This window comes from Cornus florida, unplaced genomic scaffold (genome assembly GCF_030987335.1).
Source record: "Cornus florida cultivar Cherokee Brave unplaced genomic scaffold, ASM3098733v1 CherokeeBrave_3.0.0_Hap2_Chr03, whole genome shotgun sequence".
NCBI lineage: Eukaryota > Viridiplantae > Streptophyta > Magnoliopsida > Cornales > Cornaceae > Cornus > Cornus florida.
Window position 1 is genome coordinate 18,494,177 of NW_026775573.1, and position 72,089 is coordinate 18,566,265.

The 72,089-nt window shown below is 36.0% G+C and overlaps 2 protein-coding genes and 3 pseudogenes across 3 annotated transcripts; 1 reads left to right on the top strand and 4 right to left on the bottom strand.

The window, feature by feature from the left end:
• Positions 1–3,081: 3,081 nt before the first annotated feature.
• LOC132301218 (probable LRR receptor-like serine/threonine-protein kinase RKF3) lies at positions 3,082–19,650 on the bottom strand (annotated as a pseudogene).
• A 4,822-nt stretch (positions 19,651–24,472) lies between these two features.
• LOC132299770 (probable LRR receptor-like serine/threonine-protein kinase RKF3) lies at positions 24,473–26,961 on the bottom strand. Its single transcript, XM_059796584.1, has one exon. The coding sequence runs from the start codon at positions 26,890–26,892 to the stop codon at positions 24,985–24,987; it is 1,908 nt and encodes a 635-aa protein (XP_059652567.1). The 5' UTR covers positions 26,893–26,961; the 3' UTR covers positions 24,473–24,984.
• A 5,948-nt stretch (positions 26,962–32,909) lies between these two features.
• Positions 32,910–38,403, top strand: LOC132299771 (uncharacterized). 2 transcript variants are annotated; one of them, XM_059796585.1, is made up of 3 exons: positions 32,951–33,373; positions 34,974–35,339; positions 35,420–36,203. In XM_059796585.1, the coding sequence occupies exons 2-3, from the start codon at positions 34,974–34,976 to the stop codon at positions 35,453–35,455; spliced, it is 402 nt and encodes a 133-aa protein (XP_059652568.1). In that variant the 5' UTR covers positions 32,951–33,373; the 3' UTR covers positions 35,456–36,203. The 2 variants fall into 2 exon arrangements, 1 of the variants encoding a protein (XP_059652568.1); XR_009480178.1 differs by lacking the exons at positions 34,974–35,339; positions 35,420–36,203 and adding an exon at positions 37,995–38,403 and having other exon boundaries at positions 32,910–33,373.
• A 3,965-nt stretch (positions 38,404–42,368) lies between these two features.
• Positions 42,369–46,312, bottom strand: LOC132301219 (probable LRR receptor-like serine/threonine-protein kinase RKF3; annotated as a pseudogene).
• A 2,449-nt stretch (positions 46,313–48,761) lies between these two features.
• LOC132299772 (probable LRR receptor-like serine/threonine-protein kinase RKF3) lies at positions 48,762–51,329 on the bottom strand (annotated as a pseudogene).
• Between the last annotated feature and the right edge of the window lie 20,760 nt (positions 51,330–72,089).

The window sequence follows — 72,089 nt, forward strand, 5'->3', positions numbered from 1 at the left end:
CATCCAAATATATGAGTCACATCACATCACCTAATTATCCTCAAGCTGCGATTCATGACACATTTCCTAGCCATCACCACTAGTACTAAACATCTGAAACACAACCCCTATTCAACAACCCGTGCCTTACATCTTACCAGCCAAATCACTTTCAAAATAAACACTACAAAAACTCAAGACTCCACCTCCCTCCGTGGGAGTGAGTCGACCTACATGACCAAACCTTACTGGTGAACTCTGACAATATAACTAACCACACACAGGCCCGTCTACCCACGGACGCGCACAACTTCTAAACGGAGAACAAGACTCATGACAAATGACATCCTTGCCAGGACTAGAACAACGGAAAGGGTAACAAACCCCACTCTCACAAGAGTCCAACGACTCACACCTAAATGCACCTGACAACCTATCACACGCTACTCATCGTTCGTCCAACCATGGACACCCAATCTCACCTGGGATGAATTGAACTCCTTATACACAAGGAAAAGAACCAACTTGGAAACACATACGGGACCACGAACACCAATCTAAGTGACCTCACCACTAACGGACCGTCCTACATGATCAACACAGAAATCTCGTACACACTTCTCCGCAACACTATGCTAACCGAAACCAATCAGATAAAAGCACCAACACCCTCAACATACTAGGAATCATCACTGTACGTTGGACACCGCGTCCCGTCCTACCCAATAATCTCCCAATGAGAAACTCTATGAAATACAACGACACATGATCACCTATTCCACCTCTACCCTTTGAAGGCGACACTGCCTCAATCACTATGTACACAAAACTCGTGACCTTAATCACAACGACCCACTGACTTGTCAAAAGAAAAGGGTGCCTATCTGGCAACGTCGTCCTCACTGACTATAATGACCACATTGTCCACAATCGCCTCAACTAGCGCAAAATCCATCACCTACCTGACATCATACCTTAAACCACTCTGTTCATCCGTACTAAGCATCACACTACAACACTATAACACTTCTATTGCCACTCATTCCAACCACATTTCTATCCTATCATCCCACCGGACCATCAAGCCACTACTAAAGGATTTTTCCTCGAATATCCTTGTGATAACATCATCATAACAAAAGAACAAGTAATACTCTCGATACTCCCCACAACGATCACTGCATACCACTAGAAAAGAACCTCAATACGACAATACCATACCGATAAATCCTCAAAAAAAAAATGAGCATAAAGCCCAGAATGCTCAACACCCAACTATCACCTCAAGATTAACCTCGTTCCACTCATTGAGGGTTAAATTCTCCCAAAAGTCCATGAGCACTTAGATGTGGCACAATGCTAATGCTAATTGCTGAAAAATTGTGTGTATATATGTAGATGATCTGCACCCTAAATACATATTTATGACTATTAATTTATCAATACAACAAATAGTTGCTGATAATGCTGGTCTAAAAGAATAGCGTATGAGTTTTTAATAAAAAAAAAATTATTTGGTTTCTTGTTCAATGTCTTTAAAATAAAGTTTTTACTAACTATAAGTCTGAGTTGTTTGATAAAATGCCTTAATCTAATTACTAGTCAATCCGCTTTCTTGTCTTGCTCGGATTTGCATTGACCACTCCATATATCAGTTCAGAAAGCAAAATTTAGTCAGAACTTTGTTGAGTAAAAAGATATTGTGATAAGGCCGCCTTATATGTTTGGCTGAATTTGAATTGTCCCATGGACATTTTAAGCATTACATGTTAATCTAAAGACATTCCAATCTATTTGTTTTCTTGACAAAAGACATGATTTTCTTGTAAAATCTGTGAATCTAATACTTTGAAAGGAGATATTTTGATAAACTGACTTTCTAAATATCGTTAGCAAATGCCATATAATAGCATTAGATTGTGATTTGCATCGGGTGTTGAATTTTTTCTTTTTTTTTTCCCTTCATTTGCTGGGTGGTAAGGGAGGGGGAGAGTGTTCCGTGAATTGAAGGTAAGAATAAAAACTCTTGCATTTGGCTTTACTTGTTTCATATTGGCAGTTTGGTGTTCATTTTACCTTTTGAAAGCCAGCTTCTGTTATTTCTTTCTTCTATTACTTTTATTCTTCTTAGTAATTGCAATTTTGTTGAGTTGTTTTTTTTTTTTTTTTTTTGCCTTCATATATGATTCAATTTATATATATTGATGTTAGCTATTCACTGCTCTTCGTTTCAGATTACTATCAGAATCAGCTGCGATATACATCAGCACATTTTTTGACTTTTTAAGCAACAGTAGTCTGTCCAAAATCTTGGTAAAAAGCATAAAGTCAAATAATGTGCTGATGTTAAATGTTTTGCAATAAAAAAAACTAAGAAAATTTTCATTGAGGATTCTCTAATGGTTTTTTTATAATTATTTTTCTTTATTTTATATATATATGTTGATCCTTTAATGGTTGAATAATGTAAATTTTTTTGTTCTCTGTTAAGCCCAGCTGAGCTCTTGGATTCACCTGTTCTCCTCTCCACTTATAACATATGCATCTCTTTTCATCACTTCCTATGTACTTCTTTTCAATTCCTTCAAGCTCTATTTAGTTTAGAGGAAACTAAGGGGAAGAAAAAAAAAAAGAGTGAAAATTAAATTAAGATCAGGTTCTTTTGTTTAACTCCCTCAAATAAATGTACAAGACTGATCTTAGTTGAGTTGGTGTGGCATTATTTCCTTTCCTTTCCTTTTATCTGGTTTCTTATTAACCAAATAGAGGATTAGACTGAACCCATAATTTTGCAAAAAAGTTTGATCTGTCCTTTTTTAAATTTTTATTAGTTTAATGTCAGAGTGTCATTCAGCTACTAACAATAATTAGATAGCAATAAATCTTGCAGTTTCTATTGTTTAAAAAGCATCTAAATGAGAAGCAACAGACACAGTTTTTTAAGTGTTACATATTCATGCAATTCTGTGAAAGATGATTTGTGTTTAATTAAGATCATTCATTGAATGTATCCAGTTGAAACTTTAACGGTTTCAGTGTCAAAAGGAGAAAACTTCACCAATGACAAACCAAAGTTCTCACAGTAGTGAAGTAAATGAACATATATGCATACAAGCAACTGTTCCCAAGCTTCTACCTAATTTTCCATATGTTTCATTATTTTCAAATGACTAATTATCCTTGCCTTTATCCCAACAGTGACTACAAAAATAAATTTCATCCTACTTTGATCACTATGACATTGAACAAGCCACTCTGATATGTATGTCAAATTATATTAGTACAATTAAGCCATATTATAGAAAGAAAAGAAATATCTATAATACAAGCTCCAATTCTCTGGAATAAAATAGTTGACTCTTTTAGTCTTTTGTGTCTGGTTAAAATGGAAGCAAGAACTCTAAGTAGTTTACACTGCATGTGTAAGTGTAACTTCCTCATCTTCCCTTTGATTCAAACAGGAATGCAAGTTGTCAAAGTGAAATGGGTAGTGATCAACCAAGCTACTGGAAGAACCCGAGCGAGTACATGTAAGTGATCTCTCTATATCACTTATTTCTGCTATAAAAGATAGTGGGCAATCTGGAGTCCGAGGAACCATAGCATGGTTACTCTCCAATATCTTTACGATCTGTTCCATAGTTGGCCTAGCATATAACTGCGGATGAGTGGACAGAACAACAATCAGAACATAATTTTCCATTACTTCAGGCAAACCCAACTCAGGAATTCCTTTCTCAATAACATCCATCACTCTACCCTCCCTCACTTGTAACCAAGCCCAATCTGTCAAAAGCTGAGCTTGACCCCCATCAATAGACAAAACAACATTTTTCCCACTCAACAACTAAAGAAGCACAACCCCAAAACTGTATACATCACTTCTCTCTGTTAATTGCCCATATGGAGCGTATTCTTGTAATGCCTGTGTCTAATATATATGTGCATATGTGTATATAATTGTGTGTGTGTGGTGAGAATTTAAAACAAAAAGAAAAAAGAAAATAAAAAGAATGTGGGTAGGACCCACAATTTGTTTAAGCAAATTTGAGACCACATTTGGTCTCTGTTTGCTTTGTTCATCCTCTCTCTCCCGTCTCTGTCTCCTCTCAGCATTTTCTTTTCTTTTCTTTTCTGTTTTTTCTTTCACATCAAGCTTCCACTCTTGATTTCTCCCTCATTACTTGGCCTTTTTAAGTGCCGTTTGCGGCAAAACGGAGAGCACAGCGAGCTCTACACGTGTGTGCCAGCAATTTCAGATTTGAGCAATCTAGGGAGTCCGAAAATCTTGACCCATTTTGAGGGTTTGAGGTGGAATTTGGGAGTTTTGCATATAATTGAGGTAGGGGTTCCTAATTCATACATTCTTGCACCTTTATGAATTATTCTTCTTATTTGATGTTTAAAATGCTATATTTGTGTTGATTTCTTTAAAATGATTCTAATTATTATATTCATGAAAGATATGATTATATGTGTGTGTTCATGTGATATGAGAAAATCTGTTTCAATGACTTTATTTCATGTCTATTGTAATTTATGTGCTGAAATTATAACTTAGAAGCATGATGTTAAATTTTAAAAATTTCTATAAAGCATGCCTAAATGATAAATTCCATGCCTATTGTGTATTAAGTGTTGAATTTGGTAATTTAGAAGCATGATATAGATATTTTATGAATCTTCTATGAGGCAGGTATAGTGTACATATTTGACTTGTAAGAAATAAAAATTTCTTTATTGGTACGTCATTAAAATGCATAAGAGATATATGCATTAATTGGGATAGAATGGGAAAAATTGATTTGAAAGAAAGGAAATAGAGTTCGGGAAAGAATTTTGAAAAGGGTTTTTGTGAAAAACCCGGTCGCCTAGGAGTTGCCTAGGGACCGCGGTGTTAGTGAGGCCTAGAGGGGACTAGGGAAATTGCCCTAGTGTGGTTGAGTTACCTGGGCCCCAAATGACGCCATGGAGTTGCCATGGGTCAGGGACAGTGGCCAATCCTCCTCTCGTGCCGCCATGGAGTTGTCATGGAACGGGTTCACTAACGATTTGAAAATGATGATGGAAATGATTTTGGAAAATGGGAAGTGACATTGCATGGCATGGTATATCATTGCATGTCATATTCATTTGTGGTATCGGATTAATGATGTGGTATTGTGGTTATTTATGCATATATATTTTTCCGGCATGGTATGATCCCAATTTCCTTATTCCTATTCATTGGGTGGATTCACGGGGGTCAAGAGGTGTGCCTTAGGTACTTCCTACTGAGCTTATGTTCACCCCTTATATTTAACATTTTTCAGGAAACGGGAAAGAAGTGGCGGATGACGTACCACCACAGGCTTAATTTGGATTAGAAGATCATTTTGCTATTTTCGTATCTAAGCCCCATATTTTTGTAAAACCTTAGTTTATTATATTTAGTATAGAGATTTGTGGACTCTTGCTATTATAGTTATATTCATGGGCTGTAATTTTATTATAAGTTGTCTAAACATTGTAAGACATGTACTTTAGATCTTAACCATATATTTTTGGACTGTAATAATGATAATTTGGATTAAATAGTATGTGGATGTTCCACCATGAGATAATCCATGTTGAGGTATAATGAACTGATGAATGGGATGCTAGAATATATTAATTATATTATGTGTTGGGACAGGTCGGATATGTCTTGAAAGGCCAGGAAGGGCCATTACGTTTTTTAACAGGTGGTTGTAGGCCCCTTTTTTGGGGAGGTCATACCGAATTTTTTTAAAAAAAATGGTATCAATTTTGGGTCGTTACAAATTTGGTATCAGAGCGAAGGTTCGAAAACCATTAGGACGATGGATAAAGGCTTACCTAGGGTTGTCTGGGAAGTCATTGGCATTGTTATTTCCTTATTTGCTAAAGTGTTTTGCTATGTGCAAAATCATGCTTAACTATTTACTTGTTTACATGTTTATGTGCTTATATGCCTATATTAATGTGTTCATTGCCTAGTCTTGCATGCTGAGTGTTAGTATAGCATCCTTTTATGTTGAGTTGTTCACGGTTAGACCTTAGTGTTATCGTTATTGAATCGTTTTATTTGATTTTTTTAGCACGATGTCACAGCGTGAGGAAACCAGGGAAGCTGGCCCTAGACCGACTAGGGGTGATGTTAGCGAGAGCTCCAGCTCCAATCCGGAGGAGATAAATGATGAGGATACACTTCTTAGGGACTTGATTCCCCTGAGAGTTGTGCCCACAAGTAGGGATAATGTTGAAGCACACGTAGAAGTGGGTGAAGGTTCTATGGCACTAGAGTTGAATCGTTTGTTCCAAAATGCCGTGAGGGCAACGATTGCTGCTCAGTCGCAGTCGGCACTACAACCAATAGTTCAATTTGAGGAGACGCCAACTTAAAAGCATCTCAAGATCATTAAGGGGTTTTCTCAACTGATGCCGGTTATGTTTGAAGGTGGTGCAGATCCAATGGTAGCAGACGACTACATGGATCAAGTTGAGACACAGTTGACCTTAATGGATGTGACAGAGGATCACCTGAAGATCATCCTAGCAACTTACAAGTTTGCTAAGGATGCCAAACTTTGGTGGAAGACGGTTACGAATCGGCGTAAGGTGGAAGAGATGAGTTGGGACAAGTTCAAGGAACTATTTTACGAGAAGTATTTTCCGCTTTCTAAAAGATGGGAGTTAAAAGACCAGTTTCTTGGCCTTATTCAAGGCAATATGTCAGTGGCGGAGTATGAGAACAAGTTCACTTCACTTTCTCGCTTTGCTCCAGAAATGGGAAGAGATGAAATTGACAAGACTCATAAATTTGTTTCCGGTCTTAATGATAGAATGAAGTCATTGATAACAGCACAGTTTATTAAAGTTTATTCTGAGGCAGTAGAAAGGGCCTTGATGCTTGAGGCTGATATTAAAGATAAGGATGTAAGAAGGGAGTAGTGGAAGCAAAAGAGGAATGCAGGGTCATTTTCAGAGGGACCTTCAGGGAAGAGGAACAGGGGTGGTTCATCTTAGTTTCAGGGGTAGCAGTCAGCACGATCCACTCATACCACTCCTATGCCAGCAGGGTCTGCTAGGAGTGGTGTCATTTGTTATCGTTGTAATCAGCCGGGTCACTACAAGTCAGAGTGTCCACAGACATCGATTAATTCTGGGGCTTGTTTTGGTTGTGGCCAACAGGGCCATAAGGTTAAGAATTGTCCTAATTAGGGAGCAGGCACCAATAGTGGCAGAGGGTCACAGCTGAGACCGTCACAGTTGGCTACAGTTCAGTCAGGTTTCAGACCACCACCACAGCCTACCATGTCTTCTAAGGGTTCACGGCCAGTTAGGAAGGATACTCCTACTATGTCAGTGCAGCAGTCAGGTGTTCAGGTTGGCAGTCCTCAAGCACAGGCACCACAGGGATGTGTCTTTGCACTTGCACAGGCCGATGCATCTTCTGGTCCATTAGTTCTCCGAGGTATATTTCCAGTGTTTGGTTCTTGGGCCCGTGTTTTGTTTGACTCTGGTGCATATCATTCCTTCATGTCATCATCATTTGCATTTGCATCGGGGTTAGAGGTCAGTTTTATGGATCGGGCATTGTATGTTAATACGCTAGTTGGGGTTTCAGTGTCTTTGAGTCGAGTTGTGCGGGATTGTTTCATTGTGATAGCCGGACGGACTTTTATGTTTGACCTTATCCTTCCAGAGATGACTAGCTTTGATGTCATTCTCGGGATGGATTGGTTAGCTTTCTTTTATGCCACGATCGACTATTTTAAAGGTAGAGTCACAGTTTGCACTCCCGAGGAAGACTGTTTCTTTTTCGTGGGAGATCGAAGTGATTCCCACAATTCATCGTTTTATGGAGTTCGTGGATGGAGTCGTGGTGATTATTTCTTGGCTAGCCTTATAGCCGAAGAAGATGATATTATGAAAGAGGATTATCCTGTGGTTGTTCGTGATTTTCTGGATGTGTTTCCGGAGGATCTGACAGAGTTGCCTCCATACCGAGAAGTGGAGTTCTCTATTGATTTGATGCCAAGTACCGCGCCAATTTCTATGGCACCGTATCGTATGGCACCAATTGAATTGGAAGAATTAAAAAGGTAGCTTGATGATTTGAGGATGAAAGGTTTCATCTGACCGAGTGTGTCGCCGTGGGGCGCATCGGTCTTATTTGCTAAGAAAAAAGATGGTTCCTTAAGGTTATGCATTAATTACCGGAAGTTGAATCATGCCACTATTAAGAACAAGTATCCCTTGCCAAGGATAAATGATTTGTTTGATCAGTTGAGAGGAGCCAGTTGTTTTTTGAAGATTGACTTGAGGTCAAGCTACTATCAGTTATGGGTCAAGGATGAGGATATCCCAAAGACAGCATTCCGTACACGGTATGGACATTATGAGTTCCTTGTTATGCCTTTTGGCTTGACTAATGCGCCAGCGGCATTCATGGACTTGATGAACCGCGTCTTTCATGATTACTTGGACCAGTTTGTGGTAGTTTTCGTGGATGACATTCTCGTGTATTCACAATCTCGGGAGGAGCACGAGGTCCATTTGAGTATTGTTTTACAGATTTTGCAGGAGCACCGATTGTATGCCAAATATGAGAAATGTGAGTTTTAGCTACAGGAGGTGAAATTTTTAGGGCATGTTGTTTCAGAAGATGGAGTGTCGGTGGATTCATCAAAGGTTGAAGCAGTTTTAACTTGGGAGCAACCTAAGAATGTTTTTGAGATTCGGAGTTTCCTTGGCCTAACGGGTTACTATCGGAGATTTGTGAAGGATTTCTCCCATTTGGCAGCTCCTATGACCCGTTTGACCAGGAAAGGGATTAAGTTTATGTGGAATGAAACCTGTAAGTTATCTTTTCAGGAGTTGAAGACAAGGTTGACTACAGCTCTAGCGTTGGTGATACCTAAGTGTGGCTTGGGTTATGTGATTTATTGTGACGCTTCACGTGATGGTTTGGGATGTATGTTGATGCAGGATGGTAGAATAGTGGCTTATGGGTCTCGACAGTTGAAGACTCACGAGCTTAACTACCCTACTCATGATTTGGAGTTAGCAACAGTCGTATTTGCTTTGAAGTGTAGAAGACATTACTTGTATGGTGAGAGATTTGAGGTGTACTCGAATCATAAAAGTCTCAAGTACCTTTTCTCCCAAAAGGATTTGAACAACAAACAGAGAAGATGGGTTGAGTTCTTGGAGGACTACAATTTTGACTTGCAGTATCATCCGGGTAAGGCAAATATGGTAGCAAATGCCTTAAGCCAGAAATCTCGCGGAACTTTGGCTAGTTTGGCCATCCAAAAATGGAAGATGCTTAAAGATCTGGCAGAAATGGAATTGTATTATTTTGATGACGATGTTGACAGCGAGCCGGCATTCTTGTTTAGTCTTGTGGCTCAGCCTACTCTTGTTGTACGAGTGATTAAGTCACAGAGACAAGACCCGGATTTAAATGCCATTCACGCTTTGATCTCTAGTGGTGAGACAGTGAAAGATTGGGCCTTGCATGCAGATGGGGGTCTACGGTTCAAGGGTTTGTTGGTGGTTCCCATAGTTTGTCGTGAGAACGTCTTACGGGAGTGTCACACTTCTCACTTTGCAGTTCATCCAGATGCTACCAAGATGTATTACAATTTGAGACGTCAGTATTGGTGGAACGGGATAAAGAAAGATATTGCTCAGTTTATGGCTAAGTGCCTTACCTGTCAGCAGGTGAAGGCCGAGCATCAGAGACCAGCTGGTTTGTTACAACCATTGCCTGTAGCGCAATGGAAATAGGAACATATTGCTATGGATTTTGTGATAGGTCTTCCAAGGTCACGGAGGGGCAATGAAGCCGTATGGGTCATCATTGACAGATTGACCAAGATGGCTCACGTTTTGCCTATTAAGGCAACAGATGATGCGGAGAAGCTTGGTGTGCTTTATGTGATGGAGATTGTAAGGTTGTATGGAGTTCCAGTAACCATTGTTTCAGATTGGGATGCCAAGTTTACTTCGAAGTTCTGGGAAGGACTTCAAGCAGCGTTTGGTTCAGCGTTGCACATGAGTACAGCATTCCATCCATAGACGAACGGCCAGTCAGAGCGTACTATCCAGATCTTGGAGGATATGCTTCGGGCATACGTGCTTAATTTGGGAGGTAGTTTGGAAGATCACCTTCCACTTATTGAGTTTTCCTACGACAACAGTTATCAGGCGAGCATTCAGATGGCTCCATTTGAGGCATTGTAGGGTAGACCATATAGGTCTCCAGTTTGTTGGACTGAGGTGGGCGAGACAGCAGCCTTAGGACCCGACATTGTACTTGAGACTACTGAGAAAATTAAATTGATCAGACAGAGGCTACTTACAGCTCAGAGTCGACAGAAAAGCTATGCAGATAAGCAAAGACGGTCGTTATCTTTTGAAGTGGGAGACCATGTTTTTCTACGAGTTTCTCCACGGAAGGGATTGATGAGATTCGGGAAGAGTGATAAGTTGTCGCCACGATTCATTAGACCGTTTGAGATTTTGGACCGTGTAGGAGAGGTTGCCTACAGACTTGCTTTGCCACCACAGATAGACAGAGTCCATAATGTCTTTCATGTATCGATGCAACGGAAGTACGAGCCAGATCCATCTCACATTTTGAGTTAGGTTAATGTGGACATTGATGAGGATATTTCCTACGAGGAAAGACCAGTTCAAATTCTTGACACACAGCAAAAGGTGTTGAGGAACAAGACAATACCAACGGTGAAAGTTCTTTGGAGACACCATGGAGTCGAAGAGGCTACTTGGGAGCTCGAACAGGAGGTTCGTTCCAAGTACCCAGCGTTGTTTTCTCCCTCAAGTATGGCTTGATTTCGGGCACGAAATCTTTTAAAGTTTGGGAGAATGTAATGCCTGTGTCTTATATATATGTGCATATGTGTATATAATTGTGTATGTGTGGTGGGAATTTAAAACAAAAAGAAAAAAAGAAAATAAAAAGAAAGTGGGTGGGACCCACAATTTGTTTAAGCAAATTTAAGACCACATTTGGTCTCTGTTTGCTTTGTTCATCCTCTCTCTCCCATCTCTGTCTCCTCTCGGCATTTTCTTTTCTTTTCTTTTCTGTTTTTTTTTTCACATCAAGCTTCCACTCTTGATTTCTCCCTCATTACTTAGCCTTTTTAAGTGCCATTTGCGGCAAAACGGAGAGCACAGCGAGCTCTACACGTGTGTACCAGCAATTTCAGATTTGAGCACCTAGGGAGTCCAAAAATCTTAACCCATTTTGAGAGTTTGAGGTGGAATTTGGGGGTTTTGAATATAATTGAGGTAGTGGTTCCTAATTCATATATTCTTGCACCTTTATAAATTATTCTTCTTGTTTGATGTTTAAAATGTCATATTTGTGTTGATTTCTTTAAAATGATTCTAATTGTTATATTCATGAAAGATATGATTATATGTGTGTGTTCATGTGAAATGAGAAAATATGTTTCAATGACTTTATTTCAAGCCTATTGTAATTTATGTGCTAAAATTATAACTTAGAAGCAGGATGTTAAATTTTAAAGATTTCTATAAAGAATGCCTAAATGATAAATTACATGCCTATTGTGTATTAAGTGTTGAATTTGGTAATTTAGAAGCATGATATAGATATTTTATGAATCTTCTATGAGGCATGTATAGTGTACATATTTGACTTGTAAGAAATAAAAATTTCTTTATTGGTACGTCATTAAAATACATAAGAGATATATGCATTCATTGGGATAGAATGGGAAAAATTGATTTGAAAGAAAGAAAATAGAGTTCGGGAAAGAATTTTGAAAAGGGTTTTTGTGAAAAACCCGATCGCCTAGGAGTTGCCTAGGGACCGCGGCGTTAGTGAGGCCTAGAGGGGACTAAGGAAATCGCCCTAGTGTGGTTGAGTTACCTGGGCCCCAAATGACGCCATGGAGTTGCCATGGGTCAGGGACAGTGGCCAATCCTCCTCTCGTGCCGCCATGGAGTTGTCATGGAACGGGTTCACTAACGATTTGAAAATGATGATGGAAATGGTTTTGGAAAATGGGAAGTGACATTGCATGGCATGGCATATTATTGCATGTCATATTCATTTGTGGTATCGGATTAATGATGTGGTATTGTGGTTATTTATATATATATATTTTTCCAGCATGGTATGATCCCAATTTCCTTATTCCTATTCATTGGGTGGATTCACGGGGTCTCAAGAGGTGTGCCTTAGGCACTTCCTGTTGAGCTTATGTTTACCCCTTATATTTAACATTTTTCAAGAAACGGGAAAGAAGTGTTGGATGACGTACCACCACAGGCTTAATTTGGATTAGAAGATCATTTTGCTATTTTTGTATATAAACCCCATATTTTTGTAAAACCTTAGTTTGTTATATTTAGTATAGAGATTTGTGGACTCTTGCTATTATAGTTATATTCATGGGCTGTAATTTTATTATAAGTTGTCTAAACGTTGTAAGACATGTACTTTAGATCTTAACCATATATTTTGGGACTGTAATTATGATAATTTGGATTAAATGGTATGTGGATGTTTCACCATGAGATAATCCATGTTGAGGTATAATGAACTGATGAATGGGATGCTGGAATATATTAATTGTATTATGTGTTAGGACAGGTCGGATATGTCTTAAAAGGCCAGGAAGGGCCATTACCTTTTTAACAGATGGTTGTAGGCCCCTTTTTAGGGGAGGTTATGCCGAATTTTTTCTTTTAAAATGGTATCAGTTTAAGGTCGTTACAATTCTGGGGCAACATAACCAAGGGTTCCAGCTACTTTAGTACTCAAGTGTGACAATCTATCTGGAGTGAACTTTGCCAAGCCAAAATCTGCAAGTTTTGGTTCAAATGTCTCATCCAAAAGTATGTTAATGGCTTTAACATCTCTATGGATGATAATCGGCTAAGTAGCATTGTGTAAATAAGCCAATCCACTTGTTGTTCCAAGTTCGATCTTTCTACGAATTGGCCAACTAAGCCTTGTTCCCTATGATCCGAAAAGATGGTTATAGAGGCTTCCATTACACATCAAATCACACACAATTATTCTCTGGTGCCCTTCCAGAGGATCTGTTGCACTACAATACCCTCTCAATGCAACAAGGTTAAAATGCCTAACACTAGCAATGACCTCTACTTCATGTGTAAACACTGCATCCCCAGAAATAGAACAATTTTTGAACATTTTTAATGCAACTTCAGACCCTTCTTCTAGAATGCCTCTATAAACATTCCCATATCCTCCTTTTCCAATTAGATTCTCCCTAGAGAAATTTCTAGTAGCCTCTTTCATTTCCTGAATTGTGAACTTGACCAAAGGAATACTTTCACTAATCAATCCCAAAGCTGAAGCTGAACTTATCGTGCTTCTATGAATATGTTCTTTCTTCGTCCTTCTTTGGTTGTGTCAACTCCAAAGAAACAATAACACAGCAACGAGAAGCTAATAACACATCCTATCACAACCCCACAAAGCAGAGTCTTGTGCTTTTTCGTGCTGTTAACAGCTGAAGTGAGATCCAAGGAGAACAAACACTTGGCATTCCCTATATCAGTTGGCCCAAACCAAGTAACAAAAGCTGCAGCATACATGAATGGGTACCCAATACAATATGTGACGTTCCCAATTGCAGTGCCATCAAAATAGGCCTTTTGGATACTTGACAAGCTAGCTACACATAACGTGCAAGTTGAGTTATGCCCAAGGGATTGATTGCATAAACGCCTAACTTCCTGCAATTGTAGTTTAGAAATTAAGGCTTCAAATTGTGGCTGAGTTGAGATATTCATACAACTATTTGAAATCCAACTAGTTTGAACCCCACAATTGGATCTCACATCGAACCCTCCAAGAGGTTCGTTAATGAAGATCAAATATGAGTCCCAGCATGCATCAGATGCTTTAGAAGGAATAGTAAAATAGCCAGTGCTTCGAAGGTACTGTGATCAAACTATGCGAAATCCCTGAAGAAGGGACTACCACTCAGTTGGGACATCCACAAACTTACGGTTCAGCCCTGAGTGGCTTTTATTGATCACTCCTCTAAGATGATCATCAAAGTTCAATGGACAAAAAGAATCAACAGCTAGTTTTCTTGGTTTTAAAGCATTGGCGGCAGATTCAGAACCGCTAATGCTAGAAAACCCAACACTAAATCCGAGGATAATGAACAGAAAGAGGGACATTTTGAGTCCTAAGGCTTTCAAAAAATATTTGCTCAAGAACCCATTTGGGTTGGCTTGATTTAGTTCAAAGTTTATATATATATATATAGAACATTGCTATAGGCAGTAACATTATATGGTTTTAGAGGATTCTGGTCAGTGGCTGTTCTTGAGTTATTGAATTACATGGGTGACGGGTCTTATTATGATATATGATGGATTAACGGGATACTGATCAAAGGTCATATATTTATGGTTTGAATATGTCAAAGCCTCAGAAGGTGGTCCTATGATTTGATACTTCCTACAAGGATTTTGAAATATATATATAAATAAATAAATAATACACTTTTAATAATTGTATAAATAGATATATAGTTTTTTTTTTTATAATTTGGTTTACCCTGGTTATTTGGATGAAATTGTAACGACCCTAAACTGATGCCATTAATAAGAAAAAAATTTGGCATGACCTCTGCTACAAATCGTCCTACAACAACCTGTTTAAATGCCTTTTTAACATGTCCCAACACAATAAACATCTAATACATTTCATTGTGGTACAACCACATAATATATCATCCAGGTATCATAATTACAGTCCCAAAATACAAGATTAATATCAAATGTCCATGCTTTAAAACATTTAGACAGCTTATATAAAAGTTACAGCCCATAAGTACAATTATAATATTAAAAGTCCATAAGTCGTCGTACAAAATACATTATGCTTAGTCTTACAAAAATAGTGAGACCCAAGTACAAAAACAACAAAATAAGCTCCTAATCCATACTAAATAGTGGTAGAATGTCATCCGCCACTTCTTTCCCATTTCTTAAAAAATGTTAAATATATGGGGTGAGCAAAATTGCTCAGTAGGTAGTGCCTAAGACGCACATCTTGTGTCCCCGTGAATCCAAACAAGGAATAGGACAATAGGAATCGGGGTCATACTATGTCAGGAAAGTACAACATTAAATCCAATCTCAGCATGCACATGCTATGAAATGCAATGCATGCTGATGTCACTCCCCATTTTTAACATTCAAATCCATCACTTTCAAACTGTTAATATAACCCGCCCTTTGGTGACCCCACAGCGACATGAGAGAAGGATTGGCTAGTGTCCCTGACCCTTGGTACTCCCGCGACATCATTTTAGGCCCAGCTAGCTCAACCACGCTAGGGCAATCTCCCTAATCCCCTCTAAGCTATATTAACACACTGGCCCTTTGATAACCCCGCAGCGACCCGATTTTTCATAAAACATTTTAATCAAAGCTTCTTCCCCAAAATTCCCTTTTTCATTTTAAAACAATTTTTCCCATTTTCATGCCCAATGACATGCATGAACATTATATACTTTCTCAAATGCCATGACAAATGAAAGACTTTTATACTATACAATTTAACATGCTTCCATTTAATAATTTCTAATAAGTTATGAACACCATAGGCATGAAAAATTAATACGTATACATGCTTTCCACATAGTAAGTTTTAATAAGTTATGAAACACACCAGCATATAAAATCAACATTTTAAGCATATTTTTCACACAAATCCACATATACACAAAATCATGAATTCCATATACAAAACCAAATCATTTTAGAGGCATTCATCTCAAATTAAGCATGTTTAACTATAATTAACAAAGAATAAGGGAGCAGGAATCTCATGGATTAGGAACCCCAGCCTCACTTTTATGCAAAACTCCCAATTTTCACCTCAAACCCTCAAAATGGGTCTCAATTTTCAGACTTCCTAGAGTGGCCAAAAACTGAAATTGCTGGTATGGATTTAAAGACCTCGTCGTGGGCTTCAATTTGCCACAAATGGCACTTAAAAACACGAAGAATAGAGAGAGAAATCAAGCCTTGAATTTGTAAAAAAAAAACAAAGAGAATGCCGAGAGGAAGACAGAGAGACAGAGATGGGAGAAAGGGAATGAGATTATAGAGAGCTAAAACAAACGTGGTCTTATGACCACTTATACCATTAGTGGGTCCCACAAATTTTGTTTTTTAATTTTAACTTACACCACATATATATATATAAATTATAACATTACAATCTCCCCAACTTTAAAAGATTTCATCCCCGAAATCAAGTCATACCTGAGGAAGAAAACAACTCTAGATAGTTGGAGCGAACCTCCTGTTCAAGCTCCCAAGTAGCCTCCTCGACTCCGTGGTGTCTCCAAAGAACTTTCACCAATGATATCGTCTTCTTCCTCAACACCTTCTGTTATGTGTCAAAGATCTGAATTGGTCCCTCTTCATAGGAAACATCCTTATCAATGTCCATATCAACCCAACTCAAAATGCGAGATGGATCCGGCTCGTACTTCTATAGCATCAATACATGGAAAACATTTTGGACCCTGTCCAACTGTGGTGGCAAAACAAGTCTGTAGGCAACCTCTCCTACTCGATCCAAAATCTCAAATGGTCCAATGAATCGTGGCGACAACTTACCACTTTTCTCAAATCTCATCAATCCTTTCCATGGAGAAACCCGTAGAAAAACGTGGTCTCCCACCTCAAAGGATAACGGCCGTCTCTGCTTATCCGTATAACTCTTCTATCGGTTTTAAGCTGTAAGTAACCTCTGTCTGATCAGCTTAATCTTCTCAGTAGTCTCGAGTACTATGTCGGGTCCTAAGGCGGCGGTCTCACCCACCTCAGTCCAACAAACAGGAGACCTACAAGGTCTACCATACAACGCCTCAAATGGAGCCATCTGGATACTCGCTTGATAACTGTTGTTGTAGGCAAACTCAATAAACGGTAGATGATCTTCCCAACTACCACCCAAGTCAAGCACACATGCCCGTAGCATATCCTCCAAGATTTGGATAGTACGCTCCGACTGGCAGTCCGTCTGTGGATGGAATGCCGTACTCAGGTGCAACGCTGAGCCAAATGCTATTTGAAGTCCTTCCCAGAACTTCGAAGTGAACTTGGCATCCCTATCTGAGACAATAGTTACTGGAACTCCATGCAACCTTACAATCTGCATCATCTGTTGACTTAATAGGCAAAAAGTGAGTCGTCTTGATCAACCTGTCAATGATGACCCATATGGCTTCATTATCCCTCCGTGACCTTGGAAGACCTGTCACAAAATCCATAGCAATATGTTCCCAGTTCCACTACGCTACAGGTAATGGTTGCAACAAACCGACTGGTCTCTGATGCTCAGCTTTCACCTGCTGACAGGTAAGGCACTTAGCCACAAACTGAGCAACATCTTTCTTCATCCCGTTCCACTAATACTGACGTCTCAAATTATGATACATCTTGGTACCACCTAGATGAACTACAAAGCGGGAAGTGTGAAACTCCCGTAAGATGTCCTCACGACAAACCTTGGGAACCACCAACAAACCCCTGAACCATAGACCTCCATCTGTATGCAAGGCCCAATCTTTCACTGTCTCACTATCGGAGATCAAAGCGTGAATGGCATCTAAATTCAGGTCCTATCTCTGTGACTCAACCACTCGTACAACAAAAGTAGGCTGAGCCACAAGACTAAACAAGAATGCTGGTTCACTGTCCATATCATCATCAAAATAATAAAATCCCATTTCTGCCAAATCTTTAAGCATCTTCCATTTTTGGATGGCCAAACTAGCCAAAGTTCCACAAGATTTCCGGCTTAAGGCATCTGCTATCACATTTGCCTTACCCGGATGATACTGTAAGTCAAAGTTGTAGTCCTCTAAGAATTCAACCCATCTTCTCTGTCTGTTATTCAAGTCCTTTTGGGAGAAAAGGTACTTGAGACTTTTATGATCCGAGTACAACTCGAATCTCTCACCATACAAGTAATATCTCCAACACTTCAAGGCAAATACAACTACCGATAACTTTAAATCTTGAGTAGGGTAGTTAAGCTTGTGTGTCTTCAACTGTCGAGACCCATAAGCCACTACTCTACCATCCTACATCAACACACTTCCCAAACCATCACGTGAAGCGTCACAATAAATCACATAACCTAAGCCACGCTCAAGTATCACCAACACTAGAGCTGTAGTCAATCTTGTCTTCAACTCCTGAAAAGATGACTCACAGGCTTCATTCCACACAAACTTAATCCCTTTCCGGGTCAAATGGGTCATAGGCGCTGCCAAACGGGAGAAATCCTTTACAAATCTCCGATAGTAACCCGCTAGGTCAAGGAAACTCCGAATCTCAAAATCATTCTTGGGTTGCTCCCAATTCAAAACTGCTTCAACCTTTAATGAATCTACTAACACTCCACCTTCTGAAACAACATGCCCCAAAAATTTCACCTCCTGTAGCCAAAACTCACATTTCTCATATTTGGCATACAATCGATACTCCCACAAAATCTGTAAAATAATACTCAAATGGACCTCGTGCTCCTCCCAAGATCGTGAATACACGAGAATGTCATCCACAAAAACTACCACAAACTGGTCCAAGTAATTGTGAAAGACGCGGTTCATCAAGCTGCCTCTTCAATTCTTCTAATTCAACTGGTGTCATACGATACAGTGCCATAGAAATCGGTGCTGTACCAGGTATCAAAGCAATAGTAAACTCCATTTCTCGGTGTGGAGGCAGCTCTGTCAAATCCTCTGAAAACACATCCAAAAAATCATGAACAACTGTAGGATAATCTTCTTCCACAATATCATCTTCTTCGGCTATAAGGCTAGCCAAGAAGTAATCACCACGACTCCGTCCACGAATTCCATAAAACGATGAAATGTGGGAATCACTCTGATTTCCCATGAAAAAGAAACAGTCTCCCTCGGGAGTGCAAACTGTAACCCTTCCTCTGTAACAGTCGATCGTGGCATGAAAGGAAACTGACCAATCCATCCCGAGGATGACATCAAAGTTAGTCATCTCCAGGAGGATAAAGTCAAACACAAAGGTCCGCCCGGCTATCACAATAGAACAATCCCGCATAACTTGGCTCAAAGACACTGAAACCCCAACTGGCGTATCAACATACAACGCCCGATCCATGAAACTAACCTCTAACCTCGATGCAAGTGCAAATGATGATGATATAAAGGAATGAGATGCACCAAAGTCAAACAAAACACGAGCTCAAGAACCAAACACTGGAAATATACCTCAGAGAACTGATGGACAAGAAGATGCATCAGCCTGTGCAAGTGCAAAAACACGTCCCTGTGGTGCCTGTGCCTGAGAACTGCTAACCTGAACACCTGACTGCTACACTAACATAATAGGAGTATCCCTCCTAATTGGCCGTGAACCTTGAGAAGACATGACAGGCTGTGGTGGTGGCGGCGATCTGAAACCTGACTGAACTGTAGCCGACTGTGACGGCCTCTGTTGTGACCCTCTACCACTAGTGGTGCCTACTCCCTGACTCAGACAATCTCGAATCAAATGGCCCTGCTGGCCACACCCATAACAAGCTCTCGATGGCGCAGAAACTATGGTTGAGTTCATAGGACATCTGGACTTGTAATGTCTAGGCTGCTGACACTGATAACAAACAACTGTACTCTTATCTGACCCAGCTAGCATAAGAGTGGTATGAACAGATCTTGCAAACAGCTGCCCCTGAAACTGAGATAACCACCCCTGTTCCTCTTTCTGAAGGTCCCTCTGGAAATGACCCTGCATTCCTCTTTTGTTTCCACTGTTCCCTTCTTGCATCTTTATCTTTGGCCTCCGCCTCTAGCATCAATGCTCTTTCCACTGCTTCACAATAAACCTTGATGCCCTGTGTTGTTAACAACGGCCTTATCTTGTAGTCAAGTCTGGAGATAAACATCCGAACCTTATCAACTTCATTACTCACCATCTCTGGAGCAAAGTAGGAAAGAGAAGTGAACTTATTCTCGTACTCTGTCACTGACATATTGCGTTGGATAAGGTCAATAAACTGATCTTTTAACTCCCACCTCATGGGGGCAGGAAAATACTTCTCATAGAACAGCTCCTTAAACCTATCCCAACTCATCTCTTCAATCTTATACTGATTTGTGATCGATTTCCACCAAAACTTGGCATCCTTTATAAACTTGTAAGTGGCTAGAATGATTTTCAAATGATCATTTGTTACATCCATAGAAGTCAATTGAGTTTCAACTTGCTCCATGTAGTCATCCGTTACCATGGGATCTGCACCGCCTTCAAACATCACTGGTATCAACTGAGAAAACCCTTTAATAATCTTGAGACGCTTCTGTGCTGGCGTCTCCTCTACTTGCACTACCGGTTGTGGTACCGGCTACGGTATCGGCTGCGGCTGTGTAGCAATGGTGGCCCTCAAGGCCTTCTGCAACAAGCGATTCAATACTAGTTCCACCGAACTTTTACCCTCTTTAACGGGTGCTTCCACATTATCCCTCCTTGTAAGAACACTTCTAGGGGTAATCAAATCCCTAAAAAGTGTGTCCTCATTAACTAGCTCCGCCGGATTGGAGCTCGAGCTCTCGCCAACATCACCCCTTGTTGGCCTAGGGCCAACTTCCCTTAGTTCCTCACACCGTGACATCGTTCTATAAAATAAAGAAAACAGTTCAATAACGATAACACTAAGGTCCAACCATGAACAACTCAACATAAAAAGATGTTATACTAACACTTAGCATGAAATACTATGCAATGAACACATTAATATAAGCATAGAAGCACATAAGCACGTAAACATATAAACAGTTAAGCATGCCTTTTCACGTAGCAACACTTTTGCAATTAAGGAATTAACAATGCGAATGACTTCCCAGACAACCCTATGTAGGCCTCTACCCGTCGTCCTAATGGTTTTCGAACTAAAGCTCTGATACCAAATTTGTAATGACCCTAAACTGATGCCATTAATAAGAAAAAAATTCGGCATGACCTCTGCTACAAATCGTCCTACAACAACCTGTTTAAATGCATTTTTAACCTGTCCCAACACAATAAACATCTAATACATTCCATGGTGGTACAACCACATACTATATCATCCAGGTATCATAATTACAGTCCCAAAATACAAGATTAATATCAAATGTCCATGTTTTACAACATTTAGACAGCTTATATAAAAGTTACATCCCATAGGTATAATTATAATATTAAAAGTCCATAAGTCATCGTACAAAATACATTATGCTTAGTCTTACAAAAATAGTGAGACCCAAGTACAAAAATAACAAAATAAGCTCCTAATCCATACTAAGTCTGGTAAAATGTCATCCGTCACTTCTTTCCCGTTTCCTGAAAAATGTTAAATATATGGGATGAGCAAAATTGCTCAGTAGGTAGTGCCCAAGACACACCTCTTATGTCCCCGTGAATCCAAACAAGGAATAGGACAATAGGAATCGGGGTCATACTATGTCAGGAAAGTATAACATTAAATCCAATCTCAGCATGCACAATATGATGCTATGAAATGCAATGCATGCAGATGTCACTCCCCATTTTCAACATTCAAATCCATCACTTTCAAACTGTTAATATAACCCGCCCTTTGGTGACCCCGCAGCGACACGAGAGAAGGATTGGCTAGTGTTCCTGACCTTGGTATCCCCGCGACGTCATTTTGGGCCCAACTAGCTCAACCACGCTAGGGCAATCTCCCTAATTCCCTCTAGGCTATATTAACACACCGGCCCTTCGATAACCCTGCGGCGACCGAATTTTTCATAAAACATTTTAATCAAAGCTTCTTCCCCAAAATTCCCTTTTTCATTTCAAAACAATTTTTCCCATTTTCATGCCCAGTGACATGCATGAACATTACATACTTTCTCAAATGCCATGACAAATGAAAGACTTTTATACTATACAATTTAACATGCTTCCATTTAACAATTTCTAATAAGTTATGAACACCATATGCATGAAAAATTAACACGTATACATGCTTTCCACATAGTAAGTTTTAACAAGTTATCAAACACACCAGCATATAAAATCAACATTTTAAACATGTTTTTCACACAAATCCACATATACACAAAATCATGAATTCCATATACAAAACCAAATCATTTTAGAGGCATTCATCTCAAATTAAGCATGTTTAACTATAATTAACAAAGAATAAGGGAGCAAGAATCTCATGGAATAGGAACCCCTACCTCATTTTTATGCAAAACTCCCAATTTTCACCTCAAACCCTCAAAATGGGTCTCAATTTTCGGACTTCCTAGAGTAGCCAAAAGCTGAAATTGCTAGTATGGATTTGAAGACCTCATCGTGGGCTTCAATTTGCCGCAAATGACATTTAAAAACACGAAGAATAGAGAGAGAAATCAAGCCTTGAATTTGTAAAATAAAAAAATAAAAAAATAAAAAATAAATAAATAAAAGCAAAGAGAATGCCGAGAGGAAGACAGAGAGACAGAGACGGGAGAGAGGGATTGAGATTACAAAGAGCTAAAACAAACGTGGTCTTATGACCACTTAAACCATTAGTGGGTACCACCCATTTTTTTTTTTAATTTTCTTTTCTTTTTTCTTTTGTTTTTAACTTACACCACACATATATATATATATATATATATATATATATATATATAATTAAATCATAACATTACAGAAATCTTCGGGTCAAGCACTTGGCGTGACACCAGATTAAGAATTTGAGTCTAGTTCTTATATTAACTGTAACGGATCAGTTGTTTTGCAGTTCGATACAAAAAATTAAATTTAATTGATTAACAACATGAGTTAAGAGTGGGGGAGAAATTTGAGCAAATTGCATTGTCAAGTTATAGAAAATGACCATCGACTCTTCTCTTGGTTGACGCTCTGGTGTAATTTTATTGGCACTCCCCTGATATTTTGTCAAATAATTGCACATGGCTTTTAAAGTTATGACAGTCCCCCACCAAATTGAAATCAATATATGGCTCTACTCACATTTAATGTGATATTTTTCAGTCTAATACTTCAAAACTCCTCTGTGGAAGTTTGACAAATAAGCAGAAGTCCACTCTCAAAGACTTACTCGCAAGTCCCAATTATTCTAGTAATAAAAATATTTTTTGTTTCTATAAAATAATAATTTTCAAAAACATGTTGCCCCAGTAGACTTGAAAAGTAGATTCTTCACCAACCTGAACAAATTATGACAATTTTATTTTCCATTGTCTCTTCAAATGCTTGTGAAGGCAGACTATAATTAAGGTAAAACCTACAATCCTTAACCTTTATCAAGATGCCACAAAGAGTTTCAAAGTTTGAGTTTACAATCATAATTTTCTGTTCATTAATAGTCAGCATATTCGAGTATGAAATTTGCCCACTTCATTTGGCTTTACTTTGTTTCATATTAGTTAGGTGTTCATTTTACCTTTTGAACGCAAGCTTCTGTTATTTACTTTTTCCATTACTTTTATTCTTCTTAGTAAATGCAATTTTGTTGATTTATTTTTTGGCCTTCCTATTTGATTCATTATATATATATTGATGTTAACCATTCACTTCACTTGGTTTCAGATTACTGTCAGATTTAGCTGCAATATACATCAGCACATTTTCTGACTTTTTAAGCAACCTTGGTAAAAAGCATAAAGTCGGAAAATGTGTTGATTTAAATGTTACGCAATAAAAAACTAGTAAAAGTTTCATTGAGATTCTCTAATGGTTTTTATATAATTATTTTTCTATATTTTAATCTTTATATATGTGTGTGTTAATCCTTTCATGGTTGACTAATGTCAATTTTTTTTGCTCTGTTAAGCCTTGCTGAGCTCTTTATGTATATCTTATCATCACCTCCTATATGGTTCTTTTCATTTCCTTCTAGCTCTGTTTAGTTTTTGAGGAAAACTAAGGGGGAAAAAAAGAGAGAAGAATTAAATTAACATCTGGTTCTTTTGTTTTAACTCGCTCAAGTAAATGTGCAAGGCTGAACTTAGTTGAGTAGGTGTTGTATTATAACGTTTTCCTTTCATCTGGTTTCTTATTAACCAAACAGAGGATTAGACTGAACCCATAATTTCAAAAAAAAGTTTTGTTTGTCCTTTTTTATGAGTTTAATGTCAAAGTTTCATTCAAGCTACTAACAAACATATTGTTTTACCGGCGGGTTTTATGCATTTTTACCTTAATTTTTTACCGGCACTGATATCAATAAATCTTGTAGTCTCAGTTGTTTAAAAAACATCTAAATGAGAAGCACCTGTCATAAAGTTGTGTTACATATTCGTCCAATTTTGTGAAACATGACTTTCATTTAATTATCATCATTCATTGAATGTATCCAATTGAAACTTTAACGGTTTCATTGTCAAAAGGGGAATCCTTCACCAATGGCAAACCAAAGTTCTCACAGTAGTGAAGTAAATGAACATTTATGTAGACAAACAACTATTTCCAAGCTTCTACATAATTTTCCATATGTTGATTCGCTATTTTTAGATGACTAATTATCATTGCTTTTATCCCAAACAGTGACTACAAAAATAAATTTCACCCAACTTTCTTCAGTATGACATTGAACATGCCACTCTGAAATCTATATGTGTGTGCGCGCGCGCGCTAGATTCTGCAGTTACAAGCTATTTAACTTACAAGTTTGGGATCAAATTATATTAGTACAATTAAGACATGGTATAGAAAGAGAAAGAAAAAAAAAAAAATTATAATACAAGCTCTAATTCTCTGCAATAAATTAGCTGGCTCTTGTGTATGGTTAAAATTGCAACAAGAACTCTAATATGCAAGTAAATTTGGGGCATGACTTGAGTGTACCATGCTAAAGATAATCCTTCAATTACCAAAAGAAGAAGCAAGCTCCAAGTAGTTTACTCTACACGTGTAAGTGTAGCTTCCTCATCTTCCCTGTGGTCTAAAACTGGAATGCAGGTTGTCAAAGTGTAATGGCTGCTGATCAACAAAGCTACAGGAAGAACCCGAGCGAGTACATGTAAGTGATCTCTCAATTTCACATATTTTTGCTACAAATGATAGTGGGCGATCTGGATTCTGGGGAACCATAGCATGGTTAGTTTCCAGTATATTTACAATCTGTTCCATAGTTGGCCTAGCATATAACTGCGGATGAGTGGACAGAACAGCAATCAGAACATAATTTTCCATCACTTCAGGCAAGCCCAACTCAGGAATACTTTTCTCAATAACATCCATCACTCTATCCTCCCTCACTTGTGACCAAGCCCAATCTGTCAAAAGCTGAGCTTGACCCCCATCAAAAGACAAAACTGCATTTTTCCCACTCAATAGCTCAAGAAGCACAACCCCAAAACTGAATACATCACTTCTCTCTGTTAATTGCCCATACAAAGCATATTCCGGGGCAACATAACCAAGGGTGCCAGCCACTTTAGTACTCAAATGTGACAATCCATCTGGTGTGAACTTTGCCAAGCCAAAATCTGCGAGTTTTGGTTCAAATGCCTCATCTAAAAGAATGTTACTGGCTTTAACGTCTCTGTGGATGATAGCCGGCTGAGCAGCATTGTGTAAATAAGCCAATCCGCGTGCCGTTCCAAGTGCAATCTTTCTACGAATCGGCCAACTAAGCCTTGTTTCCTGTGATCCAAAAAGATGGTCATAGAGGCTTCCATTACGCATCAAATCACACACCATTATTCTCTGGTGCCCTTCTAGAGGATCCGTTGCAGTGCAATACCCTCTGAATGCAACAAGGTTAACATGCCTAACACTAGCAACCACCTCTACTTCATGTGTAAATACTGCATCCCCAGAAATAGAACAATTTTTGAACCTTTTCAATGCAACTTCAGACCCATCTTTTAGAATGCCTCTATAAACATTCCCATATCCTCCTTTTCCAATTAGATTCCCCCTAGAGAAATTTCTAGTAGCCTCTTTCATTTCCTGAATTGTGAACTTGACCAAAGTAATACTTTCACTAATCAATCCCAAAGCTGAAGCTGAACTTATCGCGCTTCTATCAACATATTCTTTCTTCGTCCTCCTTTGCTTGTGCCATCTCCAAAGAAAGCATAACACAGCAACTACCCCCGAGAAGCTAATAACACATCCTATCACAACCCCTCCAGGTAAAGGGTTGTCCTTCTTGGTACTTTTAACAGCTACAACGAGATCAATCGAGAACAAACACTTCGCAGTCCCTAAATCAATTGGCCCAAACTGATTAGCAAAAGCTGCAGCATACATGAATGGGTACCCGGTACAATCTGTGACATTCCCAATTCCGGTGCCATGAAAATAGGCCTCTTGGATACCTGACAAGCTAGCTACACACGACGCACAAGTTGTATTGTCCCCAAGGGATTGATTGCATAAACGCCTGATTTCTTGTAATTGCGGTTCAGAAATTAAGGCTTCAAACTCTGCCCGAGTTGAGATATTCATACAACTATTTGAAATCCAACCAGTTTGAACCTCACAATTGGATCTTACATCGAACACAGTTAGGTCTTCGTTAATGCCGATCTGATATGAATCCCAACAAGCATCAGAGGCGCTAGGAGGAATAGTAAAAAAGCCAGTGCTTTGAAGGTATTGGGATCGAACTATACGAATTGACTGAAGAAGGTAATAGCACTCTGTTGGGACATCGATAAACTTTTGGTTCAGCCCTGGAGAGCTGTTCTTGGCCATTGCTCTAAGCTCAACAAAGTTGAATGGACAAAGAGAATCAGCAGCTAGTTTTCTTGGTTTTAAAGCATTGGAAGCAGATTCAGAAAACCCAGTACCAAATACAAGGAACATGAACAGAAAGAGGGACATTTTGAGTTCTAGGGCTTTCAAACAATATTTGCTCAAGAACCCATTTTGGTTGCCTTGATTTTCTAGAAAGTGGAATTATTGGAGTGAAGCAACTTGTAAGTTGCCGGTCAACTGATTTTTTAAATTTGGATGTATTGAGAGTGATTACTTGGACCTAATGAATGACCTATAATTAGCCCATCGTTGATAATAATAAAAAATATTATAAAATAATAAGTAAGGTTATAATTCATTAGAAGATTCTAATAAACAGTGTCTAATAAAAACTCTTTGTCACGATTGAGACAAAGAATTGAAAAGATGCTTGAAAGTTGCCGATTAATTTTTTTAATTTGGATGTCTTGAGTGTGAGTACTTGGGACCTAATGAATGACTTATAATTAGCTCACCGTTAATAATAAAAAAAATATTATAAAATAATAAGTAAAATGACAATTCGTTAGAAGACTCCAATAAATAGTGTTCAACAAGAACTCTCTGTCGCAATTGAGATAAAGAATTGGGAAGAGACTGTTTTTTCTCTTAGAAATTATAATATTTTTATCAATGATTGGCACCTTATAAAAACCGACCTACACTTCTATCATTTTCCTTGCAAAAATGATTCAACTATCTAAAAGTTGTAGACTATCATATTGTATTACATTTTGAACTTCAGTTAGTTTTATATATGTGTGTGTGTGTGTGTACATGCAGATATATGTTTGAATGTGTGTGTGTGTGTATATATATATGAGTTGGTGAACAGAATGAAATCTCAAATGTAATCAATTATTAGGTATTCCAGAGGTACCGTCAATGATAGGTTAATATTTTGGATTTGGATCTCTCCAATAATTTTTTTCTCACCAATTCAAGTCCTCATCCAATGATCAAAATCATATTTGGTTTCAAACACAATTTAATGTAAACAAAGATGGTGGTTTTTTCATAACCATCATATTTAGAAGAGGTTCCAAGTCCCATTTTTTTTTTTGTAACCATTCAGAATAGAAGAGACGACAATAATAGCAACAATCAGAACTGAAACATTAGTGATTAAGAAAAAAATAATAATAATAAAGTCAGTGGTTTAATTTAATGCTGACTTTTAGGCAAATCATGGCTTGAATTATGGTGAACCGGCGGTCCGTCGACGTTATCCAGTTATTGGATTACCCGGGTGACGGTCCATTATATATGCGAGACTTCTTATTAGAATTTTGAAATATAATAAAATATTTCATTAGATACAGCCTTTTGAAATATTATAGCTTGAAGTAAAACTGTCTATTCAAAGACAAGCCTAGGGTATTGGCGGTTTGGAAGGCACTAGAATATACTGAGCGTCAACGTAAATGAACGGCATATGATTCAAGAGTATACACATCTAAAATATGTGAAAGAGACCATTGTCATGGGTGAAAGAGGACCATCGTCATGTGTACGATTTTCTACCACACAAAAATATGACTAAAGTATAATATTTTTAAGGATTAAGTGTAAAAAAAATTTCTAAATTATTGCTCTTTTGTAAATAACTTCCTAAATTAAAAATTATCCTTCCCCTAAATTATTGATTTGTTGTAATTAAAGACAAATACACCACAAAATACTATTTTATCCATTCTCATTAAAATTTTCACTTCTTATAAAATTATTTTTATTATCTTTTCTCTTATTTAAATATTAATTATACTATTTACCTTAATTTATTTTTAGTATCAATTTATCATAAAAAAATAAAAAAATAAAAATTGTAACTACCATTTTTTAAATTGATTAACTTATTATTAAAACTTTATTATTTATAATAAAACGTATCATAACTGATTTAAACATTTTTATCGTAAAACAAATATCATATTTTTCATACAATATATTGATGAAAAATTAATAAAATACTTTTTAAAAAAATACCTTCTTTTCAAAAAAAAAATTGTAACTACCATTTTTTAAATTGATTAACTTATTATTAAAACTTTATTATTTATAATAAAACGTATCATAACCAATTTAAACATTTTTATTGTAAAACAAATATCATATTTTTCATACAATATATTGATGAAAAATTAATAAAATACTTTTGAAAAAAATACCTTCTTTTCATGTAATATATTCATTAAAAATTAATTAATTTTTTTAAAAAAAATTTAATAATTTCTTTTATTTAAATAATTAATTACAAAATTAAAGGTAAATTTATACAAATTTAATGAAAAATATCTCATCAAATTATTATGAATTTTTTCATAATTTAATTAGATAAGAAAAATATATTAAATGTAATTCAATAAGAATGAGCATTATAGTCATTTAATGAAATATAGTATAGTTTTTGGGTATGTTACAACAAATTAAGATAGTTTAGAAGGTTTTATGCAAAAAATATAGTTCAAGTGGGTTATTGATAAGCGCTGAATATTGCATATTCAAGCGTCCTTAGCTGCATTAGTTAAATCCATTATTTGATTATTCTTTATAAATTATCTTTATTTGCACGTTTTTATATATTTTCAGATTCATTAGTCAAAAAGGAGCAAAAATGGTATTTTATTCAATCTTTGAATAGCAATGTGCTCAAGGCTAAGTTCTGGCAGCAGTGGAATCTGACTTTGCTCGCCATTTTTGATCGATCAAACTCGAGAACTGAACTTCCATTAAAACATGACATATTTAGAACTTCGAATTAACTTTCCAAATCTTCAAACGGTTCGTCATTTGGAGTTCGGAGCAGAAAGTTATGGCTGTTCTACCAAAGTAGTGCAAAACAGGTCAAGAGGAAGGAGTTCACTGATCTAACTTCAAGCGCTCGAAGTGCTAGTTCGAGCACTCGAAGTGCTTAGTTCGAGCGCTCAAACTATGGGCAGATTCCTCTTCAGGAACCATCACTTCAGCCCACTTGCACCTTGTTTCCCTCATCTCTGATTTCCATCTTTATGGGTTGGTTGGAGATGTCTTTTGGTGGTTTTTTGTGCCTTGTTTGGTGGAGAGAAATGTCTATAAAGGAGGGGAACCACACAAACAAGAGGATATATCTTATCTTTGCAAGATTTGTGGAGAGAGAAAGAAGAGGAAAAAGATAGAGTTCTTGAAGCCAAGGAAAGGGAGCTCGAAAATGGAGGTTGCAACCAAGCTTCTTCCTTCTTCTAAAGCTTCCATGGGTAACTAAACCTCCATCTAAGGAGGTGATGAGGCCCCTCCCTTGTAAGCATGTTCTAATTTAGGCTATATTTTGGGGATTACAATGTATATTCTTTGGTCTTTTCATGGTCTAGAGCATTTTGCCTTTTGTAATGGATCTTCATGTATTTAAATGATTAATGTTGAGTCAATTATCTATCTTTGATGGTTTATTCTTTTAATCATGTTGCTTGCACTCTCATGGTGACAATGGTAGTGAGATTATGGAATTGTTTTAATAGCATAGAGTTGGAGGACTTTGATAGAACATTGCTTAGGTGAAACCTTTGATGATTTATGCTTATTTCTTACCTTCATGTGCTTCATCATTTTATCTAAGGCTTGATAGTCTTTCATTCAAGTAAATGTGGTTAAGCTACACCTTAGTTAGGTAGTCTAAACATGTTAACCTTTGATGGATTATGCTTGCTTCAGATTTAATGAACTTCTTGAGGATATTATAGCAACCAAATGTGCTATGTATCATGACCATATATATATATATTGTTTTCCCCCAATTTAGCTCTAATCTAGCATGTGTATAGGGATGGAGGCGGATTCACTTCCCTAGTCCTCTTTACTTGTATTTCATCTCCCTTCAACTCTTGCAAACTTTTACTTTATGCACTTTAATTTCATAGCTTAAGTGACAACCAACAAATCATCTATGAACACCTCTATCATTCTAAAAAGACTCTAGACACTTAGGTTGCCATAGATTAGCGCAGTCCCAGTGGTTCGACTTACCCGACCAATAGCCCTATTTTACAATGATTCGTGCTATTGCGAAGGTTGATTTATAATTGTAATCGACTCAACCGATCAGTTATTTGCAAATTCAAACATAGTTCAAGGGGTTTTTTTGCACTTTACCCTATTTTTAATACTATGGTTAAGTATTAACTAGAATAGTCACTCCAATGGTTACAACACATTAACCTCAACATTATACACGAGAAGTTTATGTATTACTAATTGTTTAATCACAAATAAAATTTTTAGGAAGATCATAGTAACTGATAAAACTTAGCAGATATTAAGTGCGATATCAGTAATTTTATAAATAGGTGAGCTAATTTTTTTTTTTTTTAAATGATGCATTATTATTGGTCGGGCATATCAATGACTTGATATATTTGTCACATCCAAAATCTACTCGATAAAACTATACCGTGTTGAATCTTTCAAAGCTAAGTGGGAGTGTGGCGTTGATGGTTGAACATGTAAGCTTCAGAAGATAAAGATAAACTTAAGTGAACCTACTCTGAATTTATCAAGTGATTGGGAGTACAAAAATTTCAATAAATTTTTTTGATAAATAAGCTGATATGGAGTAAATGACTTCTAGATGCAACTTCCAGAGCAACACAATACTCTAATGGAACACATTAACAATTATCATCTGTTACCTATACCTGCAATTTTACAAAGATTTTATTCGAGTAGTGGGGTCTTATTACAATAAGAGAGAAGAGAATATATATTGCTGAAAACTTCTTAAAGTTCAATGAAAACTCAAGCAGATCAATAGAATAGTGTGGCAGAATGTCTTACCTCCTACTGACCCGTTGTGCTCACCCCTTATATTACCATTTTTAGGCCACGAAAAAAAAGTGGCAAACGACGTTCCACCACAGACTTAGGTAGACTAGTGGACCATTTGTTATCTTTTGTAATTGGAATCCCACTTTGTGTAAAGTATTGTGTGACATGTATAGCTTTGTAACTCATGGCCTTGTAATTGTAACCATGAATCTTTTGTAGTAATTTTGATGTAAGTCAGGCTATTTTGTAAATGGCCATTGAATTATGTAAAGAACTAAGTTGGTACATTTGGGGTGAATGGGATGACGATGAAGTTAATGACTATGGGGCATTGTATCTTATTTGTTGTAAGTTGGGGATAGGTTTTATAACAGGTTTTAGCTGACGAATGAGCTCGGTTAGATACAGGACCATTGAAGCCATAACCTGCAACTTTCAGGGCCTGTCGGCAGGCTGGCAAGTCGATCGACAGTGCATTTCGAGGCCAGGTAGTGAGTTGAGTTGCTGAAACCATTGTTTCGGCCGGCTGACTAACTTCGAAATAAATAAATAAATAAAAATATTTATAAGAAATTATATATATATAGATTATTGTTTTATAATAATAATTATATATATATATATACACACATTATATTTTTGCATAATATTTAAATAGTAATACTATATTATATAGTATAGTTAGACTATATTTAGACAACACAATGTTCAATGGACAAAAGGAATCAGCGGCTAGTTTTCTTGGTTTTAAAGCATTGCCAGCAAATTCAGAACAGCTAATGCTAGAAAACCCAACACCAAATCCAAGTAATATGAACAAAAAGAGGGACATTTTGTGTTCTAGGGCTTTCAAACAATATTTGCTCAAGAACCTATTTGGGTTGGATTGATTTAGTTGAAGGTTTTGACAAAGAAGATATAAAATATATATTTTTGACTTGACAGTTGAATTATTGGAGGGAATCAGATTTGAAGTGGGTGGTCATAACTGATTTTGAAATGTCAAATGTGAATGTTGAGGGTGAGTATTTGGACTTCTAAGCATTCCATCATTAAAAACTGATTTAATGATTAATTTTTATATATATTTTATTTTTAGTAATGAATAATCCACCTAAGGGCCTGTTTGGGAAGTGTTCTATTGTGTTTTGTAATGTTCCAGGCCCGCTACAGTAGTCCATTTTGAGAACAAAACATGTTTGGGCCGGCCTGTGTTGGTTTCAACAGTGCCAGAACATTTTCTAGAAATGGGCCAAAAGTTGGAACACCAATTTGGTGTTCTGGCTTGTTCCAAAAATTCAATCGGCCCAAAAATCACTGTAGCGGGTGCAACAAATGCACCCGCTTGTTCTGATTTGAGAACATGCATAAAGAGAAATTGGGTACATGTTCTAGGGCTAGGGTTCTCGCGCAACTGAGGCGATTCGGCGACTCCAGTACGACTGACGTCTTCTACAAATTGACGACCCTATTTCATGGTGACCTCCTCTGGATCTTCGTATTTCATATGTAACATACTTAATCCTTCTTCTCTCTCCAAAATTTCGAAGGGTGTGTGAAAATTGGGCTTAAATCGACGACTGTGTATGAAGATCTGAAGAGCTCTCACTTCATCGCGTCTCTCTCCACTCTCGGATTCTTTTCTCTCTTTCTCCGGTCGATTTAAGCCAACGATAAACGCCGGCAGCCATCTCCAGCGACGGTTTGGCAAGAAAATTTTCAGAATCTCCCCAAGCTCTCTATCTCTATTTCCCCATCTCTCTTATCTCGGGTATGTTTCAGTTTTTCTAGGTTTGCTTTATGCTTTTAAATCATACTTAATAACAATAATGTTGAAGCATTTTATCAATCAACCAAGATGATTCCTCATCTCAACAAATAGGCATGAAAATGAGATTCAAATTGAAGAAGGTAACAGATTTAGGAAATATAACAGAGAAACAAACTTCAGTTTTCTAAAATTTTCAAGAACTATTACAAATAATATATCTCTAACTGAATAGGATATCCTTAATTTGTTTGTACGCATTACCTTGATTGGCTCTTTGATTTCTATCTGTAGAATGCTAGCCTTTTCTCTGATCAACTAGAGTTTTTTTATAATTTTGTTTTTAATTTTTTTGAGAGAATTTTGATTTGGGCACAGGCAGTATAATCAATATAATTTTGTTTTTAATTTTTTTTGAGAGAATTTTTAATCAATGTATGCATGTTTGAAATCGGTATTTGCAATCAATTCAATAAAAAGAGTTTTGCAAAAATCTGCGTATGTGAAGTTATAGGCTGTGGATATAAAGTTTTTTTTTTTTTTTAATGGACTGAGTAGAATATTACTCTATTAGCTAATGTTTATGATTTTTTTCTTTTTTCCTTCCTCCATACTTTACATATGTATATTAATACTATATATATCATACACACAAATTCAATTTTTTTTTGTTTCTGTGTTTGTCTTCATTTAGTTGATAGAAACCAAGAAGGGAACTTTCCCATGTAGCTAAAATGAATACTTTCAAAGGAAAGGATTAAGGTTCAATGGGAAGAACCCATATGTAGATCAATTAGAATGTTATTTGAATTGGTTTTTTTTTTATGAAGTTACATAGTTACATGGTTATTAGTTGCTTAGAGTTATAATGAAATGATTGCTTTTTGAAACCTTAAAACTTTACCTCTAATTTTTGTGAAAAGAAAAGCACCTTAATAACTGGCTTGCGCTCTGTTTTTAATGCATGAATTATTGAAACTACTGATCATAAAATCTTACATATGAATTGGTAAAGTTTTGACTTCCAATAATTTTCTACATTTGTGCTTCTCTGATATTATTCAATTTTGATTGAAAATAAGGTTTGGAGAGTATCTTTTAGTTTTTTGTTCTTATGCAAACAAGTAATTACAAACAAAAATTTACTGATGATATGTAGATTTATTAGAAAACTGGTTCAGCTGATGTGTAGTAATCTAGTAGATGGGATAAGTTCCTATTTTCCTTTCTATTTTGGGTCTGCATTGTGGTTCTTGTGTGACCCTACTTGTTGCTCTTAGTATTAAAAAATTTTGTTTTATATCTTAAGTGTGGAATATATTCATGTTTAATTTGAATTAGAAAATGTTGAAGCTGAAAAAATCTTTGTATTTTAGTGTTAACATAATGAAAAATATTGCCAGATGGATTATTAACATAGGGCAAAGACAAAATATTTTTATTTTACTTTGTATGTTAGTGTTAACATAAGACCATGTTGTAATTACTATGTATGATAGTTTAAAAAAGAAAGATTGAAGAATGTCACTGAACAATGATAATTTATGGGATCACTGTTGTTAATGACCCTTTTAAACCATTCTTATTAAAACTATGTAATTAGATGGAGATTAATGGTGAGAATGTGGTTGGAGAAGAAATAGAGAACCTTATAGACAATAGCGACGATGGAAAACTAGTATGGGATAATTCTCAGCTCGAAGCTTTCATCATCTGTATGGAGGAAGAAGTGAAGGTTGGAAATCGGAGTAGCGGAACTTTTTGTCCAGCTGGTTGGAAGAATATGGTAAAAGGTATGAGGGTCCGTATAGGAAAAAAGTATGAACTGAAACAACTTAGGAGCAAATTCAACCACGTGAGGGTAGAGTACAAAGCATTTGTGAGTTTGTTAGCAGAAACAGGCGTAGGATACAATGTTGAGATGGGCATGGTTATAGTTGAAACAGAAAGATGGCCTAAATTGATGAAGGTTAGTTATTCAAATAAATGTATGTTCATTTGAGAAATGTATATTTAACTTAATATTAATAGTACTTTAATAATTTGTAGGTGAATACCCATTATGGTAAGTTTCGAAAGAAGTGATGGAAGCATTTTGACAAGCTCACCACCATATTTGGAGGCACACATGCTACAAGTGCACATGTCCATACTTCGACTAATCCACCCATTATCAACCAAGCCCCCGCACACCATGCCGCCATACATAGCTCATTTGAAATTGATGATTTACCTGAGTTAGGCGGTCGTGAGATCAGTCCTTCTCCTGAACCTCATGGTAAGAAACCAAAGAAAGAGAGTTTTGCATCCACAATGAGCAATGTCATGCGTGAAATGAAAGATATTAAATGAGAGAAATGTGATTGAATTGAATGGGCCCTAAAAGAAGCTTCATCATCTAATAATATGAAAACAGTCCACGAAGAATGTCAGGTTGAAGTAAATTCTCCGGACAAGATAAAAGGTGATTTTAAGTTATGTTGTAGTATTTTGAATAAGTCGGAGGGCGTTGATATGAAACAATATGCTAAGGTCACCTAGATGTTACATAATGATGAAGTTTGGAGGGAGTTCTTTCTGAATGACTTTCCTAATAATAAAAGGGTTGGTTGGATCATGAATATTTGATTTGGTGTGTTGCTTTTATTATGACTTTGGATGACTGTACTATTAAGTATACTTTATTTGGTGTATTGTTTTTATTTCTCATTTGATTTTGTTGTGACTTTGGATGATTATAATATTAAGTACACTAGTATTTATGTTATTGGGATGATTGTAATGACAATATCAGTATTTGGCTTGGGATGATTTTATTTGCTGTCTTCTTTTATTTCTTATTTAGTATTTGGCTTGGGGTGATTGTAATTTATGTCGTTTCTTACATTTTGTGTTATACGGATGGATATTAGAACAATAATTAAGTTGTATGATGATGATGGCAACAATGAATGTGTCATCATAATGGCATGTATGTTGGATTATTATATGAAATATTACCATAAACAACCTTGTAGGGATTCACTTTTAACCGGGGAAGCATGTATAGTGGAGATCTTGCACGGGCATGGAAGTAGATGTTTTGAAAACTTCAGGATGTCCACCCTTATTTTTTTGAAGTTGTGTGGGGAGCTTAGGTCATTAGGATTGAAAGACTATACAGGTGTAAGTGTTTATGAACAAGTTGGCATATTTTTGCTTACTTTAGCTCATAATGAAATGAATCGTGTGGTAGTAGAAAGATTTCAACACTCTACCTATACAATTTTAAAACACTTTCGTTCGGTTTTACAAAAAGTGTGTGATTTAGGGAAAAAGATTATTGTACCCCCAGATTTAACCAAAGTTCTTAACCATATAAGGAAGTAAAAAAAGTACCACTTTTTTTTAGGAATTGCATAAGGGCAATTGATGGAACTGATATTCATACGAACTTGCTTGTGGACCAGCAAATACCATTTCGTGGAAGGAAGGGGATACCACACAAAATGTAATGGCTATTTGTGATTTTTTTATGATGTTCACGTACGTCGTAGCAGGATGGGAGGGGTATGCTAATGATTCTAAGATATTGAACGAGACCATTAATAATGAGGATATGCATTTCCCAAAGCTTCTAGACGGTAAATGGCATACTTTCTACAATTTTGGAATAGTTATTTTAAATATCATGGTACAATTGTTTATAATTTGTAAAATGGCTGGAAAATATTATTTGGTGAACTCCGGGTATGCCAATCAACCGGGTTTCTTGGCTCCCTACAAGAGTCAATGGTACCACTTCTAAGAGTACCGTTGAGCTTCTCGGCAACCCCAAGGTAGAAGGGAAATATACAATCACAAGCACTCGTCTTTGCGAAATATCATTGAGCGTTGTTTTGGGATGCTTAAGATGAGATTCCATATCTTGAAACAAATGCCCCCATATAAGTTTGAAGCTCAAGTTGCTGTTGTTTTAGCCTATTACACACTTCACAACTTTATAAGAAATGAGGCCCATGTAGATGCAATATTTGATAATACAACTGTGGAGGCGATGATAGATGAAATATTTAAAGATGATAATGATGATGTTCAGGCTAATGTGTCACAGTCTCGCTCACGACCAATGGATATTTTACGTGATCATATTGCTAATAATATATGGAATACATTTCAGCACCCTTGAAATTGCATTTAGATATTTATCATATTTGGATAACTCTAATAACTACTTTATTATAATTATTTGTTACTATTTGTACAACTGTAATAACTACTTTATTTTAACTATTTGTTAGGATGGATAACTGTAATAACTACTTTATTTTAACTCTCTTTTACGATTTCAATAAATGTAATAAGTTGTGATAACTATATTTTGCATTCTCCTTTTTTTTTATTTTTTATTTTTTTTATTTTTTTATTTTATTATGATTTAGATAACTATAATAACTTGTATATGCAGTTATGTATAAGATACAGGATGACGGGTCACCTTGTGCATGTGGAAGGGGTTGAATGAATCTTTATACAGTTGGAACTTCAAAGAATTATGGACGTTCATTCTATAGATGTCTAGCTTGGGGGATATACAGTTTTCTTTACATTAATAATTTTTTATACGTACATTTTATTGTCACAGGGGCATTATAATAATATTCAAGTCTTTGATACTTTAGTCACATGCTCGTGCATTTATATGGTTGGATGTCATGCACCAACGTCTGCAAGTGGGTGGTCATGTGGAGCAAGAGTTGGAGAATGTAGTTGTTGTTATGCAAGCTCAACAAAATCAGCAGAACTACATTATCTAAGATTGGTGTTGTTGTCTTATTGTAATTATATTATTTATCTTATTGCTCATGTTGTTGTTATTGGTTATTATGCATGTTGATAAATGATGTAATATATTAATTCAATTTTACTTCATGAACTTTTATTGTGCATGTTGACAAATGATGTAATATTTATGAAACTCATGTCTGTAATATCTTCAAATTTATGTAATGTGTAATATGTTGAAAGTTTATTTCAGTTCGATATTGAAATAATGTGTTCACAACTGTCAAATAATATGCAGCATTCATAGGTTTTACAAATTAGAATGTATTTTATTGGTTTTTATAATAAAATAACATAAACTTTTAACAATAAATATATGAAAAGCTATATCAATTGTATACTAAAATTATACAATAATTATATTTTACTTTATATTTAATAAAGTTATAAATAATGTATTGATGAAAAAATTATTTAAAAACACTCTCTACTAAACATATTTCATATTTTTGTTTTACTGATTTTAGTTACACTTTCACTCTGCCAAACATGTTTTATTCTCATATTTCCTGAAACGAAATACCTCGCCAAATATGTTTTATTTTCATTTCAGAATACTACATTACAAAACACTTGTTCTGTTCTATACTAAAACAAAAAACTACAAAACACAACACTTTTCAAACGAGCCCTAAGAGCTAATCACTTTGGAATATTCAGAAGCTCGAGCCCTTGGGGACTTTTCTTAACCATTTCTCCAAAATCACCACTAAATCAAAGGAACAAGAAAAGGGACATTTTGAGTTCTAGGGCTTTCAAACAAATTTTGGTCAAGAACCCTTTTGGGTTGGCTTGATTTTGTTGCAGAATTTGAGATTCAAATAAATAAAAAATCAATAGACCTATCTAATAAAATATATTTTGTGTTTTTACTGTTGAATTATTGGAGGGAAGCAACTTGGAAGTTGGCTGTCAACTGATTTTGAAATGGGGATGTCTACAGTGTGTGCTTACTTGGACCTATAAACAGCCCATCATCTTAAAAAAAAAAAAAAAAAAAAAAATTGTTAAGGCTCCGTTTGTTTGGACGTAAAATATTTTTCAGAAAATATTTTTTTTATTTTCTGGTGTTTGGTTGTCATAAAATATTTACAAAGAAAAAAAATATTAAAATTTAACAAAAATAACTTATTTATCAATTTTCGACAAGTTATTTTACATGTTCGGCTCGATAAACTCGACTTCAATCTCGATATAAATCTTTGCCAAACACTGATAAAGTAAAAATTAAAGAATATTTTATCTGAAAAAATATATATTTTCTAAAAAGAATATTTTACGTCAAAACAAAAGGAGCCTAAAAATGCATTAAACACACCATCAACTGTTGATTGTTAGCAAGTGCCGTTTTGTTACGGTGGTTGAGTTGCTCCCTTTGTTTAGAAACCCGTACAAGCCTTCTACCAACTACCCCCTAATATTTAGAAAAAAAATAAAATTAAATAATGGTTGACGCTACACCAAAATTCAATTAACACTCACCTCATTTGGAATTTTTTGTCATACTCGGATTATGCAATCTAACACTTCAAAACTACAAATAATAGAGAACTCAGTGGAAATGATCTGCGACCCATACCTAAGAGTCATTCTCAAGACTTACTTGCAAGTTCCAATTATTATATTAAAAATATTTTTTATTTTATAAAATAATAATTTTCAAAAAAAATGTTGGCCCAGTAGACATGAAAATAAGATCCTTTGTGTGTGCGCAAATACTACTAAACAGGCCCAATGTAACTGTAGACTTGTAGTGCAGTCAGTGGTTTGTCAACAGGCAATTTCATGGGCTTGTAATTAAACCTGTGACGGACCAAATTCCCAACAAGCTTATCAAGATTTCACAAAGGGTTTCAAGCTATGTCACAAAGATTTCATGGGCTTGTAATTAAACCTGTGATGGCCCATTTAAAAAGTTTCATTAAAAGACCCAAAACTCTTCCGTTTTTTCTTAAAAGAACATTTTGGAGAAATTGGGGGCACTAGTTTCCCTAAAATGTTCTTCTAAGACTTAAAAACTCCTTTTTAAAACTAGCTAAATGCTACACAAAACAGCTTCTAAGTCTGAAAAGCCAAAAACATCATTTGAAAAACCAATCCACATAGACCCTAAACCTCTTTACTGTGAAAGAGTCCAGTTTGGGCCTGTAAAGGAAGCTCCATTGTCCACCCACTAAGAAGAAAAATTGCATATCTGGGTAAGTCTTGAAGCCCAACTCTGAATGGATAGAGTGATCCAGGATTACCAATTTAGTTGACGCCTCTATTTAATGTGCAAATTGGCAAGACCAAAGGCATTGGGATTAGGGAGGGGTGCAGAATTTGGGATGGACACTTGGATGTACAAGACAAAAGTAGTAGACTAACCTCTCTTTTGTTTTTCAAAATTATACCAACCTCTTATGAGTTAAAAAGAGTAATGCTACAATTAAAGAGAATTTAACAAAAACTCTTATAATATTATACTCTCGTCCTAAAATAATTGTCTTAATTTTTTTGTTTATTTTAAAATAATTATTTATTATTCTTTTTCAAATAATACTTAAATATTTAAAACTTAAAAGAACAATTTAATAACTTTTCAAAGAAATAATGAATGTTTCATATGTCTTTAAGAATTATTATTTTCAAAAAATAAAACTTAAATTAAAATGAAGGAAGTATAAGAATAAATTCATTTCTCATAAGAAATTTATTTCATTACTTATCACATCACTCGATAATAATGACATATTCATATATTTATCTTTTCTTAATTTTATTTTATTTTTTAAGCGTAAATTTGCCAACTTCCCACGAATGACAGTTTCAAAATACCAATTTTCTCCTTATCTTTTCACAAAGGTGCTGGAAATTTCGCGGTATGTTTGGCCGATTATAAAAAAGATGAAATACCAAATGTGAAATGGAAAAGGAGTCTGGATAGTTCTCTTGGCTGAACCCTCTCTCTCTCATCTCGTTGAGCATTCGCAGAACCCTAATCACTTGATTGTATCTATTATCTTCGACCATTGGCCCATGGAAAATCGACAGATCCATTGAGTTCTTCTATCATTCGCTCATACAGAATCAATTATCATATTGATCAGTTCTTCGATCAGGTTCTTCGCTCATTCACAACATATATATATATACACACACACATTTATACATATTATCGCCATGAGTTGTGTGAGATTACTATACTCATTTCAGTTTTACTTTCAACAAATTCCTCTTCAGTCACATACATTTCCTCAGTCCATTCGCTTTAACAATTAATTGGTACCATTGGGTCCATTATATCCTTATAGCAGGTCATATCCACTAGTTGTTTGGCTGAAGATTGAGTTTGATTAGATTCTTAGGTATGATACATTTCTTCTCTAAAATACACGTGGATTTTAATGTCATATATTACCTTGATAATGAGCTCTAATTTCTGGATTTTATCATTGTGATTTTATTTTATTTTTTATGAATTTATATAAAGCTGTTTTGAATTAATCATTTTTCCTCTTAACATTTTTCTGTTTGATTGACTTATTGCCAATGGGCTGGGGATTTTATTATCCTATTAGCGGTTTAATTTTTTTCTAATAATTGTTGTAGTGGACAGTTGCGACTTGTTGTAATTTCTGGATTTTAATTACATCTTTTTGTTGTAATGCTTAGTGCCATTGTATAGTTATGTTGAATTTGAATTGTCCCATGGACATTTTAAGCATTGCATGTTAATCTAAGGACATCCCAATCTATTTGTTTTCTTGACAAAAGACATGATTTTCTTGTAAAATCTGTGAATCTAGTACTTCGAAAGGAGATATTTTGATAAACTGACTTTCTAGATATCGTTTTCCAAACAAATTAAAGAATTTCAGTTCTAGCAAATGCCATATAATAGCATTAGATTGTGATTTGGATCGGGTGTTGAATTTTTTCTTTCTTTAATTTTTTAATTTTTATTTTTTTCCTTCATTTGCTGGGTGGGAAGGGAGGGGGAGAGTGTTCCGTGAACTGAAGGCAAGAACAAAAACTCTTGCATTTTGCTTTACTTGTTTCATATTGGCAGTTAGGTGTTCATTTTACCTTTTGAAAGCAAGCTTCTGTTATTTCTTTCTTCTATTACTTTTATTCTTCTTAGTAATTGCAATTTTGTTGCCTTCATATTTGATTCAATTTATATATATTGATGTTAACTATTCACTGCTCTTGGTTTCAGATTACTGTCAGAATCAGATGAGATATACATCAGCACATTTTCTGACTTTTTAAGCAGCAATAGTCTGTCCAAAATCTTGGTAAAAAGCGTAAAGTCAGATAATATGCTGATGTTAAGTGTTCTGCAATAAAAATAAAAATAAAAATAAAAACTAGTAAAATTTTCATTGAAGATTCTCTAATGGTTTTTTTTTTTTTTTATAAGAATTGTTCTTTATTTTATATATATGTGCTGATCCTTTAATGGTTGAATAATGTAAATTTTTTTGTTATCTGTTAAGCCCAGCTGAGCTCTTGGATTCACCTGTTCTCCTCTCCACTTATAACGTATGTATCACTTTTCAGCACTTCCTATTTACTTCTTTTCATTTCCTTCTAGCTCTATTTAGTTTTGAGGAAACTAAGGGGAAGAAAAAAAAAAGAGTGAAAATAAATTAACATCAGGTTCTTTTGTTTAACTTCCTCAAGTAAATGTACAAGACTGATCTTAGTTGAGTTGGTGTGGCATTATTCCCTTTCCTTCCATCTGGTTTCTTATTAACCAAGTAGAGGATTAGACTGAACCCATAATTTCGCAAAAAAATTTGATCTGTCCTTTTTTTATGAGTTTAATGTCAAAGTGTCATTCAGCTACTAACAATCATTAGATATCAATAAATCTTGGAGTTTCAGTTGTTTAAAAAGCATCTAAATGAGAAGCAACAGACAAAGTTTTTTAAGTGTTACATATTCCTGCAATTCCGTGACAAAGTTTTTTAAGTGTTACATATTCCTGCAATTCTGTGAAAAGACGATTTGTGTTTGATTAAGATCATTCATTGAATGTAAGTTGAAACTTTAATGGTCTCAGTGTCATAAGGGGAATCCTTCACCGATGATAAACCAAAGTTCTCACAGTAGTGAAGTAAATGAACATATATGCATACAAGCAACTGTTCCCAAGCTTCTACATAATTTTCCATATGTTCTCATAGATGACTAATTATCCTTGCCTTTATCCCAACAGTGACTACAAAAATAAATTTCATCCTACTTTGATCACTATGACATTGAACATGCCACTCTGATATATATGTCAGATTCTGCTGTTACAAGCTATTTAACTTACAAGTTTGGAATCAAATTATATTAGTACAATTAAGCCATAGTATAGAAAGAAAAAAAAAATTTTCTATAATACAAGTTCTAATTCTCTGGAATAAAATAGTTGACTCTTTTAGTCTTTTGTGTATGGTTAAAATGGAAGCAAGAACTCTAAGTAGTTTACACTACATGTGTAAGTGTAACTTCCTCATCTTCCCTGTGATTCAAATTGGAATGCAGGTTGTCAAAGTGAAATGGGTGGTGATCAACCAAGCTACCGGAAGAACCCGAGCGAGTACATGTAAGTGATCTCTCTATATCACTTATTTCTGCTATAAAGGATAGTGGACAATCTGGAGTCCGGGGAACCATAGCATGGTTACTCTCCAATATCTTTACAATCTGTTCCATAGTTGGCCTAACATATAACTGTGGATGAGTTGACAGAACAGCAATCAGAACATAATTTTCCATTACTTCAGGCAAGCCCAACTCATAAATACCTTTCTCGATAACATCCATCACTCTATTCTCCCTCACTTGTGACCAAGCCCAATCTGTCAAAAGCTGAGCTTGACCCCCATCAAAAGACAAAACTGCATTTTTCCCACTCAATAGCTCAAGAAGCACAACCCCAAAACTGAATACATCACTTCTCTCTGTTAATTGCCCATACAAAGCATATTCCGGGGCAACATAACCAAGGGTTCCAGCCACTTTAGTACTCAAATGTGACAATCCATCTGGTGTGAACTTTGCCAAGCCAAAATCTGCGAGTTTTAGTTCAAATGTCTCATCCAAAAGAATGTTACTGGCTTTAACGTCTCTATGGATGATAGCCGGCTGAGCAGCATAGTGTAAATAAGCCAATCTGCGTGCTGTTCCAAATGCAATCTTTCTACGAATTGGCCAACTAAGCCTTGTTTCCTGTGATCCGAAAAGATGGTCATAGAGGCTTCCTTTATGCCTCAAATCACACACTATTATTCTCTGGTGCCCTTCTAGAGGATCCGTTGCAGTGCAATACCCTCTGAATGCAACAAGGTTAACATGCCTAACACTGGCAATGACCTCTACTTCATGTGTAAACACTACATCCCCAGAAATAGAAGAATTTTTTAACCTTTTCAATGCAGCTTCAGATCCATCTTCTAGAATGCCTCTATAAACATCCCATATCCTCCTTTTCCAATTAGATTCCCCCTAGAGAAATTTCTAGTAGCCTCTTTCATTTCCTGAATTGTGAACTTTTTTTTTTTGATAAATATTAATAATATAAAAAAAGACGTTCAAAAGGGGAACGCGTCCCTATTACAAAAATGGATCCGAGACTAAGGCCCCAAAGAATCCAAATAATTAGATCATCAGAAGAAGAACTTTTCTTCACATAATTGAAAAGAGATTTAAGAATGTGATGTTTCACCATTGCCGTAAACGATTCTTTATCTTCAAACATTCTACTATTTCTCTCTTTCCAAATACACCACCAGACACAATGTGGGATAACTCTCCAGAAATCGCATACATCCCTGCTCACGCGACAACCTCTCCAAACATGAATCAATTCCTTAGTAGATCGTGGCATTACCCAACACATGCCAAACAGCCCAAAAATAAGATTCCAACAGTCATACACCACAGGGCAATGCATAAGGAGGTGGTCAACAGACTCCCTATTATTCTTGCATAGACAACACCGATTAACAATACAATTGCCCCTTTGCCTTAAATTATCAATTGTCAAAATCTTTCCCTAAACAGCGGTCCAAACAAAGAAAGCCACCCTAGTTGGAGCCATGGATTGCCAAATAGTTTTCCACGGGAAAACATAATTAACAAAATGAGACAGACATAAAAACAGAGACTTTACTTCAAAACGACCGTGGGAAGAAGGAACCCAAATCAAATCATCATTACCTCTGCCAACACCCTCCTGCCGATGCAGAAGATCCAAAAAAACATAAACCTCATCTATCTCCCAATCTTGAAAAGAGCGCCGAAAGTGCACATCCCACGTAATCCCACTGCTATCAAGACGATAACAATCAGCTACAAAGGCATGTTTATCGACTGCAATACCAAATAATCTAGGAAATGAATGAGATAGTGAGATCCAAGGAGAACAAACACTTGGCATTCTCTATATCAGTTGGCCCAAACCGAGTAGCAAAAGCTGCGGCATACATGAATGGGTACCCAATACAATATGTGACATTCCCAATTCCATTGCTATCAAAATAGGCCTCTTGGATACTTGACAAGCTAGCTACACATGATGCGCAAGTTGAGTTGTGCCCAAGGGATTGATTGCACAAACGCCTAACTTTCTGCAATTGTGGCTTAGAAATTAAGGCTTCAAATTGTGCCTGAGTTGAGATATTCATACAACTATTTGAAATCCAACTAGTTTGAACACCATAATTGGATCTCACATCGAACCCTCCAAGGTGTTCGCTAACGAAGATCTGAAATGAGTCCCAACATGCATCAGATGCTTTAGGAGGAACAGAAAAATAGCCAGTGCTTCGAAGGTACTGTGATCGAACTATGCGAAATCCCTGAAGAAGGGAATGGCACTCAGTTGGGACATCCACAAACTTGCGGTTCAGCCCTGAGTGGCTTTTATTGACCACTCCTCTAAGATCATCAAAGTTCAATGGACAAAGAGAATCAGCTGCTAGTTTTCTTGGTTTTAAAGCATTGCCAGCAGATTCAGAACCGCTAATGCTAGAAAACCCAACACTAAATCCGAGGATGATGAACAGACAGATGGACATTTTGAGTTCTAAGGCTTTCAAACAATATTTGCTCAAGAACCCATTTGGGTTGGCTTGATTTAGTGCAAGGTTTTTTGCAAAAAAAAAAATTTTTTTTTTTTTGATATAGAACATTGCTATAGGCAGTAACATTATATGGTGTTGGAGGATTATGGCTTGAATTATGGTCAGTGGCTGTTCTTCAGTTATTGGATTACATGGGTGACGGGTCTTATTATGATATATGATGGATTGACGGGATACTGATCAAAGGTCATATATTTATGGTTTGAATATGTCAAGTCTCTTAAATATGACACTTCTTACAAGGATTTTGAAATATATATAAATACATAAATTATACATTTTTAATAATTGTATAGATAGATATACAATTTTTTCTATAATTTGGTTCACCCTGCCTATTTGCATGGGCAAATCCGAAAATCTTCGGGTCAGGCGCTTGGCGTGACACCGGATTAAGGATTTGAGTCTAGTTCCTATATCAACTGTAACGGATCAGGTGTTTCGCGGTTCGATACAAAGGATTAAGTTTAGGTGTGATTAACACCCCAATTTATATTTATCCATTTACTTTTTATCTAGATTTGACGTGAATCCGTTATAACAACATGAGTTAAGGCTGGGGGAGAAATTTGAGCATATTGCATAGTCAAGTTATAGAAAATGACCATTGACTCTTCTCTTACTTGGTTGACGCTTTGGTGTAATCTTATTGGCATTCACCTGATATTTTGTCAAATAATTGCACATGGCTTTTAAAGTTATAACAGTCCCCCACCCAATTGAAATCAATATATGGTACTCACATTTAGTGTATTATTATTCAGTCTAATATTTCGAAACTCCTCTGTGGAAGTGTGACCAATAAGCAGAAGTCCATTCTCAAAGATTTACTCGCAAGTTCCAATTATTCTAGTAATAAAAATATTTTTTGTTTCTATAAAATAATAATTTTCAAAAACATGTTGTCCCAGTAGACTTGAAAAGTAGATTCTTCACCAACCTGAGCGAATTATGACAATTTTATTTTTCATTGTCTCTTCAAATGCTTGTGAAGGAAGACGTTAATTAAGGTAAAACCTACAATCCTTAACCTTTATCAAGATGCCAGAAAGAGTTTCAAAGTATGAAATTTGTTTATACAATCATAATTTTCTGTTCATTAATCGTCAGCATATTCGAGTATGAAATTTGCCCACTTCATTTGGCTTTACTTTGTTTCATATTGGCAGTTAGGTGTTCATTTTACCTTTTGAAGGCAAGCTTCTGTTATTTCCTTTTTCTATTACTTTTATTCTTCTTAGTAAATGCAATTTTGTTGATTTATTTTTTGGCCTTCCTATTTGATTCATTATATATATATTGATGTTAACTATTCACTTCACTTGGTTTCAGATTACTGTCAGATTTAGCTGCAATATACATCAGCACATTTTCTGACTTTTTAAGCAACCTTAGTAAAAAGCATCAAGTCAGAAAATGTGCTGATTTAAATATTACGCAATAAAAAGCTAGTAAAAGTTTCATTGAGATTCTCTAATGGTTTTTATATAATTATTTTTCTAAATTATATATATATGTGTGTGTGTTGATCCTTTAATGGTTGACTAATGCCAATTTTTTTTGCTCTCTGTTAAGCCTTGCTGAGCTCTTGGATTCACCTGTTCTCTCCACTTATAATGTATGTATCTCTTATCATTACCTCCTATATGCTTCTTTTCATTTCCTTCTAGCTCTGTTTAGTTTTCGAGGAAAACTAAGGGGGAAAAAAAGAGAGAGAAGAATTAAATTAACATCTGGTTCTTTTGTTTTAACTCCCTCAAGTAAATGTGCAAGGCTGAACTTAGTTTAGTATTTGTTGTATTATTCCGTTTTCCTTTCATCTGGTTTCTTATTAACTAAACAGAGGATTAGACTGAACCCATAATTTCAAAAAAAAGTTTGGTTTGTCCTTTTTTATGAGTTTAATGTCAAAGTTTCATTCAAGTTACTAACAAACGTATTGTTTTACTGGCGGGTTTATGCATTTTTTAATCTTGTAGTGTCAGTTGTTTAAAAAACATCTAAATGAGAAGCACCTGTAATAAAGTTGTTCAAGTGTTACATATTCCTGCATTTTTCTGAAAGATGATTTTTGTTTAATTATCATCATTCATTGAATGTATCCAATTGAAACTTTAACGGTTTCATTGTCAAAAGTGGAATCCTTCACCCATGGCAAACCAAAGTTCTCACAGTAGTGAAGTAAATGAACATTTATGAAGACAAACAACTATTTCCAAGCTTCTACATAATTTTCCATATGTTGATTCACTATTTTTAGATGACTAATTATCATTGCTTTTATCCCAAACAGTGACTACAAAAATAAATTTCATCCTACTTTCATCACTATGACATTGAACATGCCACTCTGATGTATATATATGACAGATTCTGCAGTTACAAGCTATTTAACTTACAAGTTTGGGATCAAATTATATTAGTACAATTAAGACATGGTATAGAAAGAAAGAAAAAAATCTATAATACAAGCTCTAATTCTCTGCAGTAAAATAGCTGGCTCTTGTGTATGGTTAAAATTACAAAAAAGAACTCTAATATATAAGTAAATTGGGGGCATGACTTGAGTGAACCATGCTGAAGAAAATCCTTCAATTACCAAAAGAAGAAGCAAGCTCTAAGTAGTTTACTCTACATGTGTAAGTGTAGCTTCCTCATCTTCCCTGTGGTCTAAAACTGGAATGCAGGTTGTCAAAGTGTAATGGCTGCTGATCAACAAAGCTACAGGAAGAACCCGAGCGAGTACATGTAAGTGATCTCTCAATTTCACTTATTTTTGCTATAAAGGATAGTGGACGATCCGGACTCCGGGGAACCATAGCATGGTTAGTTTCCAGTATATTTACAATCTGTTCCATAGTTGGCCTAGCATATAACTGCGGATGAGTGGACAGAACAGCAATCAGAACATAATTTTCCATCACTTCAGGCAAGCCCAACTCAGGAATACTTTTCTCAATAACATCCATCACTGTATCCTCCCTCACTTGTGACCAAGCCCATCTGTCAAAAGCTGAGCTTGACCCCCATCAAAAGACAAAACTGCATTTTTCCCACTCAATAGCTCAAGAAGCACAACCCCAAAACTGAACACATCACTTCTCTCTGTTAATTGCCCATACAAAGCATATTCCGGGGCAACATAACCAAGGGTTCCAGCCACTTTAGTACTCAAATGTGACAATCCATCTGGTGTGAACTTTGCCAAGCCAAAATCTGCGAGTTTTGGTTCAAATGTCTCATCCAAAAGAATGTTACTGGCTTTAACGTCTCTATGGATGATACCCGGCTGAGCAGCATTGTGTAAATAAGCCAATCCGCGTGCTGTTCCAAGTGCAATCTTTCTACGAATCGGCCAACTAAGCCTTGTTTCCTGTGATCCAAAAAGATGGTCATAGAGGCTTCCACTACGCATCAAATCACACACTATTATTCTCTGGTGCCCTTCTAGAGGATCCGTTGCAGTGCAATACCCTCGGAATGCAGCAAGGTTAACATGCCTAACACTTGCAATCACCTCTACTTCATGTGCAAACACTGCATCCCCAGAAATAGAACAATTTTTGAACCTTTTCAATGCAACTTCAGATCCATCTGCTAATATGCCTCTATAAACATTCCCATATCCTCCTCTTCCAATTAGATTCTCCCTAGAGAAATATCTAGTAGCCTCTTTCATTTCCTCAATTGTGAACTTGACCAAAGCAATACTTTCACTAATCAATGCCAAACCTGAAGCTGAAATTATCACGTTTCTATGAACATGTTCTTTCTTCGTCCTCCTTTGCTTGTGCCATCTCCAAAGAAACCATAACGCAGCAACTACCCCTGAGAAGCTAATAACACATCCTATCACAACCCCACGAAGCAAAGGGTTGTCCTTCTTGGTACTTTTAACAGCTGCAACGAGATCAATCGAGAACAAACACTTGGCAGTCCCTAAATCAGTTGGCCCAAACTGATTAGCAAAAGCTGCAGCATGCATGAATGGGTACCCAGTACAATCTGTGACATTCCCAATTCCGGTGCCATGAAAATAGGCCTCTTGGATACTTGACAAGCTAGCTACACACGACGCACAAGTTGTATTGTCCCCAAGGGATTGATTGCATAAACGCCTGATTTCTTGCAATTGTGGTTCAGAAATTAAGGCTTCAAACTCTGCCCGAGTTGAGATGTTCATACAACTACTTGAAATCCAACCAGTTTGAACCCCACAATTGGATCTTACATCGAACACAGTTAGGTCTTCGTTAATGACGATCTGATATGAATCCCAACAAGCATCAGAGGCGCTAGGAGGAATAGTAAAAAAGCCAGTGCTTTGAAGGTATTGGGATCGAACTATACGAATTGACTGAAGAAGGTAATAGCACTCTGTTGGGACATCGATAAACTTTTGGTTCAGCCCTGAGGAGCTGTTCTTGACAATTGCTCTAAGCTCAACAAAGTTGAATGGACAAAGAGAATCAGCAGCCAGTTTTCTTGGTTTTAAAGCATTGGAAGCAGATTCAGAACAGCTAATGCGAGAAAACCCAGCACCAAATACAAGGAACATGATGAACAGACAGAGGGACATTTTGATGCGAGACTTTTTATTAGAATTTTGAAATATAATAAAATAATTCATTGATAGCCTTTTTTTTCCACGCTCTCTCAATATGTCTAGCCCGTAAGACACTCCATTGTATTGGTACTGTTGATAGTCAAGTCTCCTAATTAAGCCGTTGGAGTGAGGAAGGGACAAGCTAAAGTTTGAGAGGGATTTGAACAGAAGAACAAGTCTCCTATTGCGTAGGATTGAGTGAAAGTTAGAAGAGTTACGGATGGTGGTGGTGTTGCACTCCAGCGGCTTAATTAGGAGACTTGACTAGCAACAGTACCAATACAGAGGAGTGTCTTCGGGCTAGACTTACTGACATAGCGTGAGAAAACAATGCTATCAATGAGTTGTACAGCATTCTGAAATATCATAGCTTGAATTAAATGCAAGTCTATTCTAAGAATGGTTCGCAACCGCGAAGTTCACGAACGGTGTCTTGGATCCTTATCTACGTACGTAATAGTAGTGGTCAAAGTGCACCGATATGTGAATTTTTGTTAAATAATTTGATAAAGGAAGATTTTTGGTGAATTTTATTATTTTTTGTAAAATCATTTAACATGAGTTTTGATATATTTTGGTGAATTTTAAGTCGTGTTGTCGTTACTAAATGTTGAATAATATATATTTAATACAAAGTTGATGAGTACAAATAAAGTTGCACTTGAAATAAATAAAATTTATGACATAAAATACATAATGTATATAAGGTGGGTTATAACGTAATTTGATAAAAATGATTTTTATTTTTTTTATGAATTTTAGTGATTTTTTAAAAAATTATTTAGCACAAGTTTTGATATATTAATGAAGCTGAACTTAAAATAAATAAAATATATGACACAAAATACATAATGTATATAAAGTTGAATAAATAAATATTTTAATGTATATAAATTAAATAAATAAAATAAGAGCATTGATAAATGTGAACTTTTTAATTAAATTAGGAAATTTTGTAATTATATTCATCCAAAGCACTAGAGACGTCTCCTGAGATTTCAAAACACTTTTTTCTACTTTTATTTGGACTATCTTTTGTAAACTACTTTTGTACTCAGCTCTTCCCACAACTCAGATTAATAACATGTATTTGAAATGAACATAATACAAAGGAAGAGACTCTAAAAAAAAAAAAAAACTCTAGAAAAAGACAGCAACTTTTTATTTCAGTTTTTTATGATTGAATACCAAGAGTCCAAGACACCCAAAATACTATGTGAAACAGACCCTTGTCGTGTGTGCAATTTTCAACCACACAATAGATAACTAAATTATGATATTTTTAATACTGTGGTAAAGTTAATCTAACTAGAATAGTGTAGCAGAAGTCAACAAAACAACGACAAAAGCGAAGAAAAAAATAAATAAATAAAACATGAAATGAACATAACACAAAGGAAGAGAATCTAGAAAAAGACAGCAACTTCTTTCCACCATATCATTTTTTATGATTGAATACCAAGAGTATAAGACATCCAAAATACTATGTGAAAGAGACCCTTGTCATGCGTACAATTTTCAACCACACAAAAGATAGTTAATATATAATATTTTTAATAATATGGTAAAGTTAATCTAACTAGAATAGTTACTGCAATGGTTACAGCACATTAACCTCCACAGTCAACATTAAACACGAAAAGTTTTTGCATTACTAATAGTTTAATCACAAATAAAATCTTTAAAAGATCATAGTAACATAAAACTTAATAGATATGGAATGCGCAAGGCATGTCACGTCATAAGTATATATTTATTCAATTAAATATAACATATTATTTTGTTATTAATAATTTTATAAGTAAGTGGCCCAACTTTTTTTGAAATAATACATTATTATTGATCGGGCACACTAATGACTTGGTATGTCTGACAGTTCTAAAATTTACTCCATAAAACTATACCGTATTCAATCTTTCAAAGCTAAGTGCGAGTGTGGTGTTGATGGTTGAACATATAAGCTTCGGAAGAAGAAGATGAACTTAAGTTAACCAATTTATCAAGTGATTGGGAGTACAAAAATTTCAATAAATTTTTTTGATAAATAAGCTGATATGGAGTAAATGGCTTGTGGATGCAACTTCCAGAGCAACACACTACTCTAATGGAGCACTTTAACAATTATCATCTGTTACATATACCTGCAATTTTTCAAAGATTTTATTCTAGTAGTGGGGTCTTATTACAATAAGTGAAAAGAGAATATATATTGCTGAAAACTTCTTATAGTTCACGAAAAACACAAGCATATCAATATAATGGTGTGGCAGAATGTTTTAGGCACCTCTTATTGAGCCGTTGTGCTCACCCCTTATATTACCATTTTCAGGTCACGGAAAGAAAGTGGCGGACGACGTTTCACCACAAGCTTAGGTGGACTAGTGGACCGTTTTGTTACCTTTTGTAATTGGAATCCCACTTTTTGTAAAGTATTAGTATGACATGTATAGTTTTGTAACTCGTGGTCTTGTAATTGTAACTGTGAAAAGCTAATAAGCTGATATTAGCAAAGAAAATTGAGCACCTTTTCTAGGTGTATATCCTTTGATTTATAGAAATATTTACAACAAATCTAATCTGGTACAACAATAATTCAAACGGGAGATTTACTCTTCTTGATTACAATCACATGAGAGGTTATCTATTAGTTTCAAAAGAGTTTGAATTATGATGGAAACTATGATCAGTTGAGGATAAGCCATAAGAGTTTGGCTTATTGAGGGAACTCATAGCAGATTGTCTAACACCCCTCTGCAAGGTGATAGGGTTGCAACAGCGAACCATCAACTTGGTACATAGAAGTCAAAATCTGTCAATGCTCAACCCTTTGGTGAAGATATTAGCAAGGTTATCCACAGTAGAGACAAATGCAACACGTAGTGTTCCACGTAAGACTCGTTCACGAAGAAAGTGATAATCGACTTCAATGTGCTTGGTACGAGCATAAAGAATAGGATTAGAGGCTAAGTAGGTAGCATTAATGTTGTCACAATAAAGAATTGGTGGCTGATCAATGGAAATTTGTAAATCCCAAAGGAGATAAAACAACCATTGGATTTCTGTTGCGGTATGTGCTACGGCACGATATTCAGCTTTAGCACTCGAGCGGAATACAGTTAGTTGCTTCTTTGAAGCCCAAGTGAGCAAATTGGGACCAAAAAACACACAAAAACCGGTCGTGGATCGACGATCAGTAGGACACCCAACCCAATCTGCATCAGAAAAAGCACGAAGATTTTCATCAGGAGTCTTATTAATATGGAGTCCAAAAGTTGGAGTTCCCTTTAAATAACGCAAAATGTGCTTAACAACAACGAGATGGGGCTGTCGAGGCTGATGCATGAATTGACAAACTTGATTCACAGCATAAGAAATATCTGATCGGGTGATAGTAATATATTGTAGTGCACCCACAAGACTACGGTAAGTTGTGACATCAGTAATAGGATCTCCATCATGTTGAAAAAGTTTAGAACCGGAAGCTACTGGTGATGGGTAAGGTTTAGCATCCAGTAGATTGGCCTTACGAAGAAGATCAACTACATATTTGGATTGGTTAAGCTGAAGTCCATTGCCATCTCGAGTGACTTCTATTCCAAGAAAAAAATGCAATGGACCTAAGTCTTTAACTTCAAATCGAGTATAAAGCTGAGAAATGATCTTATGTATAAAGGATGAAGCAGGCCCTGTGATAATAATCTCATCAACATAAATAAGAAGAATTGTAAACCATGAGAACTATGATGAAGAAACATAGACATATTATTGGTGCTACGAATAAAGCCTAACTCAACCAAGACATCAGTTAAACTATCAAACCAAGCATGAGGTGCTTGATCGGTATGACAATTATACATCAACCTTTGCAATAGCACAAATCATTGTAAAATAGGGCTATTGGTCGGGTAAGTCGAACTACTGGGACTGCTAGTTTATGGCAACCTAAGTAACTAGAATCATCTTTTAGAATGATAAAGGGGTTTATAGAGGATTTGTTGGATTGTCACTAAAAGTAGGAATTAAAATGTGCATAAATTGAGAATGCAAGGGAGTACGAGATAAAGACAATCAGAAATGGGAGTTAGGGAGGTAAATTTACTACCTATCAATAAGCATGCTATGGCATGATTTACTTTGGGGAAGTAACATATATAAATGACCATAGAATATAACAACATAAAGTAGCTATATTTCTTTCAAGAAAATTATAAAATCAATAGGCAAGAATAACCTATCAAAGCACTACATGTTTTGGTCACCAAAACTAGGATGTAACCTTAGACATGATCACCAAGCCATAGATCATCAAGCCCTTAATCTCATAATAGGAGCACATGAAATAGAAATCAAGAAGAATCTATCAAAGGGAAGCCCTAAACAATAGATTATCAAAATTCATAAATATCATGCCAATAAAAACACTTCCATGAACTCATCCCCATTGTCACTATGAAAATGTAGCAATATAATCATGAGAGAAAAATAATCTAAAACAAGATAATTAACCCAAAATGATCATTTATAAGTATTTGAGTTCTTTACATAACATAAATTGCTCTAGTTCATGGAAAGATCACACATATACATTAATCCCCAAATATAAATCAAAATAGAGCAATGCTTACTAGATGGAGCTTCATCACCTCCCTAAATAGGGAGTTAGTTACCCATAATTACAAAGTATGAAGAAGAAGAGGAAGAACCACTCTCCATTTTCACACCTTAAACTCAAGAACACTCATTTCCTTCTCTAGCCCTTAGCTTCCTCCAAAACTTGAGATGTGAGATATGAGATGTGAGCTTTTCCTTTATTCTAACCAAAACCTACTCACCATACCCCCCAAATCCCGAGCTCCCCCCTCTGCATCAAGCTAAGCCACACAAAATGAAGATAAGGAGACAAAAATGCTGAAAAACAGGACCAGTTGAACTGCTTTCTGCAAGTTGGCGGGCGCCTGCGGGACGCCAACGGGCGCCCGCGGAAGACTGGCTTCGAGAGGATGCCACTGGAGTGAATGGTGGGCCCCCGCGGTGGCAGGGCGAGGGCTGTGGGAGCTTCTGTGGGGGCTCACCAAGGCTCCTCGAAAGCGGCCAGAGAGTTGAGAGGTTCTGCGGGCTCCCGCGGTGGTGCGGCAAACACCCGCGGGAGCTTGCCTTTGCTACATTAACAAGGCTTCTTGCAAGCCTTTTTCATGCCGGACCGTGGATGCACTTCCATGACGAAACACTCAGTCATGACTTCACAAAACGACAACAGAAGAAGTCAGGTCCAAAAGATTACTCCCCGACACAACACACGTATTTCAACGGAAAGTTGTCAAAACCGCTTCTTTGATCATTCTTGGGAAAAAATACCTGAAATCAGAAAGAAATACACAACTGAATTAAAATTGTACATTATCCTCTAATAATGGACTTAACTAATGTAAGAAAGGGCGCTTGAATATGTAATATTCGGCACTTATCAGTGCTTGCCGAAGCCCATAGATAGACTTGTGTAAGCGACATACATGATTAGGAAAATGTTTATCAACAAAGCCAAGTGGTTGCTTCATGTATACTTCTTCGCGTAGAATAGCATATAAAAAGGCATTCTTAACATCGAGTTGACGAATAGTCCATCCACGATTTACAGCAATTGAGAGAACTAATCAAATGGTAGGAGGTTTGACAACGGGACTGAAAGTTTCATCAAAATCAAGTCCATAACGCTGATTAAACCCTTTTGCAACAAAGCGAGCTTTATGCCGCTCAATAGTACCATCAGCACGCTTTTTAATCTTAAACACCCACTTGCAGCCTACCACATTTTTAGCTGCAGAAGATGGCACAAGAGACCATATACATTGTTTAATAAGAGCATTAAATTCATCTTCCATAGCTAACTGCCATTGTCGATGTCGAGAGGCCGTGGTAAAGCATGTGGGTTCTTCATGGGCATTGGTCAAAATGGCTTGTAAACACTATGGAAGAGGATATTTGGTGGCGAGTCCACAATATGGTCGTTTAGGACAACGAATACCATCCTTCAAATGAGTCACCATGGGATGGGATATAGAAGGAGATGCAGCAGGCAACGGTGGGTCAATGACTTCTTAAGGTTAGAAGACATTAGCAAAATGTTGATCATGCGTGAGAAAGGTAGAGATATTTGATGGAGGTAAAGACAAATCAGCAATGGTGGGCTCATTATTTGATAAATCTGAAGGAGTAGTTGGCAGTATAGTTGCTGGTGGTGAAGAAGTTGGTGTCAAAGGGATCACTACATGTGAAGAGCTTGATGAATCCGTGGTAGTAGATAATACAGATGGATTAAACCAAAGCTCATGGGTTGAAGTTGTTGTGAGTGGTCCTTGTGATAGAATTGATGCAAAAGGGAAGACATCTTCATTAAATCTGATATGGCGAGAAATATAAACCTTTCCCGTCAATGGATCAAGACACCGATAACCCTTGTGACGAGCGGCATATCCCAAAAATGCGCATGGAACCGATTTTAAAGAAAGCTTATCTTTCTTTGTAACTCCAAGAAAAGGAAAACATTGGCTGCCAAAACACTTTAGCATGGAGTAGTCAAGTAGTTCATTAAATAGCAGCTCATATGGAGATTTGAATCCCAATATAGATGATGGAAGTCGATTTATAAGGAAAACGGATGTAGTAAATGCTTCCATCCAGAATTCTCGTGGCATAAAGGCATGAAGAAGAAGAGTAAGGCCAGTCTCGACAATGTGTCGATGCTTTCATTCTGCTCTGCCATTTTGTTGTTGAGTATGTGGACATGAAAAACAATGTCGTATGCCATGATGGTTGAGAAAGGTCTCAAAACTGGTATTATCATATTCCTTGCCACCATCAATTTGAGGGAACTTTATACAAGTGCCAAATTGTTTCTCCACTGCCAATTTAAAGTTGCAAAAATATGAAAAGACCTCAGATTTTCGAACAAGAGGATAAATCCAAGTATACCTAGAAAAATCATCCACAAATATGAGATAATAACGAAATCCTCCGCAAGACAATTTGGGAGCAGGTCCCCATACATCGGAATGAATAATATTCAATGGTGTAACACTAAGATGATTGGATAATTGAAAACTCAAGCGAGAACTTTTATTCAAAGAATAGTTAAAACAAGAAGACATCTTAGAAATACCAGAAACTTGAATCAATTTATTGTTGACCTAAAGATTTTATCTAACGGTCAATCTTATGTTTTGATGATTATAAACTATTAATGATGTTTAAGTACTAATATTTTCATTGAGTGATATACAGTTGATCAATATTCAATCCTCAATGTTGAGCTAGAAGATTCATTCCAAGCATTCCAAATACTCAAACAATGGATTCAATGAAGCCTCAAGGTGCAAGAAATTAAAGAAAAACTCGGACTTCAAAGATTATTCAAGCCCTTCAGCAAATCTTCATCAAGCCTAAACGATCATGGTCAAGAAATGAAGAAAAGGGTAGATAGGATGGTGAGAGCTTAAGGTTTAATGTCAAAGTTTAGTTGAATATATTTTGAAGCTCAAAATTACAATTCATGCATATTATTCTCATTTCATTTTTCAAAGAACATAAAATTAGCTCATTAGGTTTTTGAACACATTCGTACATGAGCCTCACATCATACTGGAATTCATTTTTAGTCTCCTACTGAAAGTAGAGAAGGCTCTACAAAATTAGAGAAGACTCAGGAAAATTAAAGAAGGCTTAGGAAAATTAGAGAAGGCTCTATTTCAAATAGAGAAGGCTCTACAAAATTAGAGAAGGCTCTATTTCAAATAAAGAAGGCTCCATAAAAATAGAGACAGCTCTCAACATTCCTGTAAGCTATTTTTCAAAGAAAAATGAAGTTTCCATCCAATGAGCAGGCTCCCAAAATGGAGAGCCGGCTCTCAAGGCTAGGGAGCCGCTTCCTCTTGTTTACAAGAGCCGGCTCCTTCTAGGGTTTTGATCTACAACGGAAACTGTTTCATTTGTTGTTTCCCAACCACCTGCAACAGCTATATTGACCATTGTTTATCTATAAATACAGAGGTTGGTTTGCATAAAAAATTACACCATTACAGAGAGCATTCTACCATTCTTGAAAAGCATTAAAGAAGCATTCGTTAAGCTTTCATTTCCTCGCTTGCATTTCATTCCACTGTAGTAATTCTGAGCTTTATATATATATTCATCTTTACTATAGTCGTGAGCAGAACTGTATACTTCTATCTTTGAGAGATTTATCGTACAATTTATTTCTATTCCAAGTTAATGTAAAAGGGTTGGTGTGACCCAAAAGAAAGCCTAGGAGAAGGGTATTCTCTTAGCAAGGAAGAGAAGTAAGGTCTTACTTCAATTGAAAGTTTGCTCTCCACCATTAAGGAGAAGCTCTAGTGAATTTGGGAAGTCTCAAGGGGGACCTTGAGCCGAGGAGTAGGAGTTTCCGAACCTCGCTAAATCGCCGAGTCATAGTTTGCAATCTTTCATCTCTATCTCTCTTATACTTGTGCCATATACTGCTTGAATATTTCAATTTCTCTGTGCTTAACAATTTGTTAGATTTAATATTTTATAAATTGCAAAAATTGGCCCATTGACTTTATTCACCCCCCTCTAGAGTCAATTAGTGACTAACAATTGGTATCAGAGCCTAATCTCTAGAAAAAGATTTAACCATCTAATAATAGACCTCCTTGGTTTGACGGAAATGACTACAACTATTAGAAGATCAAAATGAGAGCATTCCTAAGAGGTGTAGATATAGATGTTTGGAAAGCCACAGAAAAAGGAGACCATGTTCCAACCAAAATAGTAAATGGTGAAATTGTTCCAACACCTGATATTGAATGGACCCTCAATGACTGTAGGCTTATACAATGTAATGTCAAGGCTATCATTAATCTTTATTGTGCCTTAAGCAAAGACGAATTCAATAGAATTTCGGATTACGAAACGGCCAAAAAAATTTGGGATAAACTTGAAGTTACCTATGTAGGGACTAGTCATGTTAAGGAATCCAAAATGAATATGCTTGTCCATAAATATGAACTTTTCACCATGAACAACAGAGAAACTATTAGTGAAATGTATTCTCGTTTTACTAACATTGTGAATCCTTTGAAGGCTCTTGGAAGATCATATACATCGTCCGACAATGTGAGAAAAATTGTTAGGTCTTTGCTTAAAAATTGGGAAGCCAAGAAGACCGCCATCCAAGAGGCCAAAGATCTCAATACACTCCCCATAGATGAACTCATTGGTTCATTAATGGCCTGTGAGTTAAAGATGAATGATAGAGCTGAAGACAAAGAAGCTCAAAAGAAGGATATAGCTCTCCAAGCTACTACCAAAGAAGTCACAATTGATAAAGCTCCTAATGATGATGAAGAAGAAGAAGTTACTCTCATTACCAAGACTGTGAGAAGAGTCCTGTAAATGAAAAAGTTCCAAAAGAGTAACAACTTCAAAAGAAATGGTTCATCAAGTGAGCAAGGAAAAAGAGAAGCACCTACATGTTTTCATTGTGGAAAACTGGGGCATTTCAAATCCGATTGCTATGCTTACAAAAATGAAAAGGAAAGGAAAAAGAAAGGCAAAGCCATGCTTGCTACATGGGAAGATGATGATTCAAATGGATCCGAAAGTGACGATGAACTCAATGAATTGGTCAATCTTTGTCTCATGGCTGATGAAGATGAGGTAAATTCTAATCATAACTCATTTGATTTAGAAACTTCGTATAATGAATTAGTTAATGCACATAACTATTTGCTAGATACTTTCAAAGAATTACATGATGAATTAGGCAAAATGGTTCAAAAGTGTGCTAGCCTTAGAAGAGAAAAACGTATCATCTCTCAAAACCTTGAAAAATCTCAACTTAAAAATGAAACTTTGAAAAAAGGAAAAAGAATTAGCTAAAGATGCGGCCTCAATTGAGTTAATTTCTGAAAATGAATCACTGAAAGTCATTATTGAGGATCAAGTTGAAACCTTAGCCAAATTCACAAAAGGTAGAGAGAATTTAGGCATCATTCTTGGAAAGCAACGAAATGCTTATGCTAAGGATGGGCTTAGATTTGATCCTCACAATAAAGATTCTTGTTTATTGAAAAGGAGAAAACCCTTGAACAATTACTTTGCTAAAAATTCCTCCTTTAGTCCAACATGCAATTATTGTAAAAAGGTAGGACATAAGATCAATCATTATCCTATTAGGCCATGTAGGATAAAAGAAGTTTGGGTTGTTAAAGGGACTTATGTGCTTCTTCCTAATTCCCATGGACCCAAAAGAATGTGGGTACCAAAAGAAGATTACCCAAATTCATTTTGTAAGTTTGCATGAAGTCTTCATATTCATCCAAGGACAAATGGTTCCTTGATAGTGGATGCTCAAGATATATGACGGGAGATCAATCAAAATTTCGCTCCATCAAACCTCACAAAGGAGGAAATGTTACATTCGGCGACAATTCAAAAGGCAAGGTCATTGGTATTGGAACTATTGGTATCTCCTCTTCCTTATCTATTGATGACGTTTTACTTGTTAAAGGCTTAAAACACAACTTATTTAGTATTGGCCAACTATGTGATAAAGGATATGATGTTTTGTTTAAATCGGATAAATACATTGTCAAAAAGGATAATAATAAAGTTTTTCATGCTCTAAGAAATGGTAATGTGTACACTTTACTTTTGTGTGAATTACATGATCAAGATGTTAAGTGCCTTATATCCTCAAATGAAAATAGTTGGTTGCGGCATAGAAGATTAGGTCATGCTAGTATGGATTTGATTTCAAAACTATCTAGAAATGAATTAGTCAAAGGCCTCCCAAAGACTAATTTTTCTAAAGATAAAACTTATAGCGCATGCCAAATTGGCAAGCAAATCAAGACATCATTTAAAAGGAAAAAGGACATAACAACTACAAGACCACTTGAATTAATTCATATGGACTTATTCGGTCAGGAGAGAATTGCTAGTCTTGGTGGAAAACTCTATGCATTTGTCATTGTTGATGATTACTTTAGATTCACTTGGGTATTTTTCCTTACACACAAAAATGAGGCTCATGCAATCTTTGCTAAATTTTGTAAGAGAGTCGAGAACGAGAAAGAGTGTAAGATGAAGTCCATTAGAAGTGATAGAGGAAGAGAGTTCGATAACCAAGATGTAGAAAGATTTTGTGATGAAAATTGATACAATCATAATCTTTCGGCTCCTAGAACTCCTCAACAAAATGGAGTTGTTGAAAGGAAAAATAGGTCTCTCCAAGAAATAGCTAGGACTATGTTAAATGAACATAAATTTCCTAGAACTCTATGGGCCGAAGCCGTTAGTACCTCATGCTGTGTCATAAATAGAGTCATCATTAGAAAACTTCTTAATAAGACTCCTTATGAACTTTGGAACAAAAGGAAGCCAAATATTGGATACTTTAAAGTTTTTGGGTGTAAATGCTTCGTGTTGAATGACAAAGATAGTCTAGGAAAATTTGAACCTAAATTGGATGAAGGTATTTTTCTAGGATATTCATCTCGTAGCAAAGCATTTAGAGTGTTCAACAAAAGAACACTAGTGGTTGTGGAATCTATACATGTTGTATTTGATGAATCACCATTACCCCCTCTTAGGTGCTCATTGGATGATAATGAAGATGTGATTGAGATTGAAAAGAACATTGAAAATCTTGATTTAAATGGTTCGTCTATTGAAGATCACTCCAAAGATGTTCCAAAAGATAGTCACTCTCATGAAGATACTCTTCCTAAGGCTTGGAAGCAAGTGTTTAATCATCCAATAAATCAAATTATTAGCGATCCATCTAAAGGAGTAAACACTAGATCTCAAATAAGTAATGTTTACAACTATGTAGCTTTTGTTTCCCAACTTGAACCAAAGAATATTCTTGAAGCCGAAAATGATGAATCTTGGCTCTTGGCCATGCAAGAAGAACTTAATCAATTTAAAAGAAATGAAGTTTAGCATTTGGTTCCAAGACCTAAAGATAAAACTGTCATTGGCACAAAGTGGGTGTTTAGAAATAAAAAGGATGAATCGGGAACAATTGTGAGAAATAAGGCAAGGCTTGTTGCTCAAGGTTATAATCAAGAAGAATGAATTGATTATAAGGAAACCTTTGCCCCTGTAGCTCGACTTGATGTTATAAGAATGCTCCTTACATTTGCATTTCATAAAAACTTTAAGTTATATCAAATGGATGTAAAAAGTGCTTTCTTAAATGGCTTCATTGAAGAAGAAGTGTATGTTGAACAACCACCTGGCTTTAAAAGCTATAATTGTCCAAACCATGTCTTCAAATTAACAAAAGCATTGTATGGTTTGAAATAAGCTCCAAGAGCTTGGTATGAAAGACTAAGTGGTTTTCTACTTACTAATGGGTTCATTCGAGGAAAAATTGACAATATTCTTTTCACTAAAACCATTGATTGCAACTTGTTGGTCATTCAAATTTACGTTGATGATATTATCTTTGGATCAACCAATAGTGTATTATGTGAAAAGTTTGCCTCTTGTATGCAAAATGAATTTGAAATGAGCATGATGGGTGAACTAACCTTCTTCTTAGGGTTGCAAATCAAACAAACACTTGATGGTATTTTTGTTTGCTAATCTAAGTATGTTAAGGATTTGCTAAAGAGATTTAGCTTGGAGGAAGTCAAACATGCCTATACTCCAATGAGCTCATCTTTGAAACTTGACAAAGATGAAAAGGGCATTAATATGGATATTAAAAAATATAGAGGTATGATTGGTAGTCTCTTATATTTAACCGCAAGTAGACCGGACATCATGTTTAGTGTATGCTTATGTGCTCGTTTTCAATCTTGCCCTAAAGAATCTCATCTATGTGCTGTTAAACGCATCTTTCGCTATTTAAGTTTTACTACATTCTTAGGTCTTTGGTATCCTAGACATACATCATTTGAACTTGTTGGTTACTCGGATGCTGACTTTGGAGGATGCAAAGTTGATAGAAAAAACACTAGCGGGACTTGTCACTTCATTGGACAATCACTGGTATCTTGGTCCTGTAAGAAACAAAACTCTGTAGCTCTATCAACGGCGGAAGCCGAGTATATTACAGCCGGTAGTTGTTACGCTCAAACGCTTTACATTAAGCAACAACTTGAAGACTTTGGACTTCATTTTGATCAAGTTCCTATAATGTGTGATAATACAAGTGCAATTTGTATTTTAAAAAATCCGATTCAGCATTCTAGGACAAAGCATATAGAAATTAGGTACCACTTTCTTAGGGATCATGTCTCTAAGGGCGACATTGAACTTATGTTTGTCAATATGGAAAAACAATTAGCCGATATTTTTACAAAACCACTCCAAGAAGATAGATTTTGTTTGCTTAGAAGGGAAATTGGAATGTGCTCAGAAGAAGAAATATAGCAGTAAAGCAAAGCAGCAGCAGAGCCAGCTCTATTCAGAAAAGAGTCGTCTCTTTGAAGAAAAAGAGCTGTCTCTACACAAGGCAGAGCAGTCTCCACAGATGATATCAAATTGCTTGCTCTCGGGATCTCAAAATTTTTTAAGAAAGAGCCTGCTCTATAAAAACAAGAGCCGGCTCCCCAACCTGCATACAAGATTGGAATAGGAAGAGCCGTCTCTAGAAAAAGGTAGAGCCGGCTCCTTCAGTGCTATTTTCTTCCAACTCTCGGGATCTCCTCTGCAGACAATTGAGCCTACTCAACAAAAAGGAAGAGCCGGCTCCTAAAATGCTTCCAAACAATCCACTCTCGGCATCTCTCAAAAGCCCAAAAGAGCCGGCTCCAAAAATACTTGAGCCGTCTCTAAAAATACTTAAGAGCCGTCTCCCAAATAAAACAAGAGCCGGCTCAATCATCTATGCTGTTATTTCATTTTGGCATCTCAAGAATCTCCTAAGAGCAGGCTCAAGTTTTTTCAATGAGCCGGTTGCCATCAAACATTGGCAAAGAGCCGGCTCCATAAAATTTCATTGAGCCAGCTCTATAAACATGTGAGCCGACTCCCAAATAGCTGCCATTCCACTACTCTCGACATCTCTCCAGCAGCATACTCGAGCAGGCTCTATACACTTATGAGCCAGCTCCATCATTAATACTAGAAATTGCTTTGTCTTGGCATTTCCTCTCTGTTCTTAAGATTGCATCAATTCAAAAACTCTCCAGAGAGCATCTCAGCAAAAGGCATCCTTTCATCCTTCTTGGGCTTTTTCACAAGTAAGTATCCCTTATCAAATCAACTCTAAATTTACTGTGTTCATGCCCTTTAACTGAATCTTTAGTCTTTAATTTCTATATTCATTCCCTTTAATATATCATTCATTCACTAATTTTACCCAAACATTTAATCTCTCTCTCCCTCTTATGAATGATAAGTTCATCCCTTAAGGTAAGAATTATTAACTTATCCTCTTTTATTCATGCCTTTTGATGTTCCAGTCAATATTATTTGAGCATAATTATCTCTTTGCCTCTTTATCCAACTCATCTTTGTCAAACCCTCAAAACCCTAGAAATGTCGTGTAGTAATTTGAACACATTTTAGGTTTGCTCTGTGAATCTATGCTTTAAATTGTCAGTTTACTATGAATGTATTTCTAGAATTGATTTTATCATCTCAAAATCCTAGTTTATATTGCTCAAAAATAATATTGGGAGTTTTTCAAGCATAAAATTCTCTTTGCACTCAATATTCTGACTGAATATGCAATTTTAACTGGACCTTTTCATTGGTTCAATTTGTTTTATTAATTCTAATATTAATCTTCAGTCTAAACTAATTTGAGACTTGAAATTTTCATTATCTTTTAAATTGGATTTTTATTCAGAGAATTCCTTCTGTAATTTCAGTTTAATTTCTAGAAATGTCCACGGCTTCATCCTCACGTAGAAAGAATCCTTCTTGTGGACAAAAACGGTCTACTTAACATAATGATGAATCAGTCCCTAGTGAACCAAATCCTCCTCCACTTTAAATCTCTGCCACCATGCTATATAAAAACCCCACATACAAAAGCATATATGACAAATTCTTTCAGCATAGAAAAGTGGCCACAGCAATGGTGTTGTCTGACACAATTTGCAATGATCTTCATCTCAACACCTATAGATTGTTTGATGCAATTGGCCTTGGATCATTTGTTGGGATGAATGAAGGATACTATCCAAAATTAGTAAAGTTATTTTACACTCATCTTGAAGAAATGCCTGGAGAAGAAAAACTTAACTGCTATATGGCTGGAATATATTTTCACCTTGATACAAACAGCATTGCTCGAATCCTTCACCTTCCCCCTGTGAATGGAATTCAATTCTATTCTCATTTCAACTAGTTTAAAGGACAAGGTCTTGACAAACTCACGGCTATTCGGCAAATGAGTTATGATTCCAATGTAACCAATACCAAAGAGGTCAACACCAAGCAATTAACTATGGAAGCCCGGTTGATTCACAAGATCATCATGTACTCTATTCTTCCCAAATCCGGCAGTCGATCCAAAGTTTCCCACATGGACGTCTTTCTTATTTGGTGTGTCTTAAATGGCAAGCACTTTGATCTTGTATACATAATATTTCGTCACCTTCTTACATGCAAAAGAAAGAAAAAGGTCTCTCTATATTATACCATGGTTCTCACTCACATATTTATGGCTAAGAAGGTTCCGCTTGATAGTCGTGAAGCAGTTAAACCAGGGCCAAGTCACATTCTCACTGCCTCAATGTGGTTTTATCATAGGCAACGAAGGTTCGAAGAGGCTAAAGCTAGAGGAGAAGAGGTTGAGGATGTTGATGATGGGGATGAAGATGAACATGAAAGTGATGGCGATGATGAAAATAAGGAAGTTCCAGTTGAAAATCGTACCAATCGTGCCCTCTTGTTGGAAATTCTCAAAGGCACTCGTCAAAACCAAGCCACTCTTGAAAAACAACAAACTCAACTTGACGAAATGCACATGGCAATCGCTCATCTTAATGAGGATTTTGCAAAATTTCGAAACCAATATGGACCTTCCTCTCCTTAGAACAGTATCCATCCGTTTCAAACCTATTTTTGTGCCTTATTTGCCTTATCTGCTTTTGAGAAGCATCTTTTTAGCTGTGTTTTACCAACTATGCTCTTTTTTTTTTTTTTTTTTTTTTATTTTTTTTTTACCAACTATGTTTATGTATTGAATTCTGCTATGTTATAAAATGAAATATTTGCTCTTCATTTGCCCTTTAATTCATTTTTTCTCTGTTATTTCATGCGATGGCAAGTACCTTTTTTATTCCCCCCGCCTTTTTTAGATGACAAACGGGGAGAAAGATGTGTTCTTATGCTTATGTGTCTATTTTATTGCTTTTTAATTATATATTTTGAGAGATACATATTGATAGGGGGAGACTTCTAAAAATAATTGTTGTAAGATTAAGCATGATGTGATATTCAAAATATGCTTATTGATAGGGGGAGCATTCTTTCAAAATGCAACTCCACCTTGATAATAAACACATCAATGTTTTGTCATCATTAAAAAGGGGGAGATTGTTGGCCTAAGGATTTTATCTAAAGGTCAATCTTATGTTTTGATGATTACAAACCATTAATGATGTTTAAGTACTAATATTTTCATTGAGTGATATACAGTTGATCAATATTCAATCCTCAATGTTGAGCTAGAAGATTCATTCCAAGCATTCAAAATACTCAAGCAATGGATTCAAGGAAGCCTCAAGGTGCAAGAAATTAAAGAAAAACTCGGACTTCAAAGATTATTCAAGCCCTTCAGCAAATCTTCATCAAGCCTAAACGATCATGGTCAAGAAATGAAGAAAATGGTAGATAGGATGGTGAGAGCTTAAGGTTTAATGTCAATGTTTAGTTGAATATATTTTGAAGCTCAAAATTACCATTCAAGCATATTATTCTCATTTCATTTTTCAAAGAATATAAAATTAGCTCATTAGGTTTTTGAACACATGAGCCTCACATCATACTGGAATTCATTTTTAGTCTCTTACTGAAAGTAGAGAAGGCTCTACAAAATTAGAGAAGGCTCAAGAAAATTAGAAAAGGCTCAGGAAAATTAAAGAAGGCTCTATTTCAAATAGAGAAGGCTCCACAAAAATAGAGACAGCTCTCAACATTCCTGTAAGCTATTTTTCAACGAAAAATGAAGTTTCCATCCAAAGAGTAGGCTCCCAAAATGGAAAGCCGACTCTTAAGGCTAGGGAGCCGCCTCCTCTTGTTTACAAGAGTCGGCTCCTTCTAGGGTTTTGATCTATAACGGAAACTTTTTCATTTATTGTTTCCCAACCACCTGCAACAACTATATTGACCATTATTTATCTATAATTACAGAGGTTGGTCTGCATCAAAAATTACACCATTACAGAGAGCATTCTACCATTCTTGAAAAGCATTAAAGAAGCATTCGTTAAGCTTTCATTTCCTCTGCTTTCATTTCATCGCTTACATTTCATTCCACTGTAGTAATTCTGAGCTTCATATATATATTCATCTTTACTATAGTCGTGAGCAGAACTGTGTACTTCTATCTTTAAGAGATTTATTGTAGAATTTATTTCTATTCCAAGTTAATGTAAAAGGGTTGGTGTGACCCAAAAGAAAGCCTAGGAGAAGGGTGTTCTCTTAGCAAGGAAGAGAAGCAAGGTCTTGCTTCAATTGAAGGTTTTCTCTCCACCATTAAGGAGAAGCTCTAGTGAATTTGGGAAGTCTCAAAGGGGACCTTGAGCCGAGGAGTAGGAGTTTCCGAACCTAGTTAAATCGCCTAGTCATGGTTTGCAATCTCTCATCTCTATGTCTCTTATACTTGTGCCATATACTGCTTGAATATTTCAATTTCTCTATGCTTAACAATTTGTTAGATTTAAAATTTTATAAATTGCAAAAATTGGCCCATTGACTCTATTCACCCCCCATCTAGAGTCAATTAGTGACTAACATTTATTATTAGATAACTGAGTAAGAACTCGATGATGAGGATGTCCAAGACGCTTATGCCAAGTCTCTAGAGGAGAAGATTTTGTTATTAGACCAGTAAACAAATATGGAATTATCGCATAAGACATTTGAGCATGAAGAGGAAAAAGAGATCCTTCACTCGGACCGCGTAGGAGGACCTTCCCCGTGCGTCAATCCTTAATGTAGAAACATGACGATCAAAGAGGAAAACACAGTCATGGTCATTGACAAAACGAGAAACAGATAAAAGATTAGATTTAATTTGTGGCACATGTAATGTATCCTTCAATAAAAAAGTGGAAGAAGGAGTAGATAAACTTAAGTCTCCAATAGATTTGATGTGCAGAGTATTACCATTTGCCACTGTGATTTGTTCTGTCCCAGTATAATCTTGTTGATTCGTCATGTTAGATGCATCAGAACTCATGTGATTCGTCGCTCCAGTATCAGGATACCATGTGCAATCATATGGATCACCGAACACATTCAAGGCAGAAAATGTAGCCGGCAAATCCTCCGGTTGATAGGAATAATTATGACGATTGCGACATTTTAAGGCACCATGACCTGGTTTGTTGCAAATCTGACAAATAACAGTGGGACGATTCAGATGGGTGTCATTAGTTGAACGGTTAGAGTTATAGTGACCACGCCCTCGATTATTTCCGCGACCAGAATTGCTTCCACCAGAATTATTTCCATGTCCACGACCACGGTTGCCTCTGCCTCGTCTATTACCTCGACTTTGGAAAGCGACGAAGGAGGTATTGGTGCGATCAGCAGCTGATTGGTGATAAATTTTAAGACGTTTTTATCGATTCAGCAACATACTGTATAGTTATTCAAAGGACGGTGTCTCTTTCATAGACTGGACAGAGTTAACCACCACATCATAGTCAAGATCCAAGCCGTCGAGAACCCAACCAATAATATCTTTCATAGACATGGGACAATGAATTAGAGACAACTCATCTGTGAGTTGTTTAATCTTATTGATGTATTCAGTAATGGTTGATGATCCCTTGCGCATATTTGCAAGGTTATGTTTGATTTGATAATATTGAGCACTGGTTTGGGATGTGAAGGAACGAGCAAGAACTTCCCAAGTTTCACGAGCTGTTTGGTATCCCACTACTTGTGCAAACACCGGAGTTGTGAAAGTGGTGTGTAACCAACAAAGAAGAATTTGATCCTTCTTTTTCCAGGTCAAATATTTTGGATTTGGAACTTCTTTGGAGTTCTCCATAATAGTTTGCTCTGGTGTCGAAGTGCTGCCATCAACCATATGCAGCATATCAGTGCTATAAAGAATGGGCAGTAACTGACTTATCCATAGTAGATAGTTTGATCGATCTAGTTTAATTACAACTTGTGAGAGGTTTGGTACTCCAGAAAATGATAGAGTAACTTGTGACGATGTTGGTGTAGCCATGAGTAGAAGAAGGTGAGAAAATTTTAATAAATAAAAATGATTGGCTCTAATACCATGTGAAAAGCTAATAAGCTGATATTAGCAGAGAAAACTGAGCACCTTTTCTAGGTGTATATCCTTTGATTTATAGAAATATTTACAACAAATCTAATCTAGTACAACAATAATTCAAACAGGAGATTTACTCTTCTTGATTACAATCACATGAGAGGTTATCTATTAGTTTCAAAAGAGTTTGAATTATGATAGAAACTATGATCAGTTGAGGATAAGCCATAAGAGTTTGGCTTATTGAGGGAACTCATAGTAGATTGTCTAACAGTAACTATGAATCTTTTGTAGTAATTTTGATGTAACTCAGGCTATTTTGTAAATAGCCATTGAATTATGTAAAGAACTATGTTGGTACATTTGGGGTGAAAGGGATGACAACAAACTATTTAAATGATTTATTGATGTTTATGACTATGGGGCATTGTATCTTATTTGTTGTGAGTTAGGACAGGTTTTATAACAAGTATTAGCTCACGAATGAGCATGGTTAGATACAGGACCATTGAAGCCATAACCTGCAGAATTTGCAGCTTTCAGGGCCTGTCGGCCGGCTAGTAAGGCTTGCTAGCCTACTGCCTGTGCATTTCGAGGCTAGATAGTTAGTTGACTTACTGAAACCATTATTTCGGCCAGCTAACTAATTCAGTCAGCCGATCAACCCTTTAGTTTCAGCAGGCCGACATAAGGCTATTAGCCGGCCAACACTGTGTTGAGTAATATTTTAATAAAATTAATATTATATATTAAATTATATATTAAGTTACATTATATTAAATACTATTTAATGGAACGGTTTATTATATTTATATTAATGAAATAATTATATTTAAATTCTCTATTTATGTTGTTATAACAGTTACACTTTTTTACACTATAAAAAGGTTATATGTTTATTATTCTAGAAGAAAAAGTATAGATACGTATACCTAGTGTGAGTGAGATTCTAAAAGAATAGTTTTCATCTCTCTATAATACTCTTCCATATATGTATATGAGTATACTGTATTTGAGAGTATTTTACTTATTGAGTTTATGAGCAACTAGACTTATATAGACTTGGACCTAGTCTTCTTGTGATCGTGCACATGGAGGAGACGCCGTTGCGAGTTGATTGGGTTGTATCTTGAAGCTGACTAGTTTCACCAATACCCACACGAAGGAGAGAACTATCAACTTTAGGTCAATGTGTTTACGCATGCCTTAATAATCAGGCCAGCACTTTCTTACATATTTTAATATTGTTTTCATTTCATAATTTCTATTATTATACTAATTTTCTATTATAGAATTATTATATTGCTTAATCCTTATTCATCTTTATATCCATTTTGTTCATATTGTTGTATTCATTTAATTAAAAGAATTGCAAATTTTTATTAATGTGTTATTCAAAATTATTCAGTAATGAATTATTTATTATCTTATTTCATTGTGTAATGTTGAATTGATTTATTGTATTTGTGTTGTTTTATAAAATATGTGGTATTTCCACAACAGTGTAAAGCTAATATGTTTCCTATATAAAATTGTGTACTCCTAAAAAATTTATATTTATTTATTATATGTATCTTTTATAGAAAGAGAAAAGATGTATATAATGCTCATTGTTTTCATGTAAAGTTTTCTTGCCTAACTTAAGGTTTTTCGAAAATAATTTCTTTATATAACATTATTATGTTTTAATATATATTTGTG

What these genes read in the sequence shown, in the direction of transcription:
- LOC132299770 (XM_059796584.1), bottom strand. Translation starts at nt 26,892, where the DNA reads ATGTCCCTCTTTCTGTTCATGTTCCTTGTATTTGGTACTGGGTTTTCT.
- LOC132299771 (XM_059796585.1), top strand. Translation starts at nt 34,974, where the DNA reads ATGGAGATTAATGGTGAGAATGTGGTTGGAGAAGAAATAGAGAACCTT. An exon ending in GATGGCCTAAATTGATGAAG is followed by an intron (nt 35,340 to 35,419) that starts GTTAGTTATTCA and finishes AATAATTTGTAG; the next exon opens with GTGAATACCCATTATGGTAA.